The 72,089-nt window shown below is 39.9% G+C and overlaps 1 protein-coding gene across 1 annotated transcript; it reads left to right on the top strand.

Annotated features, from left to right (window-relative positions):
* Positions 1-37,524: 37,524 nt before the first annotated feature.
* Positions 37,525-59,181, top strand: LOC135783440 (fucolectin-like). The gene is made up of 8 exons (XM_065294168.1): positions 37,525-37,571; positions 37,809-37,881; positions 44,665-44,712; positions 45,078-45,342; positions 48,211-48,353; positions 49,071-49,153; positions 56,601-56,691; positions 56,799-59,181. Exons 2-8 carry the CDS (start codon positions 37,848-37,850, stop codon positions 56,822-56,824), a joined length of 690 nt encoding a protein of 229 aa, XP_065150240.1. The 5' UTR covers positions 37,525-37,571; positions 37,809-37,847; the 3' UTR covers positions 56,825-59,181.
* Positions 59,182-72,089: the final 12,908 nt, after the last annotated feature.

Genomic DNA, 72,089 nt, shown 5'->3' with positions numbered 1-72,089 from the left:
GTCGCACAGGCTGGAAGTCAAACCAGTAGCGCATTGCAGTAGTCCAGCCTGGACAGGACAAGAGCTTGGACTAGAACCTGCGTAGCGTGCTCATTTAGGAAAGGTCTAATTTTCTAATATTGTAGAGGATGAATCTACAAGAGCAAGCGGTGCTGGCAACATGGACCGTGAAGCTAAGCCGATCATCGAGGACCACTCCCAGGTTTCTGGCTGTCCTGGAAGGTTTGATGGTCGAGGAACCTAGCTGAATGGTTGTGATGAATCTTTGGTTCATATGATATGACAAGCAGTTCTGTCTTCACAAGGTTTTACTTTACGCAAGAAAGCATGTAGGATTCCTTGCACGCACATGGACTTAATGCGCGCGTCTAGGACTCCTAACATCTGAAATAAATCCAGCGCGTCATAAGCAGCTGCACTTCTCTCTGTCTCACGTGCACACGCTCTTGCATCTGATTCTGTCCGAAGTCTAAACATAAACTTAAGTAGTAATCCTTGTGTATTTGTTCAGTTTTATGCGTTTCATGCAAGCTGAGGCAAACTATCCCTTTTGTTTAAAATATATCCCGCTGCATCTTGGTGCCTCTCTCACTCTCGCCCATGTGCAGAGAGCTGCGCTCTGTCCGAAGCAGATCACTAGGTAGTAATCCTGTTTATGATATGCATTTCAAGGAGTTGTAGTAATACATCCCTCATGTTTAAAATACAAATCTCTGAGTTTTTCCTTCCACTTGGCAAGCCGACCGGACGTGACATGGGGGCGTGGCAGCATCGACGATCCCATTTTTTAATTCGAAGTTCGAGTGTGTAAATTAATTTAAATCGATTTTGATTTAAAATCGAAATCGTGACACCCTTAATATGCAAAAGGTACAAACCCCAAGTAAATGATGATGCGAGTTATCGTTTCCAATTAAATCTCTTTTCTTACATTTCAACAAATACACAAGTTGTAGGCAACATTTTACTTCCTGGGTCTGTTGACGTGGACAGGACGTTCATTATCATAATCCCGTCAGCTTGTGACATACTGTAGTAGTCAATGTTTTCATATTTAATGAATTTATTACTGACTAAACCATGATTCAAACACAAGTTTTGAGCAGTGCAGAGTAGCGCTTACTTGTCGTTTCTACAATCACAAATACAGACATGGTTTTAAAGTTTTAGTAACCTTACCTTACCAATCTGATCTAATTGAATGGTTTTTATTTTCCTTGTCATTTTATTAAAGAAATTTAAGTTTAATTGAGATATCAAAAAATTTAAAGTATATCAAAATCATTATCATTGCTAGTCATTAATTGAACATTCACCACAAGAGCAAAGTGACTTTGCACGACCAACCTTATCCCACTGTGCGACCCACAGGTGGGTTCTGACCTAGGGACGATCTTCCGATCTCTCTGATGAAACCAATACAGAAGTGACTTTAACTGCAATTCATCAACTGTCCTCTTGAGGCTGGCCCCAAAAGGAAGTCAATTCTATAGATCTCCCATGTTATTCTGCCCAACTTTACAGCAGAAATAAATATGTTACAAAAAGTGATTTTGGTCTATATAGCTAATATTGATAACTTTGAGAAAGATGAATTTTATTGTAACTCATCCGTTTAAATCATATTAAGCCTAATGCTGCGTTTACACCAGCTGCGGGCCGAAAAAGCACGTTATTCATGCGTAGTTGGACGCTTGAACATTTGAGTTCACTCGCTTCATTCGCGCATGAAAGCCGCACGTGAAATTCTAGTCATGAGAGAAATTCACACGGAACTTCGCGTCATGGTAGGGTCTTCTGCGACCGCTGATACTCTGCTCGCTTCCTGTAATCACGTCACTACTACAGTAAGGTCCTGATTGGTAAACGCGGCACGGAAATCTGCCAAAGTTCATATTTTTTAACTTGCGCGTTTTTCCGTGGCAACGCTCAATTCGCACGGAACGCGGCATCCGCACCGTGTGTTCAGTGCCTTTCACGCCGCGCTTACCGCGTGTACCGCGCCGCAGGATGCCTAATCGCGTCTTTGCATTGAGTTAACATGTAAAAGCAGCATTAAAGTTCTGCATAATTAAGGGCGTGGCCACTTGAGTGACAGGTGAACTGTCAATGCTGTCACTACCGTCCAGCTAGGCAGGCATGTTTTCAGCAACCAGCCACCTCAGCTTCACCCCTGTCCCCCCTCTTTACCCATTTTTGTTTATCTGCAAGTGATGTTCAGTGTAGCGCGGCCAAGATGGGGACAGAATGCTCTGACTATTGGCTTCAAAAATGGTCTTCACAAACCTATGGGTGACGTCACAGACACTACGTCCATATTTTTTTACAGTCTATAGTCTTGACCCACAGTTTAAAAACCCCAACGCTAGAGAACAGCAACATTTATGACTCACAACCACAAGATAACTTCAACCATTTTGTGACAACTTCACCACGTGACAGTTATTTCCCTCCTAGCTTAAGTGTTTACATTCCAGTTTATTATTTGCCTTTTTTGCTTTTTTAGGTGCACTTCTTACTACAACCCATGCCAGCACTGCCCAGGAGGAAGGTAACAAATACAAACCTCCTAAACTACTGAGACAAATCATTACATTTCAGTGAAGATCCTCATTAATGTTTCATGCCTAAAACATTGCTGGTTAGTTTTACTCTGTGAATTGTGAAGCAGAAGGAAGAATTATAAGAAGAGTCTGAACAGTCTGCTTTCATCAATTCAGACTGACTTTCTCTTTTCTTAAACTCATTCTAGAGAATCTGTCCTTAAAAGGACAGGCTGTACAGTCATCCACAGTTCATAATTGGGTCGCAGCACATGCCATTGACACTTCAAATTCATCCTGCACCCATACTAACACATCTGATAACCCCTGGTGGAGAGTGGATCTTCTGGATTCTTACTTCATCTCTACAATTGTCATCACTAACAGACCAGACTGCTGTGAGAAACGACTCGACGGAGCAGAAATTCGTATTGGAAACTCTTTGGTGAACAATGGCAACGACAATCCCAGGTTAAGTTATTCATGTAATTGTGTAATGGTATAAATGTAATGAATAATTATATAGGCTATGTTGCACCAACAAGGATTAAAGAGTTAATTCACCCCAAAATGATCCAATAGTGTTTCTCATGTAAAAAATAAAGTGTTCTTGAATGTACTAAAAAGATACTTTAATACCAGCAAGTACATTTGTAGTATGTTATTTTTGTGCTTAATAATAAGTCTACAAGGTATGCACTACAAATACTAACTTAATACACTTAATATATTGTAAGTATACTAAATACCAGTAATATTTAAGTGGATTGTGAATAAATGGTGTCTCAAAATTGCAAATACACTTAGATGTTCATAAAGGTGCTGTGTGTAGATTTTAGCGGCATCTAGCTGTGAAGTTGCGAAATGGAACCAACGGCTCAGTGCACCACTCACTCTTCCCTTTCAAAACGCACAGAGAAGCTATGGTAGCCACTAGAGTTGTGTCGATAGACAATACTATTATAGCCTGTACACTGTAGGCTACGCTGCAGTTTTCATTTATACTTCTGTGTCATTGTTCGCACTGACATGCAATTACAAATGCAAATTGCTAGTCGGCAATGTCCTTGGGTATGTTACAGCCTTCCTTGGGCCTTTGTTGCAGCTTGAGTTGTGATTGCTATTTTCGTAAGCGAAAATACGTATGAAGAAATGCAATGAATATTTTTAACCTGATGGGAGGGGTTCTACCAATCAGAGTGCTTGGAGTATGCGGAGAACTGACACGTTGTTACATTTTGGGAGTGTTGAACGTTAGTTTATGCTGTAGGCTATGTTGTAGGGTTTCGCATGCAATCAACGCAGTATAAACCTTAGAGTAAAGCAGCTTCTATGGTAGTTTTTGTTTGGTGGGTTTCATTGGTTTTATTATTGATTATGCACTTATTGTTTACACAAAAATATTGTCACAATATTTGATCCGGCGGTCGCAAAGGGGCGAAGCGGAAAGAGGACGGGGCTGAAGAAGACGAACATTTCGGCAGTTGTTATTCCGGTCGAGACTGGAGGTGAGACGGAGCGATTAGTGGGCTTGAAGAGACGTAGTTGAGTATATTGCAGATTGGGCAGCATACACACGGACGATTGGGCCAACGAAAGAAAGAGATGAGTATCTAAAACGTTTCTTGTGGTGACATTGTGTTCACATCCACTGCTTGCCTTGTAAGATTGTGTACATCGGAGAAGACTCTGGGAAAATGTACCCGAAGGAAAGAAGATTCAAGATTCAATAAATTTATTGCCATGTCAACAGAGTTGATAGGAATTTGTCTTGGTACCACACCCTCAGACATAAATAGCATCATCACATCATATCAACAAATGTAAACATTGAATAACAGACAAACACTATACCTCAACAACAACAGTACCCAGCAGACAGTAGACAATGAGACCAGACCTGCAAACATTCAAAAGTTCCATGCCCCTTGAGAGAAAAGTGCAACTTGTGTACAGGTGGAAAAAGTGCTGCTAGCGATCAGTGCAATTCAAATATCTAATGGCCAGAGGGTAAGGGCTGTCTCTGAAGCGTGAAGTGGAGGTCTTGATGCTCCTAAATCTTCTTCCTGATAGGAGGAGATTAAAGAGATAGTGAGCAGGGATCGAATGGTCTGCAATGATTTTTTTAGCCTTCCTGATTATTCTGGATGAAAAAAGTGAAGAAAGAGAAGGAAGGCTACAGCCTATGATTTTTGATGCTCTGTGTACTACACTTTCCATCCTAGTTTTGTCCTGTGCGGTTGTGTGACCGAACCAGACAGTCATAGAAAAAGTGAGCACACTTTCAATAGTTGACCTATAGAAATGGATCATGGCAGCCCGGCTAACTCTAAATTTTTTGAGCTGCCGCAGAAAGTGGAGACCCTGGTGAGCCTTACTGATCTTAATATTAGTGTTGTTCTCCCATGATAAGGATTCATGAATTGTGGTCCCAAGGAACTGGAAGAAGAGACCCTCTCTACCTCCACCCCCTTAATGGAGAGCGTAGGCAGAGGACTATGGGTCTTTCTAAAATCCACTACCAGTTCCTTGGTTTTTGAGATGTTAAGTTGTAGATTGAAAATTCCGCACCATTTCACCAGCCCATCCACTTCTCTGCGGTAGTCAGACTCGTCTCCATTAGAAATAAGACCAACTACAGATGTATCATCTGCAAACTTAAACATCAAGACTGAACTGGTGTGAGACTGACAGAATTGAGTGTATAGTGAGTAAAGAAGTGGGGAAAGGACGCACCCCTGAGGAGCACCAGTATTCAAGAAGGAAGATGCTTTGACTGCCTTGTGTGCACTGGAGAAGAAAGGAAAGCATCGAGTGTCAAGTGAATACGAACAGTTTGCTATCTTGTGAGTACCCCTGCTGCTAATATTGTGTGCCAGTGTGTTCCCTGCTAGCGGACACAGTGTGTTGCGGCCCCACCTGTGGAAAGGAGTGGTGGGTGAGCCGAAGGCAACTACAGTGAAGAGAGAAGTGTGGATTACTAGTCGCAGGGTGGACGTCCAATCTAGCCATCCTGCGCATCAGCCCTTTTTCCATTCTGTTCAGGATCAACTCCCAGCCAACGTGGTGGTGTGACCCTAATTCACAGTGACTGTGTGATGTGTGTACACTTGAGAGGATTGAAGTGTGGTGCCATGTCAATGTTGTCAGCACTCGCCCCCTAGGCCGAAGAGGAGAACCCTGGATGAAAGGGAGTGAGCTGGAGTTGGTGGACGACTGATACCTTTATATATACCCTGACTGCGACTCGAAATTCCTTCTCCCATCTGGCGGTGACGGACAATCTGCAAGAAATGTCTGACCCCAGAGCCCAGTGTATTTTCCCTGCATACTCACCTGTAAGACCAAAGCCAAGAGCCCACTGTACTTTTCCTGCCCAACTCACCTGTAAGCCCAAAGCCAAGAGCCCAGTGTACTTTTACTGCACAACTCACCTGTAAGCCCAAAGCCAAGAGCCCAGTGTACTTACCCTGCATACTCAACTGCACGCCCAAAGCCAAGAGCCCCGTGCACCTAGATGCCCCTCCCCTGTATGTGGCCATGAGAGAGAGGCCAAAGACTGGAACTCTTTTTAAGTATTTAAAATCCCCCTAATTTTTTTTTTAAGCTTTAATAAAACTTGTTAAATTTTATTTCTCGTCTGTCTGGTCATTGGGGTGTTTTGGGACCTCCTCCGGGTGAAAGCACAAGGAGGAGCGTGACCCGCAACAGGGGCGGTCTGCTCCTCACCTGTGACAATATTTTGTCTCACAAAGCACTGAGAAGCACTAAAAAAGTTTCATTTCTTGGTTAGGTTTCGTTTTACTAAGAAAGAGTCCAGCTGTGCTTTGCTACACCGAACAATAAATTCATTGTGGTAGGCCAAGGCCAACAGAAGTAATAAGCAGACTGTACATCATCTGAGATAAGAAGTGTCCGATGTTACTCTATAAGAAATGGAGTCAGATCGGAAAGGGGCAGAGAGGCTGGAGATGATCTTTGAATAAACTGTATGTTGTTGTACAACCCCAAATCAGAAAAAAGTTGGGACACTGTAGAAATTGTGGGTAAAAAAGGAATGGAATTATTTACAAATCTCATAAACTTATATTTTATTTACAATAGAATATAGATAACATATCGAATGTTGAAAGTGAGGCATTTTGAAATGTCATGCCAAATATTGGCTCATTTTGTATTTCATGAGAGCTACACATTCCAAAAAAAGTTGGGACAGGTAGTAGTAAGAGGCCGGAAAAGTTAAATGTACATATAAGGAACAGATGGAGGAGGACCAATGTTTAGCAATAGGAATGTTGTCCCATTCTTGTCTAAAACTGGCTTCTAGTTGCTCAACTGTCTTAGGTCTTCTTTGTCGCATCTTCCTCTTTATGATGCGCCGAATGTTTTCTGTGGGTGACAGATCTGGACTGGCGGCTGGCCATTTTAGTACTCAGATCCTTCTTCTACGCAGTCTTGACGTTGCAAATGATGCAGTATGTGGGTCTGGTATTGTCATGCCAAATATTGGCTCATTTTGGATTTCATGAGAGCTACACATTCCAAAATAATTTGGGACAGGTAGCTGTAAGAGGCCGGAAAAGTTAAATGTACATATAAGGAACAGATGGAGGAGGACCAATGTTTAGCAATAGGAATGTTGTCCCATTCTTGTCTAAAACTGGCTTCTAGTTGCTCAACTGTCTTAGGTCTTCTTTGTCGCATCTTCCTCTTTATGATGCGCCAAATGTTTTCTGTGGGTGACAGATCTGGACTGGCGGCTGGCCATTTTAGTACTCAGATCCTTCTTCTACGCAGTCTTGACGTTGTCATTGATGCAGTATGTGGGTCTGGTATTGTCATGCCAAATATTGGCTCATTTTGGATTTCATGAGAGCTACACATTCCAAAAAAAGTTGGGACAGGTAGCAGTAGGGATGGGTATCGTTAAGGTTTTAACGGTATTACTACTCTTACCGGTACTGCTTAACGGTCCGGTGCTTTAACGGTATTCTTATCGGTACTTTGGCCAATGTTAACATTTGATCACGAACCTATGTTCACATGATTAAGTTAATTATGTGTCTGCATTTCATTATTACAAATTAATTTCTGGATATCATTTCTAAATATTATACATATATTTATTAATGCACCAGCGTGAAAGCTGCAGAAAAAATACTCTAAATAGGATATTTAGGCTAAATAAATGTTTACATGCTGATTTTTCTTTATTTGGGATTTTAAAAAGAAGTAGAAAATATGTTGAATGCATAACGTTCAGCATTTCTCCCAAAAGAAATCAACAGAATTTCAACGTAAGGTAAGCAAACCAATTAGGGAGATTGTACATTTATTTTAAATGACGTGAACAATGTTGATTCAACATGATTTTAGCATACATGCCTGACGTTGATGCGGCAACCACCAGAGATGAGATGAATTTTGCAGGCTGCGACCTTCTAAGGACGTATTTTAAGACCGATTGCGTCACAGCAGCGCGACTTCAGGCTGTGACTTGTGTTAATATTATTCTGTTTATGTTGCGTATTTCTAAGGTTGATTAATTTTATATACTGTTGAATAGTTTAATCTACATCAACGTGTCATATTTTCTAAAATAAATGAATATTTTTCTGATTCCATATTTATTTAAATAAGTCAGAAACGTCTCCGCTGTGTCCTGCTGACAGGCGCGGTGGGCGCGTGCAACAGGTGACGCAAATTATAGGTCCTCCGAGGTTTAGACTGTCTCATTTCAGTTCTCTTCGCGGACTTCTGAGGCTGCCACCTTGAAAGACAGAGTGCTCCCCTTTTAAGGTTGTATGCTTAGAAGGTCGCAGCCCTTGAATTGGGACACAGCTTCTTTCTGCACGTAATACACTTTTGAAAGATGCTTTGACAGATTGCTTGTGTTTCCGCCCTTACATGCAAACATCTTGTTTCACTTACCTGTATGACAACGAGCGTTGTCTGCATCAACTCTAGTGAAGTATAACCAAACTTTTGAATGTTTTGCTCTATCCGCCATCGTCACTCTTTGTATTAAGCGGTAGTTTTCGTGCTGTTATGCGTGTGCGTGCGCCGCGCTCGTTGTTGTGGTTGTGTTTGACAGACAGACAGCCTCCGCGGCGCGCATGAGAGATCTCGCAGATCTCACAGACAAACGTCTTAATCGCAAATTAGAAATGTTTGGTGAGATAAAATGTGCACGAAAACATTATTAAGCAAGAATACATAGTACATTTATTTTTATTTTTTTCTCCAGGACCGAAAGCAGAACCGATAGCGTCAGATCTTACTGATACTACGGTCTTTCATAATTTAGCCCCGGGGCCAGTTTAATACCGGGTTTCGGTACCCATCCCTAGGTAGCAGTAAGAGGCCGGAAAAGTTAAATGTACATATAAGGAACAGATGGAGGAGGACCAATGTTTAGCAATAGGAATGTTGTCCCATTCTTGTCTAAAACTGGCTTCTAGTTGCTCAACTGTCTTAGGTCTTCTTTGTCGCATCTTCCTCTTTATGATGCGCCGAATGTTTTCTGTGTTGATGCAGTATGTGGGTCTGGCATTGTCATGTTGGAAAATGCAAGGTCTTCCTTGAAAGAGATGACGTCTGAATGAGAGCATATGTTGCTCTAAAACTTGGATAAACCTTTCATCATTGATGGTGCCTTTCCAGATGTGTAAGCTGCCCATGCCACACGCACTCATGCAACCCCAAACCATCAGAGATGCAGGCTTCTGAACTAAGCGCTAATAACAACTTGGGTTGTCATTGTCCTCTTTAGTCCGGATGAAATGGCGTCCGATTTTTCCAAAAAGAACTTCAAATTTTGATTTGTCTGACCACAGAACAGTTTTCCACTTTGCCAAAGTTCATTTTAAATGAGCCTTGGCCCAGAGAAAACGCCTGCGCTTCTGGGTCATGTTTAGATATGGCTTCTTGTTTGACCTATAGAGTTTAGCCTGCAGTGGCAAATGGCACGGTGGACTGTGTTCACCAACAATGTTTTCTGGAAGCCCATGTTGTGATTTCATTACTGTAGCATTCCTGTATGTGATGCAGTGCCGTCTAAGGGCCCGAAGATCACGGGCATCCAGTATGGTTTTCCAGCCTTGACCCTTACGCACAGAGATTGTTCCAGATTCTCTGAATCTTTGGATGATATTATGCACTGTAGATGATGATAACTTCAAACTCTTTGCAATTTTTCTCTGAGAAACTCAGAAAACTAATTTTTGCCGCATCATTGGGGGAATTGGTGATTATCTGCCCATCTTGACTTCTGAGAGAAACTGCCACTGTGACAGGCTTTTTTATACCCAGTCATGTTGCCAATTGACCTTATAAGTTGCAAATTAGTCCTTAAGCTGTTCCTTATATGTACATTTTAATCTTCTGGTCTCTTGTTGCTACCTGTCCCAACTTTTTTTGGAATGTGTAGCTCCAAAATGAAGGCAATATTTGGCATGACATTTCAAAATGTCTCACTTTCAACATTTGATATGTTATTTATATTCTGTAGTAAATTATTCCATTCCTTTTTTACTCACAATTTCTACAATGTCCCAACATTTTCTTTGGCGAATAAATACATTTTTGTTTGGCACCTGGAACCTTTGCTTCTGAGTTTTTTCTTATAAAGAATTAAGCTAAGACATTTTGCCAAAACACTGTTTTTGGTCCACCAATTCAGTTGATTGTCATAAATGAGTAAAAATGAACAAATAATTAAAGTATTGCCCAACCCCCTCCCAATAAACTATTGTTTTTTGGTGATCTCATATGCTGATGGTAGGACGAACATGCAATAGTTAATGCACAGAGAATGTGTGAACTAAATTGACATTTTTAGGGAAATTAAACCAAGCAGAGTTTAGGGCTAAAGTTCTATAATCTTGGTAGTTTTCCTTTAATTTGTTAATTTTAAACACTTTTTTGAAAAAGTAAAAAAATGTTCTTGCATTAATCTAAGTTTAAGTTTAATATGTGTTGGTGCAACCCAACTGTAGTGATATACCCAACCCAACTCTGTTTTTGATATTTCAAGAATTGTATAGGGAGAAAGGTCAAAATAGTTGGAGACACTTCTTAAAATGCAGATGGACATAAAAGTGTGAATACTGATAATGTTTTTCTCTCTCAGATGTGCTGTGCTGTATGGTGTGGGATTGGGTCAGTCCGTATCTGTGTCCTGTAATGATATGGAGGGACGATATGTGAACGTCATTTTACCTGGAAGATCGATGGTTCTTACTCTGTGTGATGTGCAGGTGTATAGTCAAGGTAATACTTGCATAGTCGGCTTTTGAAGGTAAACATGAAACCTGGTCCATTTTCAACCAAGAACTGCACAAGGCAGTGTCTCATGCGTAATCATACACATATTTTAAAAACATGAGCAACACACATGACACTCTGAACACATATTTTGAATTTGCGCCCCACAGAAGAGCAGTCACCAGCCGCCACTGGCCAAGGAGATGCACATCAACCCTCCCTTAGGAATATTTACTATGGTATTTCTAAAAGTTGACAACAGTGAAAAATTACCCAATAGATAACCCAATGGTGGATTACTATAGAACCGACCCTTTGTTGGGTTATTTAAGCAAGTTCTACCCATTCAGTTGGATTATGAAACAACTAATTAGTTGGGTTATTTTTGTCATGCTGATTTAACCTTATTATTATTTTTTATTATTGCGGCATCTGTAATCAAGAGAACAGATGTAACAGACAACAGCATTTTTGTGCATGAAATTGTGTATGTATTACTATGTGTTAGAGCACTTTGTAACGGAGATAAATATTTTAATATTAACGTACCTCTCTTCTGTCAGCAGTGGCACAGGGGTTGACCATTGAAATGTAAAATGCCTTGTGACGTGAGACCAATTTTAACCCAACTGGCTGGGTTGTTATAGAAATAATCCAAAACACATTAGAATAACCCAACAGAATGACCCAATGTGTTTAACCCAGTTGTTGGGTAAAACAAAAAACAAGACGTTTCTTAGAGTGTAGTAACCAAATATGTACGCATTTACTTACACACTTGCAGCCTTGTCGTTCAAGTCCGTGGGTGGGATGTAAATGGCGGGGTTGTCTTCAGGCAGTCATGCTAGCCCAAGTTCAAAGTCCAATCCTGATGCAAGATTAGCCAGCTTTAACTATCTTAAATTTTTATTCAACTATATGCAACAGTTATTATTAAATACGCTCTATATGACGTTTGTATTTCTCTTATTATATTATTGTGTCTGTTGTTTGGTATGTGCAAAAACGTAACAAAAAAAATCTATTTGTGGCAGTCACTTTCGATTTTGTCTCAAATAAATGTATGTATGGCAAACATTGCTTTATTTTGACAACTGAACCCTCTTGGGAAATTTTTTTTATTTATAAACTTTACAATAAACCTTTTATTTTGTATGTTTGACCTAATGTATGTGTTTGTTTGTTTGTTTTCCAGTTTATAAAGCAGTTATAAGGATGAAATTTACCTCCATTTTCAATCTGTCAGATCCAGCCAACCCAGTCTCACACCATGGCGTCAATATTTGACGACACTTGACCATGCGTCAATATGTTGACGCGGAGGGTATACCCTGCGCGTCACTTTTTGACGAACTGGGGACTTCAATGCTATCAGGTACGCGAAATTCTCTTTCCTATTTTCTTACCATTTTCTACCATTTTCGCGTCGGTTTAGGGTTAGATTTACATAATGACATCCCTACCCAAACCTATCCCTAACCCCAATGTCAGGCGACAACTGTTTAATTTCGCGTACCTAATAGTATTGAAGTCCCCAGTTCGTCAAAAAGTGACGCGAAAGGTATACCCTCCGCGTCAACATATTGACGCATGGTCAAGTGTCGTCAAATATTGACGCCATGGGTGTGAGACTGTGTTGATCCAGCAGAGAGCAACAAAGTTCTTACCCAGGTTAGAAAGACATTTTAAGAAACTTTTAAAAAACCTTTAAAAAATGAGTTACCTTTTAACACTCTTAGTTCCTTGCAAAGACCCTACTCTCGAAAAAGGAATGTGTTCATTTTTTACACATTTTATGTGTTAAGCTATTTAACATATTATGTGCCAGTAATATCTGCTGGTTATTTACTTAAAACAGCGCAAAATAATAAACACAGGCGCAAAAGCTGATTTCCTCCTTTTATCAGCAACAATTGCAGCCATTTCAAGCACAAAATGATTTAAGGCATCCTTTTTTCAGCGTTAAAGGGAAACCAGGCAAGTCTGCGTAATATTTCTCTACGAGCTCCCCCTAGTGTCTGAAAGTAAATGCTTTCAAACACACTGTCGTAAAAACGAACTGTTGTTGTGAAGGGCGTAAGAGACCACAGATGATAAATCCATCTCTTTTCTTTACTAAGTTAAATTCTTATAAGTAAAATCAATACACAGACACAAGTAAAATGGTTAAATTTGAAGTCTTTTATTTGGCTAGCCTAATGTGATTCCTTCCCTGCTGAAAAAAACAGCATACCAGCAAGACCAGCATATGTTGTGTTTTGGTGCTGGTTTTCTAGTGAACACCAGCTAAACCAGCATCAAACCAGCATCAGCACCAGCATTAGCACCAGCTAAACCAGCACCAAACCAGCATTAGCACCAGCTAAACCAGCATTAGCACCAGCATCCCATGCTGGTCATACCAGCATATGTTGTGTTTTGGTGCTGGTATGCTGTGACCACCAGCTAAACCAGCATAGACCAGCATAATTCCAATGCTGGTCCATGCTGGTTTGATGCTGTTTTTTTCAGCAGGGTTTTTCTTACCATGCGGCTGAAGTTTCCGCCCGGACCTCTTTTAATGACGGACCAACCTCAGAAACTCGGCCACATGGTAAGAAAAAGGAATCACATTAGGCTAGCCAAATAAAAGACTTCAAATTTAACCATTTTACTTGTGTCTGTGTATTGATTTTACTTATAAGAATTTAACTTAGTAAAGAAAAAGATGGATTTATCACCTGTGGTCTCTTACGTCCTTCACAGTTGTCCCTCCCCACTCGGAACCAAGTTTATCAGCTTATTTCCAATCCAGTTATGTTTCCCTTCCATCAAGGGTTTTCGATGCTTCTTCCCCGGCTCTGCCATTTGCAACAATCGCTAGCTGTGTTTAGCTCGCCTGCCTCTGTGTTGTTTGCCGTAAAGTGATCCTGCTTCTCGCGATATCTGAGACTTTGCGAGACTGAAGGACACCGGGTCGGATACAGCGAACTTGCAAGTGGGGTATTCTTCCTACAGATGGTAGGGGCGGGCGAGAGAGTCTTCATTTGTCCGGTAATGAGTCATTTAACCATATACCGACTTACGAAGATGATTTATTAACATAAAAATACTGCCTTGTGTCCCTTTAAATGATGTCACAAAAACTATCACACATGCAAACATTAGTAAATCGTGTTGCGTGAAAAAATTTAAATAATCTCCTCCCATAAATTTTGCGTCTGAAAGGGAAACTCATAGAAATGCATATGCAATAAGATCAGTCGCAAAAATAACTAGACCACAGCGCTAATTATCTACTGCGCGTCTTTAGTAAATCCTGACAGTCGTTATTTAACGACAAAATAATGATTCGGGCTGGCGCAAGCTATTAGTAAATCTGGGCCTAGCCTCAAACACTGGGGTCGTGTCCTCTGTCGACCATGAAACCACGCCCACTTACGGGAAAGCTGCTATCTTTTTTACGTTCAAATACCTTTGCAACCTGAATGGATGCTTGTGATTGTTTTAGGGGCAGGATCATGTTCAGTGGCTCTAGTGAGTCATCGAGCCACAGTTTTAGCTCCCCCAAACAATCCTGAACAAGGAAATGTGGGAAAACTGTTTAACGGTGTAAGAACACTTCTCAGTACTACATAGTTCACAGTTTTTGTAACGTGTTTATGCAATATTTTAATATGTTTATAATGTGTTTAGAAACAATTGTCTGAAATGACTTTGCACAGACTTTGAAGAACATTATGAGAAACACTTTGATTATTGTGTTACATATTTGTGTAACATTTCAGACAAAGTTTACACATAAATGTTAACTCAATAATGTTCCCTACCTGTGTAACGAAATTAGTTTTTAGACATATAACAAAAGTTTGTATGTTAAATTTGGTTGCGTTTCATTATGTTTATTGAGTTGGCTCATTAGATCAAAAGTTGGCTTTATCAATGTGAGGTCACATCCGCCCACTTACAGTCCTGCATTACCATAGTTTCCACCCTCAGTGAGTTGTAATCTGTCCACTAGATACTATTGTGTTAATTAGATCTATTTTAACTGAAAGCACTCCCTTAAAACTGCATTTAAAGGTACAGACATTAAAACAGCGCATTTTGCTGACACCTAAAAGGGTCATTTTGGACATGCTATAATAAATGATCTGTGGGGTATTTTGAGCTGAAACTTTACAGACACATTCTAGACACACCTGAGACTTGTATTACCTCTTGTAAAAATGGGCATAATAGGTGCTCTTTAATAGCAATACTAAAACTGATCATTATTAACACATTCAGAATAGAGTATACAGTAAACATTTTAACAGTACTGTTTTAATTTTAGATTAAGACCGGTCTGACTTCTAAAGGACTCTCAAATTTCACATTGACCTGGACAAAACTCCCGGTCAGACAGAAGACAAAACTGGTTAATGATGGTTAGTATGTTTACACAATATGTCTAAGAAAAACTTTTCAAAGTCAGCATTACATAAAATAAGTGTCTTATTGTTTTATTTACAGGTCGATGTTTTAAAGGTCCATTCAGGGTGTATTAGGGGCATTTAGCGGTGAGACTGTGAATTGCAACCAATGGCTCAGTCTGTTCTTTTCAAAACACATAGTAAAGCTATAGTAGCCGAAAGGACAAACACATCATCGCCTGAGAAAACATAGTGACAAAACGCACTCTATTAAGCAGTTTGTCTGTTTAGGGCTACTGTAGAACCATGATGGGACTTTCATGTAAGGAGACTTCCATGTATAAGTGTAAGGCTCATTCTAAGGTAATAAAATAATACAGTTCATTATGTAAGGTCTTTATACACGTCTGATAATATAGTTATGTAGATTATTTTGCATTTATGTCTTTTTTAAGTGATCAATGTTGTTTTTTTCTTTCCATAATAAAAAAAATTATAGTAGTTAGCGCATGTTTATAGGTTTGTAACTAAAGTGATAATGAATAATGATCCCTATACCTGGCCAACAGTAACACTGGTGCCTTGCTCAGGTCCATAAGCCGGCGTCATTGCTGTAGAGCTATTGAGGTCAAGAGAGAAATAAATATATGAGAAATAAATGAGAAAATGTAAATGAAAAAGAAATAAATATGACACGTTTTCTTTCTTCCATCTGAAAATTAAATAATAGAAGTGATCAGTACATATTTTTAGATAAATTTAATAATAATTCTAATACATTTAATGAATATATTTAAGATTTTATCCAAGGCATAAGGTGAAAACCCAAAGTAATTTTTTATGATTTCTGTTTTCCACAAAAGGATTCTGGATGAGATGTAATATATAAGAAGCAAAAAAATTAAAAAAAGAATAAATTAACTTTTTTGAGTTTTTGTTTTTTCTTCCTTTACATGAAATCCTCCACAATGGAGACGGCTAATACAAATCACCATAGAGTTGGCTACACAAGGAACACAGATATGTTGTGTTAGTACAGGCTCCAATTTGAAATTTTATTGCATACATTGCAAAAAATGACTTTCTTTTTTAGCATTTTTGTCTTGTTTTAAGTACAATTATCTATACATTTTTAAAGATGTATTTTCTTGATGAGCAAAATGACCTACGAAAATAAGTTCAAAATAAATACAAAAAATACACATTTTAAGTGATTTTTTGCAAAAAACAAGCAAAGAAATGCCAATTGGGTAAAAAAATCCTGAACTTTTTTCTTAAACACTTAATTCAGGAAAAAATCTAGAAAATATAGCTTTCCTCATTGGCAGATTAGTTTGCTTGTTTATGCAAAACTTTACTTAAAATTTCTATTTAAAAAAAAAAATACTAGATTTATTTTATAAAAATATATAAACATACAAATATATCAAATAAAAGAACAGACCCTCTAACTTTCAAACAAACAAACAGGAAAAAACACATTTCATCAAAAACAAATTCTGCTTATAAACTCTTAAATATGGGTATTTTTCTTTAAAAATATATTTTTTAGCAAAAAGCTGAAATAAATGCATTTTGTGAAGGAATTTTGTTAGAGATCAGTTTCAGAACGATTCGTTTTAGATGGTGAAAATAACGTATTTAAACGTTTTTTGCAATAAAACAGCTTGAATTTAACTCTACAGCATAGCTACATTTAGAGTGAAGCTTCTGCATTGCTCCTTGATCACCACCAGAGGGAGACATCTCTTGATTACTAGTCTTATTATTTGGTATTCATTTCCCATAAGCCCACATACCTGGACTGATTTCACGGTCACCTGTTGTGCATTGTGACTGCCTATTTAAACCATTGGTTGCGAAGTCTTGATTTGTTCTGGCATCATTTCTGAGCGTTTATTCAATGTGTTTACCTGTATCTGTCTTTGAAATGTTTACTGACTTAGTGATTGTTTGCCGCCTGCCCTGATTATCTGCCTGTTTACTGACTACAAGATTGCCTCGCCCTTATTAATGTGTTTGCTGAAGTTTGACCATGTCTGTACGACTACGAGTTTATTATTAAAGATTGCAAATGGATCCTTAGTCTACTGGATCATCATTACACATATATTTGTGTCAAACGTATTCATTTCTTTCATTTTCAACAAACATTTAAAAAATAACATACCGAATATTGAAGAAAAAGCAGCCAAAAAGAACAGGTGTAAACTTTTTCAATATTGGTTCAAATTAATTTTAGGCTGAGACCTCAAGAAATTTATAAAGTTATATAATAAAATGCAACAATAAAATTTGGAGGTTTGGATTTCAAATCAAATATGGATATTGGGCCCTAACCTTAAGGGTGTGGCAAAAATATAAAAACTAAAGAATGAACAACTCTTTTTAAACAATGCAATATTCAAACAATTCAAACATTGCTCTAACAATCAAAATCAAGTACCAGAATTATGTTTTTATAAATAGTTTTATAAAATCTCCTGATGTCCTAAAACAGATTAAAGAACCACTGCTGCACTCACACAAATAAACACTGCAAGTATGGACTGAAAACCGAAAAGAAACAAATATGAATTATAATTACATTACCCTGAAAAAAGTGCTGGCCTGAAAAATATCTAAATGTTCATCTAAAAGTCCAGCGAGCTTACGGTAGTATATGGTCTGCGATAAATGCACTGTAGTAGACTGAAGTCCAAAATTTCTTTAAAATTTGAATTCCAAAATGTCTACTATGTGCAAGGGATGTTTTACATAGTTTGGGTTACACAGAATTCTCTCATTGTTAACTCATCCTCATACCATGTCATGTAAATTAAGTTCTTTTATCAGCTGAACACAAACATCCATTAAACAAGCCATCATTAAAGTAATCTAAACATCTGCAGTGGGTTTTTACTGAAAATTTCACCTGAATCATAATTTTTATTTTTTATGTAATAATTTATAAAAATACAAACAATTATATTAGTACTCAAATCAAACATTGTGTTGAAGATAACTTAACCATCCACAAAAACTAATTTTATTATATTTAATCACTTAAATTTTGAAAGAAAAAGCTGCCAATGGGGTAAGCAAATTTTTCTTGAATGTAGTGTTTGGCAGATTTTTTTTGCCTGTTTTATGCACAAAATCACTTTGATATTTTTGGTCTAAAAACTAGACTTATTTTCTTGGGACGTTTTGCTCATCAAGAAAAAACACCTTAATTTAAGAATTTTTAGATATTTTTACTGAAAACAAGAAAGAAATACCAAGAAATTTTTTCTTGAAAATCATTTTTTTGCAGTGTGGGTCTCATGGACAGCCTGTGTAGTGGCAAAAAGTCTAAGCTTAAAGGGACACTCCACTTTTTTAGAAAATATGCTTATTTAGTTAAACATCTTAGAGTTAAACATTAGATTTTTATTGTTTTGGAATCCATTCAGCCGATCTTTTAGCATAGCTTAGCATAATCCATTGAATCTGAGTAGACCATTGGCATTGTGCTCAAAAATGACTAAAGAGTTTCGATATTTTTCCTATTTTAAACTTAAATGTCTGAAAATAGTCCCCTTGGTAACACTCAATAGCTGGGTACTATTTTCGGGCACTGAATTGGATTGTGCTAAGCTATCTTAAAGTGGTACCGCCAGATCTGGAGATCGTCTGAATGGATTCCAAAACTGTAAAAATCTACGTTTAACTCTAGAGAAGCTGGAAATGTAAAATATTTAAATTGAATTAAAACTTTTTTAACTAAACTAATTAACTAAATAAAAATAAATTGTAGTGCAATAATCAGTATTATACTCAGTGCTCTGTGAGAATATACCAGTGATAAAAATAATTCAGTGTAACATACCATGCCAGTGTATTTTCAACAATAAAACTAATGACTCCCACCAACAAACTACCGCCAGTTTCACATATTGCGCCAGTGTATTTTTAACAATAAAACCAATGAATCCCACCAACAAACTACTACCAGTGTAACATCGTGCCAGTGTATTTTCAACAATAAAACCAATGAATCCCACTTACAAACTACCACCAGTGTAACATAACGTCAGTGTATTATCGATAATAAAACCAATGACTCCCACCAACAAACTACCACCAGTGTAACATAACGTCAGTGTATTATCGATAATAAAACCAATGACTCCCACCAACAAACTCCCACCAGTGTAACATATCACGCCAGTGTTTGGTCAATAATAAAACCAATTAAATCCATAAAAAATACCATCAATGTATTGTAATATATATTGTGCTAGTATATGAATGATAATGAATACCACCAACAGACTACCACGAGTGTAACATATCATGCCAGTGTATGATCTATAATAAATCCAATGATACCCACAAAAAAACCTACTAAACTGACTATTCAACATTGACCTGTTTATTGCTTAACAGCAAGGCTTTGAACCGGTTCAAGGAACGAAAACGAAAACCAGAAACTTTTGATGTTTTGCAAGGAACAGAAACGAAACCAGAAACTTTAAAAAAATAATGGTAACCGGTTAATAACGTAATTTTTTTTTTTCGTTCTTTGACAAGATTTCTGTGCAATACTCGATGAAGTTCACTTCCCGTCGTTGTTGATTCATCGGAGAAATGAGAAGCTTGCCACCAGCAGGTAGCCTACTCAAGCCCAAGTCTCTAATGCTCAATCATAAGAGGTAAATATTGTAGGCTACCATTTATCTCAAGATGTTTTTTTTATATTAATTATTGATGTAACTGATCGCAGTTGATCCATGATCCGTAGGTCACGACCCACGGTTCGGCTTGCGGTTCGCAGATTATTACGCAAATTTAAATAGGGTAAAAGCTGATCATTTGCACGTATTTCAAAGGCTTGCAAATGTTAATACTTAAGTGATTTTAAACAATTTAACCACTAAAAGACGCTAAAGTTAGCAATTTTCTGTACGCACATGCGGTTGAATGTGTCTGGTCCAACTCTGCCCTTCTAAGATCAGAACTCTTGATGTATAAACTTGAGAGAGAGTTGCGCTACTGTGTCTCATACTGTAGCCCATTAAAATTCATTTGGTGAATAAAGCACTGAAAAACAATTTCACTTTATGTGGAGCGACTGTTTATGCTGCATCTTCTTCCCAAAGGGCCATCTGGAATTCGTCCTCCATCTGTGTGTGCGCGTGTTTAAATGGTGACTCAACAAATGTAGGCATGTCAGAATTACAGTTATGCCGCTTACATAATGTAGCCTTTTTTAATGTTTGATGACAAGTAAAATAATGTAAACTAATAATTTAAGTTTAATGTCCTAATGATCAGCCTACTTTTTTGTATATCCCACAGCTCACATGGAACGTTATGAACTGGTTCGGGAACTTAATTTTTTTGTTCTAACCGGTTCAGGAACTTCAATTTTAGGGTTGAACCGAAAACCGGAAACGTTAAAATACTGTTTCTGTTCGGAACGAATTTCACGGAGTGACTTTTATGGCGGAACTAAAGGTGAGAAGAGAAGTTCCGCCCGGACCGAATTCCACAAACACCTGTCACTTCCAGGTAACCCCAGGCAACCGAATCAAAGGTAATGCATAGCAGGTGTGTGCAACGACCTGTCGATCGATGGTTGGGCAGTTCACACGCTGAAAGGAGTATAAATTAAGCGTGTAAGATACAGGAAGTAGTCAATGGTTTTGGAAGAAAGTGTATGTTGTTACAGGGGTGAGGCAAACAGGCAGAGGCATTCAAGAGGATTTGCTAATCGGACGAAGCGTTGGGAGACTAACAAATCAAAGCAGGTTTGAAGAAAACAAAGCTTGAAGAGTTGAGTACTTACTAGTGTGTGTATGATGTATTGAAGGCTGAGTAGAGGGACGATCTCAGGGCGGAAATACTACAGCATTGGTGGGCATTCGGAGAGTCGTCCGAGTAGAAAGAGTGATAAGGAGGAGGGAAGACAAACGCTAAGGAAACTTTGAGTACAGCGGTTTGTTTACTTTCATTGAGACACCAGAAAACGGAGACTAATACTTGTGTTGGAGTATTGTTCATTGTGTAGTGGCCCCACAGTGGAGAACGAAGCGGGTGGGTGAGCCAGAGGATTAAAGGGCAACGCATATCACCGTGTGGGTATTCGAAACCTCACTACCACTGCCTGTGTCAGCGATCTCAACTCTTCCTTCAGGGCGGACCTTGACTTAGTGTGGAGTATTAGCCTTACAAGTAGATAGATAGATAGATAGATAGATAGTTTAATTGTCCTGTAAACAGGAAATTAGTTTTCACAAACTGTCATACAGTACACGCAGCTAGTACAAACATATATACACAAAAACAACAACAACAAAACACAAGATGGTGAATGTTCAGCTTTGTAGATTATTGAGGATTGAGATCGCCGATGGTACAAAGCTCTTTTTGAAACGAGCCCTTCTCCATTTCATGGTCCTATACCTGCGGCCTGAGGGCAGGAGAGTGAAGTTGAAGTTGAGGGGATGCTCTGGGTCCGTTGTTATAGATTGGGCAAGGCGGGCTATTGCTTTGTCATTAAGTTCTGAAATGTTAGGTGTAGAGGAATGTATTATTTTTGAAGCTATGTGTGTGATTTTACTGAGTTTGTTTTTGTTAGTGACTGACAGCATAGTGTAAAAACTAGTGGAGCAGTATAACAAAATGGGCTGGATGATGCTCATATACAGAAGTAACAGAAGACGAGGGGCAATGCAAAGGGAGCTGAGTTTTCGTAGAACATGCAGACGTTGTTGTGAGCGTTTTTGGATGTCTGTTATGTGATGGTCAAAAGTGAGCTTGTTGTCCAGGGTGAGTCCAAGGTATTTGAATTTCTCCACCTGTTCTATGATGTTGACATGAATGGAGATCTGACTGAGACCGGGTGCGTTAAAGACCAGTTCTTTTGTTTTCTCAACATTGAGATGGAGAAAATTGTCTGTGCACCAGTGTGTGAAGTGTGATATTGTATAGTGGTAAGCAGCAATGGTGGTATGATCATTAAGGAGAGCCAGAATTGCAGTATCGTCGGAGTATTTGTAGTATGTTGTGATGGATGAAGGACTTATACAGTCATTGGTGTAGAGCGTGTAGAGGAAGGGAGAGAAGACACAGCCTTGAGGAGCTCCAGTGTTTAGTCACTAAAGTGTGTGAATTGCAGTGGGTGAGTGTGCTTTTTGACGTGTGTACACCTGAAGTCTTGCAGTGCTGTTCCGTGTCTTCTGTTGTCTATACTCGCCTCTAGGTCAAACAAATCCCTGTGGGCGTTACATGAGCTGCTGTGGCGGTGACTATCATCCTGTATCTACCCACCTACAACTCCAGCCCTTGTGTCCAAGTAAGAAGGAAGCTGAGTGAGTACGTCGAGTGAGGTATTGTGGGAAAGACCATGCTGTAAAAGGGGAGTGGTGAAACTGATACGAACAAGTCTAATCATTCTGTCTGCACGTCCTGTGCTGTAGAGAGAGCCCAGCTGCCTGCCCCTTTGATCTAGGTGCCTGTCTGGCCCGTAGAAGGAATGAGAAGCAGGCGTGTCAGTTTGACCGTACGGACTCAGTGTTGCGGCTCTATCTACACCCCCCTCCCGGGACGACCACGGCCGTGCTCGGCCCAACGAGTAGCAGTTGGAAGTTGGTAAAGACCGCCCTCCCTAGCCCTTGAACGAAGCCAAGGTGACGTATGGTTTTTCCTGTTCATGTTTCCGTTACCAAGCTGTGAAACCTTAGAGTCAAGATACAAGGATGATAAAGCCCGTTGTCTGCAATCGAGCTAAAAGCTATATTTACCTGGTAAGCCCTGTAAGTTCAGAACAGCCCGTTCCAGTGAGATAAAGAGTACTGCCTGAATTGAGCTAAAAGCTATACTTACCTCGTAAGCCCCGAACAGAACGTTCCAGTGAGATAAAGAGTATTACCTGAATTGAGCTAAAAGCTATACTTACCTCGTAAGCCCTGTAAGTCCAGAACAGCCCGTTCCAGTGAGATAAAGAGTACTGCCTGAATTGAGCTAAAAGATATTCTTACCTCGTAAGCCCCGAACAGAACGTTCCAGTGAGATAAAGAGTATTACCTGAATTGAGCTAAAAGCTATACTTACCTCGTAAGCCCTGTAAGTTCAGACCAGCCCGTTCCAGTGAGATAAAGAGTACTGCCTGAATTGAGCTAAAAGATATACTTACCTCGTAAGCCCCGAACAGAACGTTCCAGTGAGATAAAGAGTATTACCTGAATTGAGCTAAAAGCTATACTTACCTCGTAAGCCCTGTAAGTTCAGACAAGCCCGTTCCAGTGAGATAAAGAGTACTGCCTGAATTGAGCTAAAAGCTATACTTACCTCGTAAGCCCTGTAAGTCCCGAACAGAACGTTCCCGTGAGATAAAGACTATTACCTGAATTGAGCTAAAAGCTATACTTACCTCGTAAGCCCTGTAAGTCCAGAACAGCCCGTTCCAGTGAGATAAAGAGTATTACCTGAATTGAGCTAAAAGCTATACTTACCTCATAAGCCCTGTAAGTCCAGAACAGCCCGTTCCAGTGAGATAAAGAGTATTACCTGAATTGAGCTAAAAGCTATACTTACCTCGTAAGCCCTGTAAGTCCCGAACAGAACGTTCCAGCGAGATAAAGAGTATCACCTGAACCAAGCTAAACGCTACACTTACCTCGTAAGCCCCGTAAGTCCAGCACAGCACAATCCAGCGACGACACAGAGTATCCCCTGAAACAAAGCCCAAGTTATACTTACTCCGTAAGCCCTGTAAACCTAGGACAGAACGTCCCAGAATTGGTGAAGAGTAGTATCGGCACGAGTTGAAAGACTATACTTACCCTGTCATTTACCTGTGACTCTAGGAGCCTTGTGTGTCGAGCTGTGAGTACCTCGAGTCTCCAGGCGAAGAGGCGTCGTCCAAGCATCCTGTGGAGGGAGAAAACGAAGGAATAAGTTACTTCCAAGTCAGACATAGTAGGAATATTCACCTTGCCACTTGTGTTCTCAGGAGCTCTGTGCAGTGTGAGGTGTCCATCTCCAGCCCACGGGGAGGGAGACATCGACCAAGTGCCCTGTAGAGAGGAGTGGAGAGACAAGTCATTCGCCACTTAAACCCAAGGAACATAACCCTTACCAGGTCACAGGTAGTCGCTCTTAGCCTTTCAACTACTTATTGTGTGTTCTATTTTCTGCCTGCAGGAGACGAGATGGGCGTCACGAGTCAACAAAATATAAGAAGAAAGACCAAGGGTCCTCCAGGAGGATACACTTACTGGCAGAAGGAATGAAGGAGCTCTGTTTCCCCTCTTCCCCGGTGGGTACACTTACCCTTGGTGCCTGGCCTCTTCCCCTCCTGTGAGACAAGAAGAGAGAGAGAAGACGTGATTTTAGATTCCCCTTTCCCTTCCCAAGACTATTTTAAATAACTTAAATAAAGATTGTTTTAATTTTACTTATCCTCTCTCGTGTGCTTGGTCATTGGGGTATCTTTGGGGACCTCCTCGAGGTGGAACTTAGGGAGAGGCGTGACTCACGACGTTAGTGGTGAAAAAATTCTGAAAAAATTCTGGTTCAAAGCCCTGCTTGACAGGTCTATCAGAGTGAACCATGTGTTAAGTTTACTGCTAAAAGAGGAAAGTCGCATAACACAATTAAATATTCATCAATTTTTTTATATAATGTTAATCAATTAATTCATCAAATTAATTCACATGATATTCAATTGTCACCAGTAAAAATTCAATTTAATATCAGCAAGGCAATTATTAGGGAAAGCCATTTCAACTTAAATCCTGGTTTAAATCCTGGTGTCAGAAATTGTGTTGTCTTGCTGATTTTAAGAAATCATTTGCTTCACAAAGAAGCTCAAACAGCTGGTTTTGCATGAACTTAAAATTGGTTGAGATGTCCTGTTGAAAGGAATATTTACATTTGGTCTTGGAAAGAGAGTAGAAAGTTGAGACATAGAAAAGGACAAATAGAAAAGAAGACTAAAGGTAAGTTCTGTTTTTTGGATGTAGAGCAAGCAAAGTATTTCTGTCTTGTTTTCCAGTAAAATAAATCAAAGAATAAGACTCTGTCATGATTGTAGTTATTTTCTTTATCCCACTCTTTATCACAGTGATAATGATAATGACAATATTAATAATAATAAACTTTATCTCAAAACTTATTTATGCGAATTACATTTATGTTCTCTAAAATTGTTTTCGCTGTGTGGTACAACATTTGATCATTTGGTACTCTGTCTGTCCTGATAAAGTCAATTATTTTGTTTTCTACATAAACTCACCGTACATGTGAAAATGTAACCTTGATATCTTTAATATTACCTGATTGAGTTCATGTCAGAGATTGAAATTAAACTTTGATGGCTCTTATTGTTAGATTAGAGAAATTAACCTGGATTTCAGACAGACAGGGTCACATTTATGTTTAACTCATTTGTGTCTTACATGTCAAAAGAATCTGTGTGAGATTGTGACCCGTTTAACACTGAGATGTGGATGTTCGGTTGCCTCTGTGTATTTATCGGTAAGTGTTACATGCAGATTTGTTTTGTTCGTATAAAGTAATATAAAATTCATTTGACTGATAACATTGATTAATTTACTTGTTGAGTTGACGTTAATTTTTTTAGTAATTAGTAACCTATGTTATTGTAATTTTAGTAATTAGTAACCTATGTTATTGTACACTACAGAATATGGGCAAAAGTATTGGAACTCACCATTATTGAATACAGTGTCACTGGTGTATAAAATCAAGCACGTACGCTTAAGAAAATTAACCATGGTTTTACAACAGTTAAAACAAACAAACAAACAAACAAAAACATGACTGTAGTAAAACCATAGTTACCACAAAATAACCATGGTTTTGACTATGCTTAGTGTAGTAAAACCATGGTTTTGCTTATAGTAATCAATACACCATAAAACATGGTTACTACACTTTTATCACAAAAAAAAACAAACGGTGCATTTTGTAAGGGTATGCAGTGACTAGGATGGCACATTTTCAATAAGTCAATTTGCAAACATCCACTGATATTAATGTATGCACAAGAAAGGACTGGACAGCGGGAATCTTCATACAATGGCTTTCGATGGCCGAGCAGCTGGAAGTCTAATCCCAAGCATCAGATGGAGTGGTGTAAAGCACATTGTGAAAACATGTTTTGTGGAGTGATGAATTACACTTCTCAGTCAGAGGTGCAAGTCTGGGTATGGCGGGTGCCACCTGAACATTACCTGCTTGACTGCATTGTGCCAACTGTGAACTGATGAATGAGGGTTAATGGTATGGGACTGTTTTTCAGGGTTTGGGCTACTGTATGTATTTCTTACTTCCAAGCATACCAGGCCATTTCTTTAGCATACCAGGCCATTCATGATTGGGTTAACAACTCAGCATAAGTTTATTTATAACCCAACATGTTTTTTGTCCAATTTTTTACCCAACATTTGGTTAAAAATAACCCAGCAGAGTCCAACTTTGTGGAAACAGTTTGGGGAAGGCCCTTTTTTATTTCAGCATGTCTGTAGCCCAGTGCGCAAAGCAAGGTCCATGAAGACATGGTTTGATGAGTTTGGTGTGGAAGAACTTGATTGGCCCACACAGAGCCTTGACATCATCTCCATCGAACACCACTGGGATGAATTGGAACAGAGATCATCCCATCCAACATCCTTACCCGACCACATAAACGTGTTAGAGAGTGAATGGGCACAAATAGAAATTCTCCAAATTTTGTTGAAAGACTTGTAAGAGGTTTATTTAGCAATGTTTAAAAAATAAATATAAAAATGTGTAAATCTTACATATTTTCAGATGTAAATGAAGACAATTGTCTTAATTTCATCATTTACTGACAGGTCGATTAAGAATTAAGAAATGCAATTAAAATAAATGTGTACTTTCACACTCCTTAAAAGGATCAGCAATGTTTACATGAATATCAGATGACGTCAACCACGTAAATCACTCACTTCTCAAAGTCGTCTGTCGTCATCTTGAGTACCCAAATTGGCAAGATCGATACGTCAGTCTATGTGTTTCTGTACTTTGTTTTACATCAAATATTCAATCCTCAATCATAAATTTTGCATTATTTGAAAGCTAAAACACTCAAGATTTCTCAAGGTTTGAGCCCATCTAACCCTCGTTCCCTGAAGGAAGGGAACGGAGACGTCACGTCGTGACCGACGTATTGGGGAACGCACCTCGCGGGACCAATCTACTTCGAGAACTACTAACACGCCAATGAACTTGGCATGCAGATATTTGCATCTGACGGCGCCGCCCCACCGTTCGGGTATTTAAACGAGGATCAGGTGCAATATCATTAGCTTGATTTTTCGCTGAGAAAGCTGGCAACAGTGCACGGCCTAATTCAGCAATGGAACAGAACTGTGGCGACGGGTAACAAGGGTTACATACGCCGGAAGCACAAAGGGGGCGTCCTGTAAAGCTTTCAGCACCACGGACAGGTCCCAAGGAGGAATAGAGGGAGGGCAAGAAGGATGCAGCCTTCGTGCGCCTCTCAAAAAAATTAACAACCAGGTCGTGCTAACCCACTGTCCTACTGTTTACCGGAGCGTGGTGCGCGGATATCGCAGTGATATCTACTTTAATGGTAGAGGGAGACAGCCTTCTGTCCAAGCAAAGGAGATAAATAAGCACGAGTCTGATCGAGCATTCTCGGATGTCTTCTCATGAGAAGCACACCAATCAACGAACAGATTCCATTTTAGCGAGTACGCCTGTCTCGTAGACTGCGCTCGCGCTGCAGAGATGGTGTTAGATACCGAGTGTGGTAAATCACCCAAAACCTCCGCGCCCCGTCCAGAGACCACACATGGAGGTTCCACAAATCGGGGCGCGAGTGCCATAATGTGCAAGGGAATCAGCCAGGGAGGTACTGTCGCGAGGAGAGTGAACTCTGTAAAACCAATTCCTAGCTGTCCAGTACGGCGCAACTAATAGAATGCGCTCCTCGTCCTCCCTGACTTGCACAGTGTCTGCGCAATAGAATGAAGCCAACACTGAAGCCAACACTGAAGCGGTCTCATATGGAGCAGCCCGAGCAGCGTCACAGCCGCAGCTGCTGCCATATGCCCCAGAAATTTCTGAAATTATTTCAGTGGAACCGCAAGCCTGCCTTTAAATGTTGAGGCAAGTCAGAATTAACTGAACACGCGCTTCTATGAGACGTGCTGTTAAATCGACCAAATTCCTTTACATTCCGAGAAAAGAGATCCTCTGAACGGGGCAAAGTTAACTCTTTTCCCAGTTGACCTGAAGACCGAGACGAGCGAGGTGTTTAAGTACACGATCTATGTGTGTGCACAGCATCTGACGAAAGTGAGCTATTATGAGCCAATACGCCAAAACGCAAAACACCGCTCTCTCTCTCAGGGGCTGCAGTGCAGCCCCTTCACTTTCGTGAAGACACGGGGAGAGATATTTGTACTGATATGCCCTCCCCTCGAAAAGAAGCGGAGATACGGCCTGTGTCGGGGGAGTATGGAGACATGAAAGTACGCGTCCTTCAGGTTGAAGGCTGCAAACCAATTCTATGGGCGGATGCATTAAAATATGCTCCTCTGCGTTAACATTTTGAACAGCATTCTGTGAATGTGAATTCTGTGAATTCTCGATTCAGTATACGCAGATCTAGGATCGGACGCAACCCGCCGCTTTTCTTGGGTACAATGAAGTAAGGGCTGTAAAGCCCCGACTTTATCTCGGCTGGAGGGACCGGCTCAACCGCGTCCTTCGCCAATAGGACAGCAATCTCCGCACGCAGTACCTGCGCATCGGCAGCCTTCACCGTGGTGAAGCGAATGCCTGAATATTTGGGAGGTAGCAGGGCAAATTGAATGCATAACCAAGACGGATCGTGCGTAAAAGGCAACGTGCCAGGTTGGGAAGCTCTTCCCAGGCCCCCAGATACCGAGCGAGAGGAAATTAACGGCACGATATGTGTACCCGTGGCGAGCGGAGACGGGGAACTCAACGACGCGTGCTCTTTGGCCGCATTGTGAGATGTTGTGTGTAATGAAACACTCACCCGAGACCGCTAATGGATGCTGAGCAAAGGGGGCTCCTTTGTAGATGTCCCGCTCGACACATCCGCTGGCGAATGAGGAAGAGGAGAACGTAGGGTTTTGAGCCCGTCCGAAACTCCTACATGCCTCCGGGGACCTTGAGAAAGAAGAGGAATTCGCTCTTTGAGATTTAGTGGGTGCCGATTGAAGCCGACGGAACACAAAACAAAACCAAGGATTCCCCACCCGGCCCTCCTCTGGGGTGGGGGGGAGAGTGATGTTTTCCCCATCTCCTGAAGAGCGATCCTCTCCATCCTCAGGTCACCCGACTCAGAGCCGCTAAGTTTCATTTTCCACCTCTGTAGCGGGCTGATACATGCTAGTTAAAATGGGAGTAGCATCGACTGATCTAACGTTTAAACGTCTTATTTGTTTATTATCATCATTTCACGTAATGAATCCACTGACGCGAGTCACGCGACACAGCATATGCCGGTGGTAAACAAACACTCGTGTTCAAATATTCGTGCACGAGTTTTGGAAGGCGTTCCCTAGAAATGAGCTGTGAAGGAGGGAGGCTGTTCTTACGCATGCGCTCATTTAAAAAAAAATTTGGATTCTCAGTGGGTGAAAAACATCCTCTTTTGTGTCTTTAAGTATTGGTTTATACTATTTTTTCTGATTTATTATTTAATATTTTCTAAGCTTTAAACAATTGTCACCTGGCGTTGGGGTTAGAGTTGGGTAAGGATGTAATTTTTATGTAAATCTAACCCTTAACCGAAGCGACAATGGTAAGAAAATAGGACAAACCAGTTGAGTAACCAATCCGTGAGAATGCCACCGAAAAATGAGCAAACATTTCATGACTTTTCCACGGTAATTCATGAGATCAGGTTGTCCAGTTTATCATTTGCCTTTTACTTTTTTAGGTGCAGGAGTTTTCAACACTACACATGCCCAGGACGAAGGTAACAACTACAAGACTACAGAGGCGAATCAGAACATAACAGTAAATTTTCATCATAAATGTTTCATTGTTAAAACATTACTGCTTATTCCAAATGAACTCCGTGAATCTACTGAAATGTGAAGCAGAATTAAGAGTTACAAGAAGAGTCTGTACAGTATGCTTTCACTAATCCAGAGTAACTCACTCTTTTCTTAAACTCATTTTAGAGAATCTGGCAATAAGCGGACAGGCTGTACAGTCATCCTTATATTCAAATTGGGTAGCACTAAGGGCCATTGACTCTTCACCCTTAACCTGCACCCATACTGCAGTCACAACTAGTAACCCCTGGTGGAGAGTGGATCTTCTGAAGTCTTACTACATCTCAAGAGTTGTCATCACAAACAGACCAGACTGCTGTCCAGAACGACTCAACGGAGCAGAAATTCGTATTGGAAACTCTTTGGATAACAACGGCAACAATAATACCAGGTCGAGTTATTATTGTAACTGTGTATTTAATGTATATAGGGTTAAAGATGAAGGATAGAGTGTGTGTTGCACCAAGGAGGATTAAAGGGTAAATTCACCTAAAACTGAAATTTTTGTTGTTATTTGCTAATCAAAATATGTGGTTGCGAATGACTTCCATGTTGTGGCGTATTTCCAAGTGAAATGGAATATCACACATGGAAAATATTGGGCATGGCTTGTGTGAATTGATTGCATATAGAAAAGTAGGTGTTTCATTCAGAAATGAAACTCGCAGCAGACTGACAGTTGGAGGGGGCAGGATTAGCGGATGCTCCACCCAATCCCAAGCTGACATCATTAGAGGATGAAAGTAAATTTTTTTCGATTTTGAAAAAATCTACTTTGATAAAAGTTTATGAACATGACCAACATGGATACATTGTTTTAATGAAGACTGCATTATTCCATTAAAAAATAAGAATTGTCTGTTTTGATTTACAGTGGTTTTTTACATCGTATTTTTGGGAAATTCTATAAGATCCAATACTCAAACATTTGTCTGGATTGGTTCTCTGGCCTTATTTCAGGGACATGTTAGCCATGAATATGTTTGTAGGCAACTGAAAAAAGAACGATTGTATCAGGGCATGTCAAAAGTTCCTCTGGGCCCAAAAACACCCTCAGACCCCAGAGGGATAATCCCCATATGGCTTTGTTTGATCTTCTGAACAAACTTTTGTGATGTGTTGTTCTTTGTTTTTTATTCAATGGGTGTGGTTGGTGACCGCATCTTCTCAAGCTTGAAAAGGATGCAGAAGCATTTTAAAATAATGCCATGCACTTCAAGTGTCCTGAAGGTGATCATTTAAAAATCTGCCTGTGCCTCTTCTCTTCATAAAGTAATGTACATCTCCGCTATCCTGTTGTACAGTTTACTATTGTTACAAATTATTATTAAGTAAACGTCCTAAACTGGACCAATTGATCCAGTCCAGGGCGTTTACTTTTAAATAGTCTGGAAGAAGAAAATGCTTGTACTAAATTTTTAGTAATTTTTATTTTTGGGTGAACTAACCCTTTCAATTAATCAAAGCTTACACTTAATATATAATTTTAATATTATATTAAATTATAACATTATTAAATATTTAACATTCATATGTAAAAATGCACTTTAGTATTATGAACTTGTGTTGGCCACTAGAGGCTCCCATTTTGACTCATTTTCAGTTTTTCCAGTCCTAGGAGAAGGTTCTGTGATGGTTGGGGTTAGGGAATGGGGCAGGTAAGGGGAATAGAATATAGAGTTTGTATGATATAAAATGCATTACGTCTATGGAATGTCCCCACGAAACATGGAAACCAGAATGTGTGTGTGTGTGTGTGTGTGTGTTATTTAAAAAAAAAAAAATGGACATTTGAAGTTATATTATCAAAATAGCCATTAAAATACATTTTTCTATGTAATTTAATTTAAATTTTTGTTTGTACAAAATGATCATAAACACTAGTCCCCTCTTGGTCAGTGTTCAGTGATAGTCCCCTTTTTGTAATGTAGGTAAGTATGTGTGTGTGTGTGTGAGTGTGTGTGTGTGTGTGTGTGTGTGTGTGTGTGTGTGTGTGTGTGTGTGTGTGTGTGTGTGTGTGTGTGTGTGTGTGTGTGTGTGTGTGTGTGTGTGTGTGTGTGTGTGTGTGTGTGTGTGTGTGCGTGCGTGCACGTATGTGTGTGTGTGTGATTGTGTGTTCGGTTAGGATCGTTTAGAGAATTTGAACCTGCATTGAAACTGTTGAGGACCACTGCCCAAATGTTCTGATTTCTTTGAATGAATTCAATATTTGCCTTGATGGCTACATCTGGTGGAAATTTTGTGTAAATAGCCCAATTAGTAATGCGTACATTTAACACTGATGATTTTGCTGTGTAATCTATTTTGGTGCAAGTGTAGTGTTTCTGATGCTGGTGTTTCCCATGTATTGATTTATTTGTTGCACTCTGAAACAATATTTTGGGAGACACTTTTAATAATCATCAAACTGTGGAAAATGAGACTGTGGAAATGTTTTTCTCTTTCAGATGTTCTGTACTGTATGGTGTGGCAGCAGGTCAGTCTGTGTCTGTGTCCTGTGGTGACATGAATGGACGATATGTGAACGTCATTATACCTGGCAATTCGAAAATGCTCACTTTATGTGAAGTGCAGGTGTATAGAACCAAAGGTAATTTTTCCATAGGCAGCTTTGAAAGTTAAGGATAATGTCACTCTGTTCAATACACAATAAGTTTCAAAGGAGCTTTACAGGCACTGTAATGTCGTAAATTAACCCTGACCCCAGATCAGTGTGAGGTGAGCAACACTGTGTGTCCTGCGTCCTTAACATTTACATTTAAGCATTTAGCAGAAGCGTCTGGTGTAAACCACAAAAGTTAAATCATTTATTGAAACATCTCTAACCTGAAGCAGTTCTATTAGGTTAAGTGGGTAAAGTTCCCATTTGCTTACAGTTATTACAGTTAATATAATCAGTTATTGGTTCATTTACCACTTTTTCACTAAAGACATTTACCTTCTGTACACACAAGAATCATTTTCAATAAACACAAGAATGCTTCAATATCTCAGTACGGATTTCCAATCAATTCTGTGTTTGAAGAGACAAATAGCAATATGACCAGAACATCGGGTGTATACCCCATATGACCTTGTTTATATTTATAAGCATACAAATGATTATGTTTGATTTATTCAGCTGTTTATTATCATCATCTAAGATGTTTAAAAAGTCTGTTTTAGTATTTGAGGTTTTTAAGTCATATCTTTAGTATACTGTTGACAAGTGAATTAGATCCTCTTGAAAACTTTACAATAATTCATCTGTTTTGTTTCCCAGTCAAAATAGGTTTCATGAGGATTAAGTTTACATCCAGTCTCGATATGTCAGATCCAGCAGAGAGTAACAACATTCTTAATGAGGTTAGAAAGACATTTAAGAGACTTTAATATGTAAACCGCTTTTTTACAATGTTTCATTGCTTTTCAAGAAAGATTAAGAATAAAACTGTGAAATTTGATCCATTCACTGTGCTCTGAATGATTCCGTGAGCTCTGAATGATTCACTAAGCTCTGAATGATTCTCTGAGGTCTGAATGATTCTCTGAGGTCTGAATGATTAAAAAGTCCACAGATTTTTCATTTTAACAAACCTTTTAAAATAAGCATGTTGACCTTCTATTCAATATTCTGTCTGAAGGGATTCAGGACACATAGTGACATCTAGTGGAGGAATCACATGAACGTCACAGTTACTGATTTAGTATAGTGTGTGTATATATTTGAACAGTCATGTTTTTATTTTAGATGAAGACCGCTCTGATTTCTAAAGGATTCTCTGTTTTCACATTGACCTGGACAAAACTCCCTCAGAAGATCAAACCGGAGACTAAGCTGGGTAAGTATGTTTAAACAACAACAACGAAAAACCTTTCAAAATCCACATTACATTAAACTAAAAGTGTATTAATAATTCATAAAGTTTTATGTTTTATATCCACAGGTCCATGTACTAAGGGTAGTTTCTGAATGAATGGAGAAAGAAAGAAACTTAATGTTATTTTCTTGTCATGGTTATGGATGATTTGTACTAAACAAATGTTTATAGTTATGAGTAAATATAAATTATAATAAAATAAATGTCTTCTGCACAGCATGGTTTTCTTTCTTTCTTTCCCCGTGAATATTGAGTAATCCAGGCAAAGATCTCTGTACATTAAGATAAATTAAAAAGCAAAAATTAAAATTTTTCATCAAGGCAAAGTCAAAAGGCACAACACCACCTAACAGTTTACTTTTACATTTTCAACAAAGTTTGTCACATCTGTTTTTTCGGTGAGCTGCAGGATGATCACTATTGAGCCCAGTGGCAGACTTAAAAAATGAGGACGCACTTTTCTTCCCATGAAATTATGGATACCAGAAGCTTAAAAGGAAGTCCAAACAGAGCATTACAGCTTCTGGAAAAATAAAGCTAGCACTACAGGCACAAGGATTTATGTCAATGACTCAACTTCAATGCTGTGTCATGAAATGACACTTTGGGAACGAATTGCCCACTATGCCATAAGGATTGTGTTTGTCCTGTGTGAAGTTGTTATGTACAGATCGGGACATAATAATCTGGTTTCCAGGTAAGGATGAGAGGTCCAACCTGTAGTACTTCATCAATGTATCATACACACATTGCATGTGGGCCCCAGATAGAAGGGCCTCAGATTTCATGCTCCTAGTAGAATGTGCCCTGACTAACAGAGGTGAACACAATTTGTGCACCTCATAAACTAGCAAAATATCTTACACAATTTATTTACTGATGGTCTGCTTGGAAGCGAGTTGACCCTTGTTAAAGGCTCCAAAACAAACAGAGAAGACCTTCTCACATACTCTTCGAATGCCCTAACAGAGAATAATAGGAATAATCTTGTTGATCTGTCGACTCATGAGGAGGAGGATAAAAGGCCTGAAGAATTAAGGTCCTGGCCACATGACTACACTGTAAAAAAAATCCGTAGAAATTACAATGTTATTGCAGCTGGGTTGCCGGTAATTTACCGTAGATTTACATTTATGTTATTTACTGGCAAGAGTTTGTTCAAAGTTAAATACATTTTAAATATTAACAAGTCTTTATCTTTACAGAATAAAACTATACAATAACAGTCTCATGCAAAGCATTCTGGGAACCAGAAATCATCATCAACCTTTTTCTGTTTTTTGCTTCAGATTTTGTTTCTCAGAATGTTTTTCTTGATGCTGTTTTTGTAGTTTTACTCTGTAAAGACAAAGACTTGTAAATGTTTCATGTTCATTTAACTTTGAACAAAATATTGCCAGTAAAAAAACATAAGTTTAAATCTACGGTAAATTACCGGCAACCCAGCTGCAATTTCTACGGAATTTTTTTACAGTGTAGGAACTTTAGGTATATAACCCAGTTTTGGTTATAGAATGGCGTTAATTCTGCCTGGAGCGAATTCCAGACATGAAGAGAAGCAGATAATGCATAAAGGTCACTTACCCTCCTAAGAGAGGTGATGGCCAAAAGAAATTATAATTGAGCGACAAAAGTTTGTCCTTAAATCTATCAAGCAGGAAACAAATGACACTTAGGATGACTCCCTAAAGACCCCTAAGTAAGAGGGGAGTGAAAAGCAGCTAAGGCTGCAATATATGCTCTTTAAGTAGAGGGTGCAAGACCTGAGGAAAATGATCTTGTAGAAATTCCAGAACTGAAGCCACTGGACAGTTAACTGGGTCAATATGCCTTCCACTACACATGAAGTGAAAACTTTCTACTTTGATGTATACAGTTTCCTGGTGGAGGGAGCTCTTGAGTTAAGTATTGTCTCAACAACCTCAGTTGAAAGACATTGATTCACAAAATGATCCCATATAGTAGCCAAACCAACAATTTCCATACTTTCAGAAAAATGGCACCCCTGGCCAGCATCAGAAGGTGCCTACTCAGAGGAACCTCCCATGGTTGACCTGCTAGGAGAGCTAGTAGGTCTGAAAACCAACTTGGGCCATAAAAGATGGGGCCATCAGTTCTTTGGAATCCCTAAGATCAGAATGATTGGGGAAGAAGGTGTTAAGGGATCACTTCGGTTACATAGCGTCTAGCCCCATCAGGGAGAACCTAAAGGGTAAGTGGGTCATCTCCTAAGACACAAATAGGTCCGTTAGACCTTTTTGACCAATAATTGCTTCACCACCTCAGAGTGGAGTCTGCTTTATCCCAGGCCTCGGCCTCTGCCTCGACAGAATGTCTGCTCTCATGTTCTTGGCTCTTAACATACGCATCGCCCTGGGCAAAAAAAGAGACTACGTTTTTTTTCTCCGTGAGAACTTCTGTAACACCTGAGGTTTCATGGGGTCCACCTCAGTGAAAAAACCCCTATGAATCTGGGGGATGAACCAAAAACTGCATCCTGTACCCTTCCCCTATAGTAAAAAGAAGCCATTGTTTTCTTTATTATTTCTACTCATAAAAAAAATAATAAAGGAACCAGCCCCTCGAGGCTGGGTTTGTGGTGAGATTTATAAGCTCGCTCATCTCTTAATACAGTATTCTTTTCAGCTGATTCATCACCTCTAAATCCTTTATTGGTACAGACTGATGAAGCCACAATTTGAAAATTACCATGCCTTCAAGCGTTATAAACAGCGGGGTTAATGTAAAATTCCCTGAAGGCTCTCCGTTAGAACAGTTGTTGACTGTTTCGAGAAGCCCCCGAAGCCTTGACAGACTGATTTGCATCATCTGGTTGTCAATTACTGACATGTAAAGCAATCGATAATATCCTTTCACATCCACTCCCTCTTTTGTCATGGACTAGTCAGCACAAACAATCAGGGAAATAAGCAGCACTGTAATACACCTGTGTAAAGTGGTCTTCAGGAACCCAGATTCTCCAATATGTAAAGAATACTGGGCTGTTGAATTATTCAAAAGTAATGTGACACGACGCGAATACAATGCGGGTGTGCATTATTTTACAAAATGGGTTTTACCAAAAAATTATTAACACCCATGAAACATTTCTAAACCAAAAGCATTCAACGGCCCGTGGTATAAAGACCAATAATTTAGAGACAAAGAGACAAATACCTATAGGGCTTTGTTGAAACCTTCATAAAGGAAGATGTAAATTCTTCACTGAATATTTGAATTTCTCACTTCATTAATGTTTGAGGGAGAGAAGGTCTGTAATTTGTCATTTGTTTTACAAAGGAGCTGAATGAGCTAGCTTTGCATAAACTTGGGACCTATGGGATCAACAAGACATTATATTTCCATTTGGTGTCAAATAGAGAATAGCTGAGAAATAGACAAAGAGGAAAGAGGGAGAGAAAGAAACTAAAGGTAAGCTCTGACTTTCTGGATGTTTTTTATGAGGGAAATTTATATACACAAATACATTGTTGACCAGTATTTCTGTCTTGTTTTCCCGTAAGATAAAACTTGTAGATTTAGCCTCTTCTCTTCCTTTTTCATCAAAAAATTTTTTGGTCTGGTAGAATATTTATTTGATTTATTCTACAATACTGATGTTATGTAAGATATTTCTGCTTGACTCCTGTGTGTCTTATATGTCAAAAGAAATCATCTCTATGAGATTGTGACCTGTTTAACAGTGAGATGTGGAGGTGCAGTTGTCTCTGTGTACTTTTTGGTAAGTTTAACATGTTTATTTTATTTAAGAAACTCTAAATATAACCGCCTGATATCTGATGTAAGGAATAATTGATGACACCTTGGTTGTGCATTATTTTCAAATAATTTTAAGGACCAGAGTCAATTATTCTGCATATACTCCACGATTACCACAGACATTGCTCTGGTGCCTATTTCTAAGACATTTGACAGGTCAGCTGTGTGTTTTAGAGAAAAATTATCAACACCCATGTAAAATTTCTCAACCAATCAGAATAAAGCATTCAACAGCCCTGTGGTATAAATATATATATTTTAACATAATCCAAGGTGTATATGAAGAGAATGATCCTAATTTCATAATTTACTGACAGGTTAAGAAGCTGCTTTTAGAATGAACACAGCAGACATACAAACAGATTGAAAACACCAATCTGTTTAGCACCAACAAATGTGTCTATAATAAATCATTGCTTACTATTGAAAAGGCTCAGCATTATATTCCAATTGTTTTGAAATTCCAATACATTAAACAAAAAATATAAACTTTATTATATTGTGAATTTGGCAGATTGATATACAACTGTAACCATCTGAAATAACTTTATGGTCACACGTTTATGTGGTGCTTTTCAAAACAAAACAACTTTTAGACATCTTCTAGACCATGACCCAGAGACCGGCTAAAGCATATATGTGACACTGGACCACAACACCAGTCATATGGGTCTGTTTTTTAAATTGAGATTTAACTGTAAAACAAAATTGCTGTTAAAAATAGCAAAAACAATGGAGTAATCTATTGTTTTATTTAAATATACTGTAGAAAACAATTTTAAATTTACAGACAAATTTAAACAGTAATATTTTGTATCTATGTAATACAGTTTATTACCGTTTTTTGCAATGCATTGTGGGTTGCTAATGTTTTAAATTACAGTATCATGCAGTATTTTTTGGAAACTGGAATAGTAGAACAAGGTGCAAATCTGCTCCGCATTTAATTCCTTCATTTGGATCAATCTGCATCTTGTCTACAAATTACATAGTAATTTAAAACATTTTCTAAGTTTTTTAACTTGAAAAATCTAGTAAAAGAAACATTTTGCACTCAGAAAATGATAATAAATTTTTAAAGGAAATGGCATATAAAAGCTAAACATAATACTAGAAATTCTTGGATATCAAGTTAATTTTACTCACTATTCATTTATAACCCAGATTGGCAGTTACTGTCAGACAAAGTTAATTACCATTATTAATTAACCACCATTATTGTGATCACTGTTTGCTTTAGTTGGGGTCATGATGTTGTTTTGGAACTTTTTATTTGTTGACAGTACCCTTTAAAAAAAAGTTTTATTTTGATTTATATCCTTTCGAAAGTGCTTATTGCTTATAAATATTTTAGTATAATGTTTTTTAGCAGAGGTGTGAACAATAGTGTTCTATTGTTAACTATAACATTTAAAGGTAATTTATCATTAAAGGAGCGGTGAATCAAATACTCAATTTTAACTTGATAATTTGTTATATAAGAGGTCATCATACTTAAATGAACATCCTGCAAGTTTCAGAACTGAAAACGTCCGTGCTACTGAAATATAACAGTTTTTGGCACCAAGCCAGTAAAACAAGCCAGTGTGGAATTCGGAAATCTATGACGTCAAAGTAGAATTGAAACACCTCCCCATAGCCAAATACAAGGACCACTTTTGTAGCCCCGCCCACAGCTTCGCGTGACACACGTGTGTCTCAGTAAGTAAACATGTCTTTAAAGATTGACAAATGTAACCAAAATGACTTTTAAATACATTTTTTCTGAGAGACTTTTATTTTGACGCGGTGATCTGTTATGATAGACTGGAAACGCATTTTCGGTTGTGGAAGAACCACGTGGCAACAACACAGAAGCTAAATACTTTAATTCGGAGGCTTTGAACATAACATTAAATGCGTGGAAAAAGTTTGCTTTTTAAGAAGTTCCAGCTCGTGTGGGGAGTGTTTGTTAACTTTGTGTACACGGATTCATTTGGAAAGAAGTCGATACTGGATTTGCAGAGAGACTGTGATTAAAAGCACCACTTATATTGGATCTGACAACAATGACACAGCATTATACACAGTAAGACATTTTACTTTATTTAAGTTACTGCGTTTCACTATTGCTTTGTTAGAAGAGATTGCTTGATATGTCCTGTTGTAACATCCGTGTCTAAACACGTTTGTTTGACTGTTTTAATTTACTAAAAACATTAAACGATTAATAAAGATACAACACTTAACAACACGACTGTAATTTAACGGTAGAAATATACAGTGTTATTTATAAAGAAGGATTTATCAGCCGCAGTTTAGATTCTGATGCCCGTTTACTGTGTTGTATACGGTAATTTAGGCGAGTTACGTTTGAAAGGTCAAACACTCAACAAAGCTTATTTTTTATCATATAACTGTGGTATTTAACATTACGTGAATGTAAAAGCAACTTCACAAGCACAATCGAAATATACAAAGTTATTGATAAGGATTTATTAGCCGCAGTTTAGATTCTGATGCGCGCTTACTGTGTTGTATACGGTAATTTAGTCACGTCGAGTTTTGTTTCTACTTTAATATACGTATTGTCATTTATGTGTATCATATTTAGCACCCAGAATCTTTTGTGGCTCAAACATATTTGTGTTCGGCTGCTATTTTTATCACATTAATGTTTTTAAAACATTTGCCCACATGTAATGACGGGGAATGAAGCCGTCCAATCATAGCAGTGGGTGTTTACGTCCAGGTCTTCAATGCGGCCCGCCCCTTCAAACTAAGCATTTCTCCAGAGAGCCACTAATCCATGTTACAAATTAGCGTATTACTTATTGTTTTTGATGTTTTTGAATGTAAAAACCATGCGAACATCATAAGTAGACATCAGTCAACAGTATAAAACAATAAAATCGACAAATTCACCACCCCTTTAATTATAAATGGACCAAAAATACTTTTTTTTGCAGAAAAATGCTGTGAAATAATTCACAGTATGAATAATGTAAAATTACAGTAGATTGCTGGCATCTGTGCTGTCAGTATTTTACTGTTAATTGAGAAAATATAGAAATATATTGTATTTTCAGTGGTTTTTCGGCGTGTCATGTGAACCTATGGGCATCACGCGTCATGTCATAATACGAGCCTAGATGCTTTGAATGGGTTTGTAATAAACGAGAAACTTGTGTTTGCCAGATACTCAATCTCATGTGTAATCAGAGTTTCGTGTTATGTGAGTATCTTGCGAGTATTTTGTGAAAGTGAGCGTCTCTTTTATCATAAATCCTTTTGATGTAAAATACATTGCAGGTATGTATTTTGACACGTCACATGATGCATATGGTTCACATGATGCACTGAACACATATTTTGACATGACAAGCCACATTCATGAAACTTTGAACATATATTTTTAATTTGTGCCTCTTTGGAAGAGAAGTCACTGGCAGCCACTGCTGTATTTTATGTTCACAGTAATAAACGGTAAAGTAATTTCACAGTATAAACACTGTAAAATTACAGTAGATTGCTGGTGTCTGTGCTACCAGTATTTTACTGCTATTTTACAGAACATAAAAATAAAAAACTGACAAATTTAAAGTTCAAAATCCTTAGCAACACATATTAGTAATGAAAAGGTGCTTAATCTGAGATCGATCAACAGCAAATTAGGACAGCATTTGTTTATGATCGAGTTTAATAAAATCCATGCACGTAGTTTCTCGAGACAGAAATCGCTGATAATACAATATCCAAGAAAAGGAACCAATGCAAACACAATACATGTCACATCATGTGTCTTTGAGGGATGTGTGTGAATGCACACACAGATTCCGGAAAATCATTGGCAGTTTGAATTAACCAATTAAATGATCCTCATACAATTTATGGATGCATTTTCCGCGTATTTTTCCTGTTACCTGAGTTTAGGGCTTAAAAGTATCTTTTGGGCCTGCACCACGTTTTCTTATTTTTTTTTCAACTATTATTTTCCCACGTTAAGTAAGATTGAAGTTACCAATTGAAGTATTTTTTTTACGTTTTTCCACCTTAAATGTTTTACTTCAAGTGCGAAAATTTTAGCTGACAAACCTTATTTTTTTAAGTGTTACCAATTAAAGTATTTGTTCTACATAAATCCAACTTTCACTTTTTAAAGTGTAGTTTAAAGGAAAACGATGTCCTCATTAAGGGCGCACTCACACTATCCAGACCCTGCCTGGGTGCATTTGACCCCCAACGTCTGATTTATTTGACTAGTGTGAACGCTCTGTACTGTGCCTGCCCGGGCACAGTTGGGTTAATCGTGCCCTGGCCGGTTTGCAGAGCTGGGCTTAAGGGCAGTTCACTTGGGCTCAGACGCAGAACGCGCAGTGTAATCGCAAAGAGACCGGTTCAAAAGGAGAGACGACAATTGCGCGACAACTTACCTTCATCTGCCTTCCTGAAAACATTCCGATGCACCCAGCAGGGTTGCGTAAATGTCTAAGCTGCTAACGCGAAAGATCAACTAAGCAATATGAGAGGGCTGTGTGTCATCCTGCACCAAACGACTCTGAATAAAAAACACGACTTAACATTACGATGGGTTCTAGTGTTAAAAGAGCACTTAACTTTCAGTTTTTTTCTAAACAATCATACAGGTATACTAATGACGAAAGCTGGGGCAAGGTTTGGTTGGGTTACACTAATGTAACCCATGTAACTAGTGTGCCTTAAAGCTCCAGTGTGTACTTTTTTTAGTTAATTCTTAGCAAAAACCCATGTTTTCTTCCAAAAGTATGTGCTCATTCATGTGTAATGACTTCCACCCCACTAATCAAAGTATTCTCGTAAGTGTAGAATCTGCTATTTAAAATACATACCGCCGTAGCGCTCTCTGGCTGAATCCATGTTGTGCCTCCATCTTTGAAATACATTCGCCGACGAGGGACATTCCTGAAATTCAAGCTCCGCCTTTCGCGCTTTCAGAGCACCCTCAAGCTGGCCGCGAGCTGAAGCCTACGGAGGTTGCATGTGTAGGCGGTATACGTCATCAAGACAGTCTTATTTCAGAATATTAACAATTATAAAGCTGACATTTATTCTTAGTTAATTGTAAATTGATGTAATATGCTTATGACTTGCGAATTTAATGCTCAGTTAATTTAAATAAACCAGGCTTGATGACGTATGCAGCCCGGATATGCGACCTGCGTTAGACTGAATCCTTCGGCCGCACGCCGTGATAAACCTGCGATCTAATGCTTTGAAAGCCTGTTGAAGAACTATTCTCGAGGACATTAAAACAAGTCGCCAAGGAAGCGAAACAGGGATTTTAAACGACAACGCGACAGGAAAAACATCAAGACCAAAGTCAATATTGGAATTAGTTTTCCAAGATGGGGCTCATTGGACTCAAGTTACTTTCTATCTTCACCACAGGTAATTCAGCATATTCGTTTACATCTATACAGTTTATGTTGTAAACTTGAAGTTTTATAGTTCCTTGGCTAACTATAGCATGGGTATGCGTAACACTTGTTAGTGTAAACATGCATGTGGTTTAATGTCTTGGAACAGCCACACGCCGTCTCTCCGCCCATTTATGTAATCTGAGGTACTGAGATAAATGTTTTTCATCTTTTCTGAACTCTAACACAAACACACGGTGTACAGCGCTATTTTTAGCCTTTCATTGATAAAAGCGTCTGATCTGCGCGTCTTTCGTTTCATTTTACAAGCGTGTGTAAGTTCAGCGATCTTATTACCAATATCAGAGAAAGCTCTTACATATACACGGACATGTAACGTTTACTTAAACATAAGCATTGGACTCTGACATATTAGTTCGCGTCCATTCAAACCGTCATTACTCTAGCTCATGAGTAAATGACAGGAGAGGAACTGGTCCACAGACCATCTCCTCAGTAATCTGAAGAGAAGCGGTCGAAAATGGACAAAAAGAGACGGATTTAAACACCAAGTGTAAACGTAATGTCTCTCTCTCGTCCACTTGTGATCTGATCGATGAAAACACATCTTAATACCAAGTTTAACAGCCCCTGTGATATTTTTCCTCGCGTGGATGAAAAAGGAGTGTCTAAGCTACGTTTATGATTGCTTTTTGTAACTTATGTGATTTTAAGCGGACATATCATGACAATCAGACTTTTTACATGTTTAACATAAATCTGTGTGCTTTGACGGATCACAGGCAAAGGACAATGCAAATTGTTCATTTTTTTTCATTGCTTTTGCTTTAGCTACTGGAAGCCATGTTAACCTTGGCATGACACGGCCACCGTACTAGTTAAAACGCGTTCCGAATGGGGGGGCTAGAAACTAATAATCAGTTGGTTGTCATATAGAGCTTTACCGCTAGATGGGAGTAGATCCTACACAGTGGGGCTTTAAGTTGTTATAAACCTGTATAAATGTGTAAAATAATGTAAAATTAAATACCTGTATAAATGATGTCAATTTCTTTGTTCTGCTGAAGACAATTAAAGATATTTAGAAAAATGTTAATAACCAAACAGATCTGGGGATTATTCCTCATTGACTTCCATAGTATTATTTTTATATTTTCTAATATGGAAATCATCAATGCCCCAGATCTGTTTGGTTGCAAACGTTCTTCAAAATAATGAATTTAATTGTGTTCAGCAGAGAACAAAGAAAGTTTGGAACAATCTGAGGTTTAGTAAATGATGACAGGAATTTCATTTTTTAAGTAAATTTTCCTTTTGAGTGCCAGTTTATGTTTTACATTTTGCTTTAGGTGTAGGAGTTTTCACCACTACACATACCAGCTCTGCCCAGGAGGAAGGTAAGAACTAAAAACATCTTTATAACGGTTGAGACAAATCATAATATCTTTATGTGGATTCCTCATAGATTTTAATTGGTTGGTTCATGTCCATATTTAGTCATTGGAGACATTAACACAGATGAATTTGGCAGATGCTGCTTTTACCCAAAGCAATTTGCAGTAGATCAATTTGTACATTTATTGGTATTGAACACATGACTTTTGCACAGCTAATACAATCCTCTACCATTTGAGCTACAGGAACACACATTGAACTCCATTGAAAAAATGCACAGGATTGTTAAGCAGAATTAAGAGTTACAAAAAGAGTCAGCATTTCTATTTCAATCCAGACTGACTCTTCTTTCTTCAATCTTTTCTAGAGAATCTGGCATTAGGAGGACAGACTGTACAGTCATCCACAGGGGGTAATGGTGAAGCAGCAAAAGCCATTGACACTTCACCCTCAACCTGCACCCATACTGTACCCACAACTGATAACCCCTGGTGGAGAGTGGATCTTCTGGATTCTTACTACATCTCTAGAGTTTTCATCACTAACAGACCAGACTGCTGTGGGGATCGACTTGAGGGAGCAGAAATTCGTATCGGAAACTCTTTAGAGAACAATGGCAACGATAATCCCAGGTTAAGTTTTTACTGTGTATTTATATATTTATATAAAGTTAAAGATTAAAACTAAAGGTGCAAAAGCAATGACCACAGACATAATGACAGTTTGAAGTGATTTTTATGAAAAGAACACACAAACTGGTGCATTGAAAACATCGGAAGATCCCACACATGATGACTGTAGTAACAGCTTCAAAGTGAAGGGAGATCTCACAGAAACATGAAAAACTTCTGTAATGTAATTGTGTCGATGCATTATTCATTCAGTTTACCCGAAGGCCCAAATGGTGTATGTGCTAGAGCACCAGTAGCCTGGGTGCCAGCCGATCTTAGCCCCGCCCACAAGATTTTGAAAACGGGAAGATCGGTCTGGCGTTTTTCCGTTGAGGAGCTACTATGCTAGACCAAATGCTGTCCGAACCAATCAAATTGTCAGGGCGGGCTTTATACGATGATGGACTATAATCAACAGTAATGTAATGAACCACGTCACCAAAGAGCGCGTGTTCTAAAAGATATCGACAGAGCATTAATTTTAAAAGAGAAACAGAGAAACGCGAGCAGGGCATTTGTTGATGTTTTTGCCGTCCTTCCTATTCGACAAAAGTTGGTCGCAACTGAAATGGGTAATGTTATCACGGCGATGCAACTCAGCGTTCACGACGATATGGATATAATTAGCGGTCATTGCCAGTATCTTTTCGGAAGCCCGGAATCGTGGTTGCTGAATAAGTGGAGGGACATGCTAGGCTCTAATATTTTCAAGCCAACGTAATGGGTATCGTCGTGGATGAAGTGCACCTAACGTACAAATGGTAAGAGATAGTCTTACTCCTTGACTTAGTAAATACTTCATGTTGTGATATAAACGAATTGTTGTAAACATAATAGGTGTTGATGTACATTCGCTAACTCAGTATAATCTCAATGTTAGTGTCATTGTAGCGAAATAACTAGCAGTTCGGTCAGGCTGCAAAGACGTAATTTCAACATACGTCACACTCCGTTGCTCTGATTGGTCGTAGGTCTATCCAATTGAGTGCAGAGGCATTTTTCGGTTGAGACACGCCTCATAATTATAGCTCAATGGAGCGGTATCAGACTCAAATTCTGACTAGAATTGAGTATGACAACGTCAGGCTAGAGCACCAGGCCCTGAGAGCACACAAATGCTCTCGAAAGTGAGCTAAGATAAGCCGGTCATCGAGATTGTAGTGTGCAAAGGCCATTCTCCCAAAGCTCATCCCTCAAGCAAACCCCAGGAATGTCTGTGTCAAGGGAAAATATCTTAGCTTTTTGTTTAAAATGTGGTATCTTTGAAGAAACCTACCAAAAAAAGAACAAATAAACATAGTATGATAGTATTTTTTTGTGTGTGTGTAAAAGAGGATCTGTGTCAGGATTCTGACAGTACTATGTTTTATGTGGGAGATGCATGGTTTTAGTATTGGTTTATTCTGACCACGCATTTCCCGGGTCTCGTCACTCTTTCCCAGAGCCCTTACTCATGATTCTTTTCAGGTGTGTGTCATTTAGTTTTCTCTATTTAAAGTCTTTGTGTTTGGTGTCTTGTATGGGTTCGTTTTTTTCAAGTCGAGTATTTGTCAAGTTAGACCCTAGCCCAGCCCAGCCCAGCCCAGCCTAGCCTTCTTTGTTTTTGTGAAGTTTGTCTAGTTTTGTCATAAGTTTATACCTGTCATTAGTTTATATCTTGTTTTGTCTCATTTACCCCATCGTGGGTTTTTGTTTTTCTGTTATTTAATAAAGTCTTAAGGCTGCGTCTGAAACCGCATACTGTACAGTAGGTACTGAATAAGATGAAGTACCTACTTACTTGCTGTTAAAACAGTAGGTACTGTATAGTATGAATCCTGGTAGTATGAATGAGATTCATATGTACTACATCCGCCATGTTGCTACATCACGTGACATACATCGTCATCAAGTCATGTCATTCCAGTGCGAAAACAATGCCTCTCCTTCTTCGTTGGATAACTACTCTCCAGGGGCATCATGGGATAGTGAAGTGTCCATCGTATGTGTCAGGATTTGGAACACTCAAAACACGAACCCAGATGCAGACCTAAATAACAAAGGAATTTATTAACAAAACCGGGTAAAACAGAAAAACAAAACCCACGAGGGGGCAAAACAAGACAAGGGAAAACAATACTAAACTAACACTAAACTTCACAAAAACGAACAATAAACTTCCAACACATAAACAGATCAAGACTTGGATATATCAAAAACTTACAGGAACCGACAGGGAATGAGACAAGACGAACGTGCACAGAACAGCAAACACAAGGACAATAAATAGGGACAAAGTAAATTACATACACCTGGAAAATAATCACAAGTAAGGGATCGGGGAAAAAGTGACGAGACCCGGGAAATGCGTGGTCAGAATAAACCAATACTACAACCACACATTTCCCACATAGAACATATGTACTGTCAGAACCCTGCCATGCTAAACTAGATTTAAATACCAACAGGATCTGGCAGGATTCTGACAGTATGCACACTGTAAAATCTAACCGGAAGAAGTAGGTCATCCGGGTACTTTTCGCATACTGTTTTTCGAATACTATGTATTCGGACATACTACTCGCCTCGCCTACTGCTTTTCGCGTACTATATAGAATGAAGTAGGCGGTTTCGGACGCAGCATTAGTGTTTTTGTATCCGTGTCTGCACTTGGGTTCATCCTCCTACCAATTCCTAGCAATCTGTTTCTTTATATTGTATGTTTATATACTTAAAGAAGATAAACGTCTGAAAGGCATTACAAATTTGTGAAAATCATAAACAATTTTGCCGCTGGCTGGAAACTTTCTGATAAAATGCAGGTTGTGAAACTGTTTTTTTTTCTCTCAGATGTGCTGTGCTTTATGGTGTGGCAACAGGTCAGTCCATATCTGTATCCTGTGGTGACATGAATGGACGATACGTGAACTTTATTATACCTGGAAGTTCGAAAATTCTCACCCTTTGTGATGTACAGGTGTATAGTACAAAAGGTAATTTTCCATAGGCAGTTTAAAAGGTAAGAATAATGTCACTCTTCCCAATACCTTTCAAAGTGGCTTTCCGGCAAGTATACTGAACCTCGACCCCCAGATCAGTTTATAGTGAGCAACACGGTGTGTCCTGCGTCCTTAAGTTAGCAAAAATAGTCTTAGCCTAGTGACTAGAGAGTCTGGCTTGTAGCCCGAGAGTTGCAGGTTCGAGTCTTGTAGCTGGCAGGTAGCGACTGCGTGTCCATAAGCAAGGCACATTAATCCCAATTGCTACCCGGGCACTGTCCAGGTGTGTATGTGTGTGTTCACTACTGGGTTAAATGCAAAAGTCACATTTCGAATACGTGTTGCATAATTGACAAGCATGTCACACTTTCACCTAATTCTTCACATCATACATTTGGGATGTGCCACTGCACAACTTCAGGTTACTTGACTGTGGTAAAGTACATGCTATTTTGTCTTTTGTTAACTTTTATGCCCATTGAACCTAAGCAGTGTTAACCAGAAGGTAAGAAAAAGTATTTATTATTATGTGTAGTTCTGTGAGGATGAGTTGGTCAATATCTCACTCCAAATGATTTTTTTTATTCATTCAGCTGTTTATTTTCATGATTTAAGATTTTTTGGGGAAAGTCTTTAATATAATGTACAGAAGTGTTTACAAGTGAATAAGATAACAATAACCCATTTTGTCTGTATGTTTGTGTTTTCCAGTCAGAAAAGGGGTTATGAAGATAAAATTGACCTCCAGTCTCAATATGTCAGATCCAACAGAGAGTAACAAAGTTCTTAATGAGGTTAGAAAGACATATTGGGCCCTATTTTAACGATCTGAAACGCAAGTGCTGTCAGGAACCACAAAAGTCAGGAATCCCAATGCAGAGGTTTTTAATGAGAAAACTCAATGTCAGGTATGTATAGGAGATAACACTCTATGTCTTCATGAAAATGTAAATGTGAAAGGCAAAACACTCTGTGACGTCAGGAACAGGCAGGCACTCGCGGTGGGAAACCCAGCAGGGCTGTAGGACATCCACCCTCCGTTCACACTCGTAACAACCCGTCACAGGGCAGAGAGAGTTCCAGGCGGGGCACAGCAGGAGAGAGAGAGAGAGGCGGACTGAGTCTTCAGCAGAGAGAAGTGCTGGACAGCGCACGGCTGGCGTCCGAGTCCTTAGCAGGATTATGCGCAGAGCGCACTGCAGCTGGACAGTGCTAGATGTAGTCGGCGCTCAGAGAATCCGCAGACAGAGTGTAAGTGGAGGCTAGGCGGGGAACACACCACTCGGGAGAGACTGACAGTGGGGCGAGGAATCTGAAGGGATAAGGCAGCAGAGAGCACGGTAAATAATCCAAACAAAACTACACACAGTACTCGACACGACAGGACTAGAACTAGCCAGGCTAGCGGGCACGAACATACAAAGACGAACTTGCAAGGAACAGAGGAAACGAGGGGAATTTAAATCAAACCGGATGGGCAATAAATATGGATCAGGTGTGGGACGCCGGTGAGAAGAGTCAGAGATAATGAGGTCACCAGGTGGAAGGCGCGCACGTGTGGAGCTGTCAAAACATAAACACAACACAACACATGGTGAAACAAAGACAAAGCGGCCAATGAGACCGAATTCATGACAGGACTCCCCCCCCACGACCGCCACTGGGCGGTCCATGAGGAGGCTCACCCCGTCGCCGGCGGAGATCCTCTATCAGCCCAGGGTCCAGGATGTCCCGGGCCGGTACCCAACACCTCTCCTCCGGACCATATCCTTCCCAGTCAACGAGATATTGAAATCCCCTACCCCGGCGACGCATATCCAGTAACGACTTAACCGAATACACAGGGGCACCATCTATAAGCTGAGGGGTGGGAGGGGTGGGGGCAGAGGGAACAGGGTTAATGTGGGAAAAATACACAGGCTTCAGTTTAGACACATGAAAAACTGGATGAACCCGACCGAGAGCTGGGGGCAATCTGAGCCTGACCGTCACGGGATTAATGACCTTAACAATGCTGTATGGCCCAAGGAATCGTGGAGCCAACTTGCGAGAAGGCTCACGGAGAGGTAAATCCTTGGACGAAAGCCATACCTTCTGCCCACAGATAAAACGGGGCGCAGTTCTGCGGTGACGGTCGGCCGCGGCTTTGGTTCGTCTGGAAATCTGACGTAATGTAAATCTAGCTTTCCTCCAGGTGCGTTTGCAACGACGGACAAAAGCCAGCGCAGACGGAACCACCGCATCGGGTTCCTGTGATGGGAATAAAGGGGGCTGAAACCCCATGGACGCCTCAAAAGGGGACATGTTAAGGGAAGAAACAGGGAGAGAATTATGGGCGTATTCAACCCAGGGTAACTGTTGGCACCAGGAGCTCGGATATTGTGATGTCAGACAGCGGAGAGCTCTACCTAAATCTTGGTTAGCCCGTTCACATTGCCCGTTGGTCTGAGGATGATACCCTGAAGACAAGCTAGCCGTGGAGCCTATTTGTCTACAAAATTCTTGCCAGAAACGAGAAATAAACTGAGGACCCCTATCTGAAACAACGTCTGTGGGCAGACCATGTAAGCGAAAGACGTGTTCGATCATAACCTGGGCGGTTTCCTTGGCAGTGGGCAATTTGGGCAAAGGGACAAAGTGAGCCGCCTTGGAGAAGCGGTCGACAATGGTCAACACTACAGTGTTTCCCCTAGAACTAGGCAAATTGGTTACAAAATCGATGGCGATATGTGACCAAGGACGAGAGGGAATGGGTAATGGTTTAAGCAGACCAATAGGGGCTTGATGAGAGGCCTTATTACGGGCACAAACCTGACAGGCTAACACAAACTGTCTGACATCGGAACCCATAGAGGGCCACCAAAAACGCTGACGAACGGTCGCCAACGTTCTCCGAACTCCCGGATGGCAAACAAACCTGGACTCGTGACCCCACCGGATGACCTCGGAGCGAAGCGCATTCGGAACCCACAATCGACCCGCTGGACACCCTTCTGGCACTTCCCCCTCCCGGCCGGCCCGTCTCACTCGCTGTTCTATTCCCCAGCGTAAGGCACCCACCACCCGCCCCTCCGGGAGGATGGTTTCGTCCCCAGCGGAACCGGGGCTTTCGAACAAACGAGAGAGAGCATCGGGCTTAGTATTCTTGGAGCCGGGCCGGTACGAGAGGGTGAAGTTAAATCTGTCAAAGAAGAGCGCCCAACGAGCCTGCCGAGAAGATAACCTCCTGGCTGAACGGATGTATTCGAGGTTCTTATGATCCGTCCAGACCAGGAAGGGCTCCGAGGTCCCCTCTAACCAGTGACGCCACTCACCCAAAGCCAGTTTGACCGCCAGCAGCTCCCGATTGCCTATGTCATAATTTCGCTCTGCTGGGTTTAACCGATGGGAGAAAAAGGCACAGGGATGCACCTTGCCATCCTTAGCAGACCGCTGAGACAAAACGGCGCCTACCCCGACATCCGAAGCATCCACCTCCACAATAAATTGAGCAGCCGGATCTGGAATAGAGAGAACAGGAGCAGAGATAAACCGGGACTTTAAAATATCAAAGGCCTCCTGAGCACTGGAATTCCAGACAAACCTCTCCTTAGTGGAAGTGAGAGCAGTAAGAGGTTGAGCAATCTGACCATAATTTCTGATAAATCGCCGGTAAAAATTGGCGAAACCCAGAAATCTTAATAAATCCTTACGGGAGTCGGGGACTGGCCATTCGGCCACCGCTTTGATCTTGGCAGGGTCGGGACGGATCTCACCGGGGGCAACAACAAAACCCAGGAACGAAACTGACTTACGATGGAATTCGCACTTCTCCGCTTTGACATACAACTTATTTTCTAACAGCCGGCGTAAGACTCGGCGAACATGCTGAGTGTGTTCCTGCATAGAGGGAGAAAAGATGAGAATATCATCTATATACACAAAGACAAACTTGTTAACCATGTCTCTCAGCACATCATTGACCAGAGTCTGGAAGACAGAGGGGGCGTTACAAAGGCCGAACGGCAGAACGCAGTACTCAAAGTGTCCGGTAGGGGTGTTAAAGGCTGTCTTCCATTCATCTCCCTCTCTTATTCGCACCAGATGATAGGCGTTGCGTAAATCTAGCTTAGTAAAGAAACGCGCCCCCTGCAGGAGCTCAAACGCAGTAGACATTAAGGGAAGGGGGTACCTATTCTTAACCGTAATGTCATTTAAGCCCCTATAATCAATACAAGGGCGCAGGGAGCCGTCCTTCTTGCCAACAAAGAAAAACCCCGCCCCTGCGGGCGAGGTGGAGGGACGAATGAGACCAGCACGCAGGGCATCATTAATATACTGGTCCATAGCCTCTCTCTCAGGACCCGATAACGAATAAAGTCTACCCTTGGGCGGAGAAGTGCCGGGGAGGAGATCAATAGCGCAATCATATGGCCGGTGAGGAGGCAGGGAGGTGGCCCGGGCTTTACTAAACACCTGAGCGATATCCGCATACTCCGCCGGGACTCCGGTCAAATCGACCGCCGGAACCTGAGGAAGAGAAAGAACAGAACCAGAAACAGCAGAACCAAGACATGACACATGACAAGACTGGGACCAAGACAAGATAATACTATGCTGCCAATCAACGTGAGGATTGTGTTGCGCTAACCATCCATGCCCTAAAATAATAGGGGATAGAGACGCATGAAGGACGTGCAACACAATCTCCTCACGATGATTACCAGACACAGAGAGACTCACAGGAGAAGTGCAATGTGTAATCCGCGCCATCTGCTGCCCCTTGAGGGACCAGACATCCAAGGGGGACTGGAGAGGAACAACCGGAACACCCCAAGCGCGCGCCAGCGCTTCATCAATGAAGTTGCCCTCCGCACCAGAATCGAGAAGGGCAGTGGACGGATGATCACGTCCAGCGAAGGACAAAATGACGGGGAGTTGGGTACTGGAAACAGGGGAGAGTTTTGAAGAAGTGCCCACCAGGACTCCCGTACTCACTGATGGGCAGCGGCTTTTAACGGGCAGACCCTTGCAAAATGCCCGGGCTTCCCGCAATACAAACACAGGGCCTTCTGTATGCGCCTCTCTCTCTCTCTCTGTGACAGGCGCAAACGACCCAGCTGCATGGGTTCAGGCTCGGCTGATGGTAAAGGTGAAGAAGGGGAAGTGGTGGTCTCCTCAGAAAACACTCGCTGACGGATGGAGCGTCGCTGATTACGAAGCAGTCTCCGAGCCTCGATCCGGAGAGCGAGATCAATAATGGCATCAAGTGACGGAGGAAGGTCATGAAGAGCGATCTCGTCCTGCAGATCGTCGGACAACCCCTCTACAAACTGGGCTCGGAGAGCCGCTTCATTCCAGTGGCAGGCAGCCGCTAAAGTCTTAAACTCAATAGCATAATCAGTAACTGTGAGTCTGCCCTGAACAAGATGAGCCAAGCGAGCTGCAGCGGCGTCCCCGCGCACCGATCGGTCGAAGAGTTTCTCCATCTCTTCCCTAAACTCATCAAAAGACCGACAGCAAGGGTCGCTGGCATCCCACACGGCCGTAGCCCACTCGCGCGCCTTGCCAACCAGAAGGGTGATGACATACGCAACCCGGGTGCGTTCAGAGGCATAGCGGCGGGGCTGGAGGGCAAAAACCAGAGAGCATTGTGAGAGGAAAGCCCGGCAGGAGGCGGGATCGCCGTTATATGGAGGTGGAGCTGTGACGTGAGGTTCCGTCTGCAACGACTGACTGGGCTGGGTGGCATCATGACTGACCTGGTCAAGCCGAGAGGAAAGGTCATTCAGACGGGTTGATAAACCCTCAACCTCTTGAGAAGTGGTGGTGAGGCGAGCCGAGTGTTGTCCTAACCATGAACCCTGCTGGGCGAGTGCTGACCGGAGAGCATCAACCTCCGCGGGATCCATCTTGGCAAGTTCGTCCTGTCAGGAACCACAAAAGTCAGGAATCCCAATGCAGAGGTTTTAATGAGAAAACTCAATGTCAGGTATGTATAGGAGATAACACTCTATGTCTTCATGAAAATGTAAATGTGAAAGGCAAAACACTCTGTGACGTCAGGAACAGGCAGGCACTCGCGGTGGGAAACCCAGCAGGGCTGTAGGACATCCACCCTCCGTTCACACTCGTAACAACCCGTCACAGGGCAGAGAGAGTTCCAGGCGGGGCACAGCAGGAGAGAGAGAGAGAGGCGGACTGAGTCTTCAGCAGAGAGAAGTGCTGGACAGCGCACGGCTGGCGTCCGAGTCCTTAGCAGGATTATGCGCAGAGCGCACTGCAGCTGGACAGCGCTAGATGTAGTCGGCGCTCAGAGAATCCGCAGACAGAGTGTAAGTGGAGGCTAGGCGGGGAACACACCACTCGGGAGAGACTGACAGTGGGGCGAGGAATCTGAAGGGATAAGGCAGCAGAGAGCACGGTAAATAATCCAAACAAAACTACACACAGTACTCGACACGACAGGACTAGAACTAGCCAGGCTAGCGGGCACGAACATACAAAGACGAACTTGCAAGGAACAGAGGAAACGAGGGGAATTTAAATCAAACCGGATGGGCAATAAATATGGATCAGGTGTGGGACGCCGGTGAGAAGAGTCAGAGATAATGAGGTCACCAGGTGGAAGGCGCGCACGTGTGGAGCTGTCAAAACATAAACACAACACAACACATGGTGAAACAAAGACAAAGCGGCCAATGAGACCGAATTCATGACAAGTGCGAAGCGCAATGCGCAAGTGACTTTGTGGGCGGATCTTGGGCGCTGTTGCTATTTTCCCGGCGGGAGGCGCAAATCAATAAGGGGTTGGTCTGAAGTAGGTTCATTATTCATAGGTGTGGTTTGGGCGTAACGTTAAATAAACCAATAAGAACGCTATCCAACATTCCCTTTAAACGCAAGGGCACAAGTTCCATGGCGGGTTGCTATTATTATGACGGATTTACCAGGCGCACGCCAGGCGCGGTTCACAGCCGAGGAGACCGACGTTCTTGTAAGAGCAGTCAAAGACAGAGAAGTTGTTTTGTATGGGGATGGAAGGAACTCGGCCAAATCAAAAATAACTGTTGCATCTGTGTAGATGTGCGCTCGTTGTGCACGCTATACATTATGGTCAAGCATGCGCCCGTAAAATGGCATAATGAACCACGCGCAACGCGCCACTGACTTTAGACTAGTTTTTTTGGTTAGTGGCACAATTGTTTTTTGAAACTGCAAAATAGCATCAGGGATGGTTTGCGCAGCAAAACACCTTCTTTTTTGCGCTGAACCGCCCAGGGAGCGCAAGTTCATTCCCTAGTTTGCCGACGTGCGTCTGTGGAGGGAAAAACCCGCTGTGCGCCGGTGCAAAATACGAATGATACATGCGTCACTGACAAAGTCAATTGCGCTGGGTGCAAGATAGGGCCCTAAGAGTTTGACTCATTCACTGAGCTCTAAATTATTCATGTGGTCTGAATTATTCACTGAGCTCTGAATGACTCGCTGAGCTCCGAATGATTCTCTGATTTCTAAATTATTCACTCAGGTTTGCTAAATTCACTGAGCACTGATTTATTAATCGTCTGCATCGACGTGCAAACACACAAGCAGACCGCTGGTAGGCAGTATCCACGCGTGTAACCACAGTAGCAGCGTGACCGTCAAAGAAGCAGAAGCTTGGCAAGTTAACCCACAAGCGAAGAAGAAACAGCAACTTGTTGTGTATGTTTTGAGAAGACCAGCAATGATGGAAGTAAATAAACAGCGCCTTGGCTCATCTTTGTTTTCACTGTTGCAAACGGAAATACCTGTGATGCAGTTTTTTTACCTGACGGGAGGGGTTCTGGTGGACCAATCACAGCACTTGCGGTCCGCGTAGAACTGACGCGCTGTTAAAAATTTTGCGAGGTGCACGTCAGACTATGCAGAGCTGCGCACAGGCTACGGATAACCTACGGCGTAGAGCTTTCTATAAATCGCGATTTACACTGATTCAGGCAATTTCGCATTTGTACTGTAGACTGCATAGGTTACCAAGACTGCTTATTTCAGAATAATAACAATTTTAAACTAAAGTTGACTTTTGTTCTTAGTTAATCGTAAATTGTTGTAATATGCTTATGACTTGTGAATGTAATGCTTAATTAACTGAAATAAACCATGCTTGATGACGTATGCAGCCTGCATATGCGACCACCGGAGGCTGCAACCTTCGGATTGAGAAAAGGACCCAGTATAGCGTGTGTATATATTTTAACAGTAATGTTTTTATTTTAGATGAAGACCACTGTGATATCTAAAGGATTCTCTGTTTTCACATTGACCTGGACAAAACTCCCTCAGAAGGTCAAACCGGAGACCAAGCTGGGTAAGTATGTTTACACAACAACAACAATAAAACCTTTCAAAATCTACATTACATAAAAATAAAAGTGTATGTATGATTCATAAATTCTTATTGTTTTATATCCACAGGTCCATGTACTAATGCTAATTTCTGAATGAACAGACTTTGGAGAAGGAAAGAAATGCTTTAAATTTTTTATTATTGAGTAATACAGGCAAAGATCTCTGTACATTTTAATAAAGGGATAAAGAGAGTTTTTCCTTTAAAGCAGAGTCAAAAGGCACAACATCACCTAACAGTTAACTTTTACATTTTCAACAAAGTTTGTCTGTTGTCGCATCGATTGTGATGTTTTTATTCTGCTAGATGCAGGACGATCAATATTGATCCCTGTTGCGAGTGGTAGACTTAAAAAATTAGGATACACACTTCATCCTATTAAATTTTGGTTTAAGAGACATCTCTGCATTTATAACAAGTATGTTTATAATTTCAGTGGTCAGTTTTTGCATAGTAGGTACCTCAGATGTTTTATGTGCTTTTACTGCTTTGGGGACACTGGTATGGAGCATTTAACACAGCTTAACTTCCTCTAAATATCCTGGGATTTCCTATAAAATCATTACCATCAAATAGCAATTCCAGAAATCTTCAAACCATTTAAGATCAAACCTCCCATTACCTAATGTAGACCACTCTCAATTTGTTTGTCCATCCAGTAGTTTTTCTAACTTCCAACCAGTTTCCTCAACAAAATTACTCAAAATAATTTCCCAGGTGAAATTTGCATTCTGTCAATCAGATGTTCTGCCTGGTTGTCTGTTTAGAGAGGTTTTAGATACAATTGGCCCCACCCTCTTAACTATAATAAACAGCTACTTGATAGTTGACAGTTTTAAACATGCTACCATACAGCCTCAATTAAAAGGACCAAACCTTGATCCTACTGTGCATAACACCTACAGGCCTATTTCTAAACTTTGTTTCATTTCAAAGGTTTTGGAAAAAGTTGCACTTTTACAGTTTGCTCAGTACTTGGATTCTTTTAATATTCTAGATCCATTTTGGTCCGGCTGTAGAGCGGTGCATAGCACTGAATCAGCATTGCTGAAAGTCACAAATGACATCTTCTGCAATCCTGATTCTTTTAGATCTGAGTGCCGCATTTGACACTATAGATCACGACATTCTTTTGAAATGCCTCCGGTGTGTTGTTGGAGTCCATGGCTTGGCTTTACAGTGGTTCACCTCATACTTAAAGTGGATAACTTTTTCTGTAAATATTGGGGCCTTCACATCACCCCCTATGCCTATTCATTGTGGTGTTCCACAGGGTTCCATCTTTGGCCCTCTACTATTCTCCCTTTACATGCTTTCCTTAGGCTCAATATTCAGAAATATAATGTAAATTATCACTGTTACACTGACGACCTTTAGCTATATTTTCCACTTAAACTAGGCAATGACTCTTCATTAGACCGTCTGTTTTCATGTTTAAATGAAGTCAGGTCCTGGAAGACAAACAACTCACTGCAGCTAAATGAAAATAAAACCGAAGTGCTTCTTCTGAGTCCTGCTGCTACCGACAACTTGGTTAAAACGCAATTAGGTTCTTTAAGTAAAAACCTGCATAATCACGCAAAAAATCTTAGTGTTTATTTTGACCCTCATCTCCAATTTCACAAGCACATAAATACAGTTGTAAAGAGTAGCTTTTTCCAACTTAGATCTGTGGCAAAAGTAAAACGCTTTCTTTCTAGTAAAGACCTTGAAATTGTGATCCATGCACTAATTTCTTCTCGATTGGACTACTGCAATTCTCTTTATGTTGGTCTACCACAATCCACATTGTCTCGGTTGCAGATGGTTAAAAACTTGGCAGCCAGATCGCTGACAGGAACTAGAAAAAGTGACCATATCTCCCCATCCTTGCACTGGCTACCCATAAAATTCAGAGTCGATTTTAAGGTTCTTCTATTAACATACAAAGCATTGCACAACATGGCCCCGGATTACATTTCTGATCTTATTAAACCATACACAGCTGTCAGATCATTAAGAGATCTTGTGATCAGTCACTTTTATCTGTCCCTCGATCTCGCTGCAAATCAAAAGGTGACAGGGCTTTTTCTGTAGCCGCCTCAAAGCTTTGGAACAGTTTACCTTTGGATATTAGGACTAGTTTAAAGACTTACTTTTACACCTTAGCATTCGAATGATGTGTGTGTATGTATGTATATGTAGTTGTGTAGGGGTGCGGGGCAGGGTGTATATGTATGTATGTGTGTGTATATGTGTACCTAATTGTGTGCATGTACAGATCTCTTTATGTACATGTGTACACTATCTCTTTATAATTGGCACTTCCCACTATGTATATACAACTTTGTCTGATTGTTTTGATATTTGATTTTATCCTCATTCTTGTTTTCTTTTCCTTTCTATTTCTTTTATTTTTAACTGTTTAACACTTTGGATCAACTACAGTTGTGTTAAATCGTTGCTATATAAATAAACTTTGACTTGACTTGATTAAAAATTTAATATTATCAAAAGTGATTTACTTACTTTAGCTCTGCTGCTATCCTGACCCTAAATGATCACCAGCAAAAGTTTTTGAACAAATCTGAACAAAGATGTAAGCTGGAAAAAGTCTCAATTTCGACTGTAACCTCTGTTCCTTGAGATAGGGAGTGAGACGCTGCAACATGAAATTACACTTTGGGAACGCCACCAGCATTTGTGCATCTGAATAATTTATGAAACTAGTCCGTCTTACAGGCTACAAGAGATGACGTCACAAGTACGGTGGACACTGTAAGGCATAAATGGGAAGTGCAAACAGCGCATTACAGCTTCTGGAAAAAAGCAAGCGCCACAGGTACAAGTATTTACCTCATAAACGTATGCCAGGTGGATCACCCTGCAGCATCATAAACATATTGCATGAGGGCCCCAGATAAAAGGGCCTGAGAAGATGCCATACTCCTAGTAGAATGTGCCCTGACAAACAGAGGTGCAGGCAATCTGCTCACCTCATAAGCTAGCAAAATAGCTTCCACAATTAATCTACTGATGGTCTGCTTGGAAGCGGTTGACCCTTGTTAACTCTTTCCCCGCAATTGACAAGTAAATTTTTCTGTCCCCAAAAACGAACCTCAAAACCTCTGGTGAAGATGTGGAGGTACGCATTTTAAAGCCCAAACTGAGCTTCTCATATCAGAGAAGGCTACTCATATTGGAGCCACACAGAGAGCTTTGGGGTTGAAACAACAGCCGCCACACAGCAGCCACAGTGCGGTAAAACAGACCTCAGGACGGATGTAGAAAAACACACCTGTAGTCGGAAACACCTAAACAGTTGTTAAAATGCAGACAACTATCTAATCACCTTAAATCTTACTTGTTCTATAATGGGCCTACTATTATCAGCTGCCAGCAGATTCAATATAATATGTGACCAGTCACGGAAAGTAGGGACACAAGTCGGATCTGAGGCATTTTGAGTTATTCACAGATTCTGAAAGTGCAGTTTCTAAGCTTTCCAACAATGTGTAACAGATGAAACTTTGATAATATTTGGAGAAGTTGCCAAGAAAATAGAGACGGAAAGTTCCCTGCCGGGGGAGACAATATGGCTCATTTACATCTCATTTTGAAATACAGATGTTCTAGCATCATATGTAGTATTTTATGACAGAAGTCCGAATGACAACATGCAAAAATAAACAGGACTTTTTACCTTTGTGGGTATCACAAGTCGAATCCAGTCTGTTTCAGATGTGTGAATCATCCAATGACCATTTTTGTCCACAAATGCGTATAATCCGTGAAATATAGATATATAGTCTATTGTTTATATCAGATTTTGCATGACCGTTTGGTAATAGAATAGAATATACAATCTGAGGACTATTTACATCGTAACATGTAAGGATATATGAGATTACACTTGATAACACATGAACCCGCCTTCAAAGTTTGTATTTAAAATATGGAGGTATTATAAATATTCCACACAGTGCCGTCGAAAACGTGACTTCCTTTAGGGATGGTACCAATCGCTTGCTTGTTCCTCCATCAGTCAATGACTTAATGAAAAATATTGATAGACAAAACATGTAGCCAATTAAATAACGAATTCAGCAATCTCTGTGTGACTTTTTTGTGTGTGTTTGACTTCATGCTGCACTGCAAGAACTGACAGACAGATGACATGAAAGTGCCGCGAGAGCGAGTCGAAATTAAACTACTCTGTAAGATTTCTTGAAGAGCTACTTCAAGACGGTACTTTCATGTCATCCGACTACCGTGCCGCATAAAGTCGAACTAGCCAGTGACGCGGCTGACGTACGACGCTGCTGACTGTTATTTGTTGCGCTCCAGCTTTTTTTTTGCACCCGAGCTTCATTTACAGTCTGGGGAGACGCACGCTTTAAAGGACAAGTTCGGTATTTTAGACTTAAAGCCCTGTTTTCAGATTGTTTATGGTCAAATAGAATGGTTTTGACTGAAATTTCGACATTTTCGGCTGCCCTGAGAATTTTTGCGTGTTTGTGTTTCAGCTCAGATCTCTACAATGGGTTTAATGGTGCACTGGAACAATCCTTCCTAAAATGCATTAAACTTTCGTTTACAAAGACATGAAACTCACCGAGTGGTCAGGGGTGTTCACTGGTATGCTCACACAAAAATCACTCCAAAAGACGCATTCCAACAGGTTTTATCGTAGTTTTTACCAACTCCATTGACTGTATTAGACGTCCTGTGAGGTACGGTATTACTCCGCGCCGGGAACTTTGTTTCTATTCTTGCAATTGGCAAAGGCGGATTAGCGCCACCACCTGGGCTGGAGTGTTTATTATTCAAGCTCTAAGCGGAAGAATGTACGGGTGTGAGGCGTTTGGGGAAATAGGTCCACAAGTTAACAACGAATGCTAAAACAGCTGTTGGAAAGCATCTTTTGCAGCGATTTTTGTGTGAGCATATCAGTGAACACCCCTGACCACTCGGTGAGTTTCACGTCTTTGTAAACGAAAGTTTAATGCATTTTAGGAAGGATTGTTCCAGTGCACCATTAAACCCTTTGTAGAGGTGTGAGGGGAAACACAAACACGCGAAAATTCTCAGGGCAGCCGAAAATGTCGAAATTTCAGTCAAAACCATTCTATTTGACCATAAACAATTTGAAAACAGGGCTTTAAGTCTAAAATACCGAACTTGTCCTTTAAGTTTGAAAAAAAAAGCTTAGCAAACATGTCTGAGGAACAGGTCAGCCGCATCACTACAGTCATGTGACTTCACGCGGTTCACAACAGAACCGAAAGAGAAGACAATGCTGAATAAAGTTGTAATTCTTGCTATTTTGGACCAAAATGTTTTTTCGATGCTTCAACACAATCTTACTGACCCACTTATGTCACATGGACTACTTTGATGATGTTTTTATTACCTTTCTGGACATGGAAACCGTACATAGATATTCAATGGAGGAGACACAAAGCTCTCTGACTAAATCTAACGTTAAAACATCTTAAACTGTGTTTCGAAGATGAACGGATGTCTGAGTTTAGAACGACACAAGGGGAAAGCAGAGGTGGAAAGTAACAGATTACATTTACTCACGTTACTGTAATTGAGTAGTTTTTTTGTGTACTTTTACTTTTTTGAGTAGTTTTTAAAATCTGTACTTTTACTTTTACTTAAGTATGTTTTGTTTAAAGTATTGTACTTCGCTACATTTTAAATCATATCCGTTACTGAGTAAAAAAAGCAAGGTGATAAAGACGCGCAGTGGATGATTGATGGGCGGGGGAACGCGCAAAAAGAACCATGGAGACGCACGAGACAGGCGCGCTAATGCAGAGCCTCCTCAGTTCAAATCTTATGAAAGAAACCCCTGGCCATATATAACTTATAAGCGACCCCTTTCCACTGAAGCGAAGCGAGTGTTTCATTCCTATGAAAGGTAGGATTCATGCTCTTGAGTACGAAATGGCTCATTTGCATGAAGCGTTTTTAATAACATGCGCATTATCTTCCGAGGTCTAGCAGCTTCGCATCAAGTCAAACACAATTTCAGAATGTCCTTGAGAATGCGCAGGACATGCAGAGAGAGAGAGAGAGAGAGAGAGAGAGAGAGAGAGAGAGAGAGAAAGAGAGTGACAGCATGGCACTCCTCTTATTATATGCTCATTTAAACTATATATAGTTTAATAAAATAATGTATTTTACCAGCAATACATCAATTACAACCTTACTATAGTGATTGTATTAAGCTGCTGACCACCTTCGAAAGTGCATAACTCACCTAAAATCCTCCACCTCTCCCCGCTGTAAAAAAAGTAACTTTTACTCTGAGTAAAGTTAAAATGACTTACTTTTTACTTTTACTTGAGTACAATATTTTATTACTCTTTCCACCTCTGAGGGGAAGTCATTAAAAACATTATTTTAATTTTTGGGCGAACTATCCCTATTAAGTAGCCACGCTGTTCCCTTTGGGGGCAGGGGGCAAAAACAAAAGCAGCTTATCCAGTATGTAAATACTCACAGACAATGACACCCCCCGCTGCACGCTAGAATCTCCAGAAAAACAACCACAAAATGTACGCTTTTAAATTGAGAAAAACTGCTATCACAAACATGGAGAGGCGTCTCCGTGATCTCAACTACCAGATTCTGAAAAAAAACTTCCTCATTATCTCGAAAGTTGTGCTGCCAACTTGTGTCACTGGTTTCTGTGACGGGTCACATATATATAAATTAGTGATTCATCATTTATTCTGCTTAGTAATAATAATGATTCTTATTCTTCTATTGACCTTCTCCAAGATCAATAAGTAATATAAGTTTAATGAAAGAAAAACTTCCCGGGTTACATATGTAGCCTGTTCCCAAAAAAGGGAATGAGATGTTGTGTCACCATAGTGGCACTTTGGGAATGCCTCTGGCCCTGAGTGTGTAAAATTAAACTTCCTTTGGCTCATATCCTTAAAGGGTGGAGGGCAAAATGCCTGCTAAATTACAGGATGTGTTATGTTGTAAAGAACCTTAGGAACATTACACAGTCTATGGTATAGAAAAGCCTTAACCATGCCTGAAGTGAATTCATGAGGTAATAACTAGGAGAAATATAGTTTTAAGTGTGAGAAACTTCTCTGACACATTTCCAATGGCTCAAACGGTGCCCCTGATAAGCCCTCCAGCACCATGGACAGATCCCATGCAGGGATCCGGGAATGACTTGCAGGCCTCGGCCTCCGAGTGCCATGCAGGAAACAAGCTGGTCTTTACCTAATGAGTGACCATTCACTGAACCTTCTGGGCAGTTTACTAGGTCATATGAGTGCCTCTGGCACCATGCAGCAAAAAGCTTACACTTAAATGTGTATCATTTCCTGGTGAAATGAGCTCTGGAATGCAAAATAGTCTGCACAACTTTGGATCAGAGACCTGTTTCTATGAGTTGCCTGAGAACAGCTCCCTCCTGATCGGCACCTGAAATGGGGAGCCGTTTAGAAAGGAGACCAGGTTCGAAAACCATACCCGGGCCAGCCAACACGGGGCTGCAAGCAACAGCTGTGCCCTCTGCTGGTGGATCCTCTCCAGAACTCCTGGGAGCAGAGCAATTGGGGGAAAAACATACAGGAGGCCCTCAGGCCATTCCTGTTCCATGGCATCCAGCCTGAGCGGGGCTGGGTTAGTGAGGGAAAACCAAAGAGGACAATGTGAGTTCTCCTGAGTCCATACTATGCCCAGAAAAGTGGTCCTCTGTGCTGGAGAAGTACACTTTCCCTGGCGTCTAGCAGATGGGACATTTTTGGCCCTTTTTGGCCTTCTATGACTGATCCCAGCCTAAAAGAGATGCTAACTGTAGGCGTTTAAACAGAAACCTGACATCTTTCCATATTCCTAGGGCATAAAGACGTGTGTGTAACCTTGAACATGCGAAAAATTGGCCTTTTGGAAAAGAAAGCTGAGTTTTAGTATCAGTCTAGATCAAATAAAAAAGTCCTGTCTTTATCAAAATGTTGATCATAGACTGTGATTAGAGAATGTAATGCTTCAACTGGGAATTCATTGTGTCTCATTGCTCATACATTGCATGTTCAGCAACTGAAAACACATTAGGTTGTCCAAATCTGCAAGTCTCTGTCTGATTTGCATCGTCTGGCTGTCAATTACTGACATGTAAAGCAGTCGATAATATCCTTTCACATCCAGTCACTCTTTTGTCATGGTCCGAGTCACCTTTGGAGTTCAAACAATCAGGGAAATGAGCAGCACTGTAATACACCTGTGTAAAGTGGCCTTTGGAACCCAGACTCTCCAACTGGAAAGATGATTGTCAATTCTCTGTCCACATAATGCAATATCCATTGCCTTGTCCAGGGCGGTTTTAATATTTCATTCTTAGGGGGGCTTAGCCCTCAGCAATCATGTTAAGACAGCATTGTGATGCCTTTTTGTAAATTGGGACCAGTATTATTATATTAATAAATTCATATAGCCTATATATTACTCTCCTACACAGTTCAGAGTGTATCTTCAATTATATGTATTTAGTCAAAGTTTATGTTTACTATATGTTAGGGGTGTAACGATTAACCCTGCAAATGCGTGTTTTCTCAATGAATGAATTTGAATGAATTACGGTGAAATCCAGGCACATCCGAACGCCAGGGGGCGCTCCCGTGCAGAAACTCCCTTTGTGCCACAGAAGAAGTAGCATTACGAATGCTATTAGAGGAAATGTCTACAGGAATATTTATATCACTGTTCTTCAAATTGTTTCAGGTATTTTCATGATAATAAAGAATATTTTAAATGATTTTGTTTAACGAGTGTTGCTTTTTTAAATGCACGTTATAAACGACGCCCACTCGTTATGATTTTAGATTGATAAGGACTTCCTACTGACCAAATGCCGTAGTACACGCACAAGCTGTGCATGAAACAAAGAATCGCAGCCTTGCGATTCAGAATCGATTTCAGACAGGCATTTTTAATGGGACACACGGTTGAATCGTTACATCCCTACTATATGTATAGTCAAAGTTTATTGTATGAATTACTAATAATTTATATGAAAACAGACTGTACCTCTCGTTATACATTATATAAATCACATTTTTATTTTCCAGTTAAAGCATGAGACAAGCATGCAACGCATACTCGAAATGGTGACCTCTGCACTTAACCCATCCCAATGCCCGGGGACCAATTAGGGTAAGGTGCCTTGCTCAAGGGCACCACAGTTGCAACCTGTTGGCCATGTGACTCGAACCGGCAATTCTCAGGTTACAAGCTTGACTCTCACCACTAGACTATAACTGCCCCTTATCAGAGTAATCTCTGATGTCAAAAATACACATTTGTGATACTGGGATATTGATATTTGTGATTATTAACCTGATAAAAAACTATGAAAGGTTAATTACAGATAATTTAAAGATAAAGAGCCACATACCTATAGGGTTGCTTTGTTGAAGCCTTATAAAGGAATATGCAAATTCTTTACTGAATATTTGAATTTGTCACTTCATTAATGTTTAAGTGAGAGAAGGTCTGTGATTTGTTATTTGTTTTACAAACAAGCTGAATGAGCTACCTTTGCATAAACTTACCATGGGATCAACAAAACATGATATTTCCATTTGGTGTCAAATAGAGAATAGCTGAGAAATAGACAAAGAGGAAAGAAGGAGAGAAAGAAACTAAAGGTAAGCTCTGACTTTTCGGATGTATTTTTGGACGGAAATTGCATAAATACATTGTTGACCAGTATTTCTTTTAATAATATTAATAATAATAAACTTAAATGTAGATGTAGTGTATTCTTTCATAACAGCTCCTTTTTATCAAATAACCTTTATTTTGTTTAAAAATGTTTTTGTTGTCTTGTACAATATTTATTTAATCATTTATGTTCAGAACTGATGTTATGTAAGATATTTATGTTAAACTGTGTGTGTCTTACATCTCAGAAGAAAGCATCTGTGTAAAATTTGTGACCTGTTTAACCGTAAGATGTGGACGTACAGTTGTCTCTGTGTACTTTTCGGTAAGTTGAACATGTTTATTTTGTTAAAAGATTTCTAAATTCAATCGACTGATAGCAGAAACTTTAATTTGACTAATTCACTTTAGATGATATATATATCAGTATCAGTCCGTGCATTTCACACCTAGGCCTTCAGTGGTGTCCTCTCTGAATTAATCCATCTCGTAATACCATATTTATGACATCACTGCAAAAGAAACACATGAACAGTTTCAATACAAAGTAAAATAAAAATTACTGTACTTAACACCTTAAGGAATAACAGTCAAATTTTACTTTATTAAAAAGACACTACGAAAATGAGACAGAAACCCGTTTGAAAGGTATTTGAAATGAAGGCAAACTCTTTTTTTTTGCTAAAGAAATCGCAAGTGGTTTTTGAAAAAGCTTACCAAGTATTTTTAACGATCAAAAGTACAACAAATTACTTTGTTGACAGTCTATTGTTCAAAGATAATGCAAAGAGTTTTTTAAAGGTTTAACCTTACTATTAAAAAAGTGATATTCCCAAAATTTACAATTAACAAATATTATTTGCTTACTAAATAAAATGCATTAAATTTACCAAATTAGCCTGTGGATTATTTGTAAACAAAATCCATCCGCCATGGAAAAATATAGTAAAATATAAATCAATGATTCAGATAGGCCAGCAGAAAAGGCTTTGCTGGCCCTGACGGCCCACCACTGATATTTTTTTTTTACCTAAAGTGAATTTTTAAGTGTTACCAATTGAAGTATTTTAAGTTGATCCAACTCTTCACTTTTTACAGTGTATTCTTAGTTAATCATAAAATGTTGTACACTCTAAAAACAAACGGTGCTATATAGCCCCTATATGGTTCTACACAGGTGCTTCACCGGTTCTTCACCGGTGCTATATGGCACTAAAAACGGTTCTTCTATGGTTACGATTCAAATCAACAGTTTTGGTGCTATATAGCACCGTTTGTTTTTTTAGAGTGTAATATGCTTATGACGTGCCAATTTAATGCTCAGTTAACTGAAATAAACCAGGCTATAGACGCATTAGACGCATGCAGCCTGCATATGCAACCTTTGGAGGATGCAGCCGTCCTTTTGAGAAAAGGCCATAATTTCATTTTCTATTGCCATTTTTGTAGATTTGTGAGCTTTTGTATTTTAAATCTTTTTCTGGCTTGTAACTTGATACATTGTTTGCTTTATTATTTGTTGACACTAACCTTTTAAATAAAGTTTTGCATTTATATCTTTCTGAAGTGTTTATTGCTTATTCATATTTTAGTATAATGTTTCTAGCAGAGGTGTGTAGACCAGGGGTGCGTTTCCCAAACAACAACGTAACTCGTTGCTGAACGACCATGGTACGATGCATCGTTGGAGAAACGAACTACCTTGTCACGACTGTTTCCCAAAAGCATAGTAACTTTGTCGCATATTCGTCATTTGAACAATGTTGGTTTAACAACATAGCTGATGTCACGTGGGAGGTGAAGTAAACGATTTAATGTCAGATTATTGCTGTAAATAACATATATTGCATTGGAACACTGATTTTGTTATCATGATTTAGTTATCTGTATATTTTAAAGATATTTAATTAACGCGCAAGTTCCCTCTTACGTCACTCCTCCCAGGGATTCCCCAGGGTCTTAAAGCTCGTAGGTCAGCGCACATGCACAGTTTTCATTCTGTTTACAAATTTAAAGACGTAAAATAAAATTGTAATATATTTCGAATATTGGATATAGACTGTACTACATGTTTTTTTTAAATTGTTTTGTTCAAAAGCATGATCAACGTAAGTCTACATATGATAATAACAAGGAACGATGCTTCTAACAACAGGTCAAGAGCTGTCGTTTCAACAACACAAGTTAGCGATGCAGTTTGCGAATGTTAGTTTGAATGATGGTTTCGGGAAACACCAAATCGTTGAATGATGTTAGTAACGATGGAACTTACGATGTTCGTTGGCTAATGATGCTTTTGGGAAACGCACCCCTGAACAATAGTGTTCTACTGTTACATTTATTTAACAGTTATTATTTAATTTCAAGATAAATATTTAAAGTTGTTTTATTATAAATTATACCTATAAATTAACCATATGTCACTGATCACTAAAATCACAAAAGTATACTGCATACGTTTTTACCGAAAAAAGCTGTAAAATAATTCACAGTATGAATACTGTACAATTACAGTAGATTGATGGCATCTGTGCTGCCAGCATTTTATGCACAGATTCTGGAAAAGTCATGAACCAAAATAAAATTATTTGTATGAACCAAAATTAAATTATCCTCCTGAATGAATTTTCTGTGTCTTTTCCTGTATCCTGGGCTTCGTTTGTGCCTGCACCACGTTTTCTTGATTTTTTCCAACTTAAATTTTCTCAGTTTACATGAGGTTGAAGTTACCAATTGATTTTTTTTTTGTCATTTTTGAGCCTCAAATTTTTCACTTCAAATGAGAAAATTTAAGTTTACAAACCTCAATTTTTTAAGTGTTACAAATTGAAGTAATTGTTTTAAGCAGGGCCAACTTTAACTTTTTACAGTGTAGTTTAAAGGAAAACTCTGTCCTCGTTTAATCACCCTCAAGTTGTTTCAAACCTGTATAAATGTGTAAAATAAGGTAAAAATACCTGTATAAATGATGTCAATTTCTATGTTCTACTGAACACAATTAAAGATATTTTGAAATGTTTAATAACTAAACAGATCTGCGGCTTATTCATCATTGACTCACAAATTATTATTTTCTGATTTGTTACAAACATTTTTCAAAATATCTCTTCAATTGTGGTCAGCAAAGAACAAAGAAAGTTTGACCTGAGGGTGAACTACTCTTTTAAGTGTTTACATGCCAGTTTATCATTTGCATTTTGCTTTAGGTGTAGGGATTTTCATCACTACACATGTCAGCTCTGCCCAAGGGGAAGGTAAGAACAAAAAACCTCTTTATAACTGTTGAGACAAATCATAACATCTCATTGAGAATTCCTCATAGATTTAAATTTGTTGGTTCATGTCCAGATTTACTCATTGGAGACATTTACGCAGATTAATTTTGAAGTTGCTGCTTTTATCCAAAGCAATTTATACTGTACATATTTTTAATCAGTATTTGTGTTCCTGGGACCCAAACCATGACTTTTGCTATACTAGCACATACCAATTGAGTTACAGGAACACACATTGAACTCCATATAAAATTGTGAAGCAGAATTAAGGGTGTGTGCACACCAAAGCTTTTAAACGTGGCTGAAAATGCCAGGCAGACGCCGACTGCCAGCTTTTTTCAGCAGTGCCGCTTTGGTTGCTGTGATACTTCTGCTTTGTGTATCAGTTGTTGTACGATACGCTGGTTAGTTGTTGTGAAATTTTCTCCCGCCCGTCCTCCACTGTGATTGGATGGCCGTGTGAGAACGGATGTTGACGAACTGAGCCTTTCACTCAAGGTTTAATATTTTTCAACTCTCTGCGCTCAGCCCTGAGCATGTAAAAACTGCAGAGTGCCGGCTTGCAGCGCAGAAAAAAAAAAGCCAGCTGCTGGCTTTTTTGTAAAATGCTGCGCTTGCATCGGAAACAATTAAAAACATACGCCGGCCGTCGGCATAAAGCTTTGGTGTGCACGCCTCCTAAGAGTTACAAGAAGAGTCTGTATTTTTTCATCAATCCAGACTGACTTTCTTCAATCTTTTCTAGAGAATTTGGCTTTAGGAGGACAGGCTGTACAGTCATCCACAGAATATGTTGATTGGGAAGCTGACAAAGCCATTGACACTTCACCCTTCACCTGCACCCATACTGCCGAAACATCTGATAACCCCTGGTGGAGATTGGATCTTCTGGATTCTTACTACATCTCTAAAGTTGTCATCACTAACAGAGGAGACTGCTGTGGGGATCGACTTGATGGAGCAGAAATTCATATTGGAAACTCTTTGGAGAACAACGGCAACAATAATCCCAGGTCAAGTAATTACTGTAACTGTGTATCCATATAAAGTTAAAGATGAAAGCTGAAGTTGCAGAACTAGTACTAACCCTGCTTCAGCGGTCTTAAGAATAAAGATAACCCAGAGTTAAAAACAGCGTAAAGGCCCTTAAAATAAACAAATATCTGCATATTTTCACTTCTTAAGTTTAGTATTATATGTAATATATGTTATTTTTAAACATTTCTTTTATTTCTTGTTTATTTGCAAGGTTTTACTTGATTTACCATGGTTTACTTACATTTCATAAAAATGTAAAAATCGTAAAATTTTTTCCTTATCTGAGATGCTGTGCATGGGCGTCAGAACCATTTTATGTGGGTGGGACAAGATCCACCCACTTTTCAAGACTAATGATATTGGACCAACTCACTTTTTCTCAAATTTTTCGTATATGTCTGCTGTCAAAGTGCCGTTAGTCAAAGCTGTCAGTTGTTTCAGCTAAAACCTTGACTTCCACGCTGGTGCTTCCTTAAATCCATTCCACTTGGTTCATTTAGAGTCCATATAAATTAAACTCCATTTCATGTTTTTGCTACTTTCGCCTGCTGCACTAAAGGTCTGCACAGGACAGTTTTTTGTCCCTCTCCCACAAAATATCTGATCAATCGGTGTTCCCCGCTATCTGCTTAGAATATTTTTTTCCTAACCCGATGCATCCCTTTAAATTTAACTAAGAGAGAGAGAGAGAGAGTATCAGGACCCTGTCTGTCATGTATGTGTTTAGTCTTGTTTCTAGTGACAGGGTCCTGACAGCCTTGTATCCTTGTCTTGTGTCTGTGTGGAGAGTTACGTGGCCTTTGTTGTGTGCCTCAAGCTCTCTTATATATAGCCTTGACCCCACCCCCTTGTTTCCTTGTTAATTATTCATTATTAGTTCATGCCTTAAACCTGTCTGTCCACGTTCCCTAGTTTAGTTCTACCCTATTTAATGCCATTACATGTATGTCTTATGTTGTGTGGCCAGATCATTGTGTATCATTAGATACTGTCGCGTGTGCTCTCTCTGTCTTATGTTCATTATTTGAATTATTGTCTTTGTTTACCCACTCTGGGTTTTAATATTATAAGGAAAGTCTTTTTGTTACAAGCTGTATGCGATTGGATTCAGTTTATCACTACACCCTGACAGAATGATCCAGCCAGAAGAGAACCCAGCAGACAGCTCTGTTTTTGTTTCGTCGAGTGTTCCTGGTCTTCGTTTAAAGCTCTGCAGGAGTGCTCCTCATCAGCGAGCCTTGCAAAAGTGTAACTGGTCTGCGAGCCCCGCGAGTGCTCCTGGTCGGCGAGCCCCGCTTGGTGACGCGCAGGGCTTAAAGTTTTCCGGCACCGTGGTGGATCTCTGGCAAGCAGCATTGGCTGTAA

The sequence above is a fragment of the Paramisgurnus dabryanus genome, chromosome 2 (genome assembly GCF_030506205.2).
Source record: "Paramisgurnus dabryanus chromosome 2, PD_genome_1.1, whole genome shotgun sequence".
Lineage (NCBI taxonomy): Eukaryota > Metazoa > Chordata > Actinopteri > Cypriniformes > Cobitidae > Paramisgurnus > Paramisgurnus dabryanus.
Note: the sequence above shows the minus strand (reverse complement) of the source record. Positions and strands in the feature narration are given on the sequence as shown.

Excerpts from the sequence above, each read along its gene's own strand:
- LOC135783440 (XM_065294168.1), top strand. The coding sequence starts at position 37,848 with ATGTGGAGGTGCAGTTGTCTCTGTGTACTTTTTG. Across the intron at positions 37,882-44,664 it reads TTGTCTCTGTGTACTTTTTG|GTGTAGGAGTTTTCACCACT; the intron begins GTAAGTTTAACA and ends ATTTTGCTTTAG. Across the intron at positions 49,154-56,600 it reads GTAACAAAGTTCTTAATGAG|ATGAAGACCACTGTGATATC; the intron begins GTTAGAAAGACA and ends TTTTTATTTTAG.